We start from the raw sequence: 51,822 nt of genomic DNA, 5'->3' as shown, positions 1-51,822 counted from the left end.
TCATCCGCATAGCAGTGAAAGTTAACATTATGTTTTCGAATAACATCCCCAAGAGGTAAAATATATAGTGAAAACAATAGTGGTCCCAAAACGGAACCTTGAGGAACACCGAAATTTACAGTTGATTTGTCAGAGGACAAACCATTCACAGAGACAAACTGATATCTTTCCGACAGATAAGATCTAAACCAGGCCAGAACTTGTCCGTGTACACCAATTTGGGTTTCTAATCTCTCCAAAAGAATGTGGTGATCGATGGTATCAAAAGCAGCACTAAGGTCTAGGAGCACGAGGACAGATGGAGAGCCTCGGTCCGATGCCATTAAAATGTCATTTACCACCTTCACAAGTGCCGTCTCAGTGCTATGATGGGGTCTAAAACCAGACTGAAGCATTTCGTATACATTGTTTGTCTTCAGGAAGGCAGTAAGTTGCTGCGCAACAGCCTTTTCAAAAAATTTTGAGAGGAATGGAAGATTCTATATAGGCCGATAGTTTTTTAATATTTTCTGGGTCAAGGTTTGGCTTTTTCAAGAGAGGCTTTATTACTGCCACTTTTAGTGAGTTTGGTACACATCCGGTGGATAGAGAGCCGTTTATTATGTTCAACATAGGAGGGCCAAGCACAGGAAGCAGCTCTTTCAGTAGTTTAGTTGGAATAGGGTCCAGTATGCAGCTTGAAGATTTAGAGGCCATGATTATTTTCATCATTGTGTCAAGAGATATAGTACTAAAACACTTGAGCGTCTCTCTTGATCCTAGGTCCTGGGAGAGTTGTGCAGACTCAGGACAACTGAGCTTTGAAGGAATACGCAGATTTAAAGAGGAGTCGGTAATTTGCTTTCTAATAATCATAATATTTTCCTCAAAGAAGTTCATGAATTTATCACTGCTAAAGTGAAAGTCATCCTCTCTTGGGGAATGCTGCTTTTTAGTTAGCTTTGCGACAGTATCAAAAAGGAATTTCGGATTGTTCTGTATTTGACACAGATGCTAGCCTATTAGCCACCCTAATACAACAGCAATCAGTCGATATAATCCAGAACTATCATCAGAAATCACGCGATATGAATCAGACAGTGGGGCGCCGCCTGCCCCACTAGTTGGTCAGAAGGTTCAAGTCAACGTTTCATATCGTGGTGTAGATGTACTGTATTGACAATGATACAATAGCGCAAGGTCACATTTCAAGCATAGCCGACAACCAGACCTCCCTTGTTCGCAATATGAAGCAAAATTATAATTAATAAATAATAAGTAAACATTGAATTTGCAGCTCCTAAATTAATAAAAACATTTAAAGCATAGTTTTAAACATCACCTCTGAACATTGGTAGCCTGTGGGCGCGTTGCAGGTCAATACGGGTGCATTTATTGCTAGGCTGTGGTTGCGTTGCTATTCCGCTGGCACATGGCAGGTCAAATTCATTGCTTCTTAATTGATGGGTGTATTACAATGCTTGGATATTTAACATAACAGATTAGCATAATTTGGTTTAGACTATTTGATGATTTATTGGCCTCTACTTGTATTTACTTATTGCAAATCCCAAATCACTATTGCAGGGCTGACGAACTCTGTTCTGGAGATTTTCGCTCCAAACCCAGTAGTAATTAATGTGATTCAGCTTATCAACCAATTAGTTAGGTGAGCAAGATAAGGGTTTGAACAAAATCATACACTTCCATTCAAACCCAGAATCCTTTACTGGATTTCTCCAGACCGCCAACACTTGTATTATGCCTTAGTGATTTCTTAGCTGATTATGGCCCACTTCTCATATGAAGTCTGTGATATGTATACTGATCCTTATATAACACTAGATTAAGGTATGTCTTAAGAAGTGTCATTCTGTTCTTAGCACAAAGAAGATCATACATTTTTCCCGATCAAAGAGAGGTTTGAAAGCCTTATTTGACCAGGGAATGATCAGGAGAGGGTCGCCTCTGCTGGCTGAGGCAGCCATCAGAACTGGACTGTCGGAGAGTGTGGTGGAGGTGAGGGTCATTCATGTTCTGTTTGCAATCTATGAACAGAAGAAAGTGTTTTGGCTTTTTGTAATATCTCCCTGAGTTCTGAGAAACTCCCTGATGATTCACCTTTAATTTAAGACATGAATTGAAAACATCCTAACCTTCTGCTCCCTTGGGTGGTATGGTTCGGCAGAGTCAAGTCTCAAAGCATCCCATCACTCTACAAATCAAGAACCATCCATGAATCCAGACAATTGTACTAAGACACACCCACTATAGGACCAGTATCAACTGCTGCTGTCAGGTCAAAGGCTCAAAACCCCACTCTGTAGAACAGTGGAACAAACCATTTTTGATATACTCCGAGGACTGTTATTAGCATGTTTTAACCACTCTTATAAAAATAGAAGATTAGCATACATTCAACAATAAGGTCTGATTTCATTATTAATGAAACAAGATCCAAGTGGTAAATATAAAGATCCAGTCCATAAAAAATTTGAGCATTCTTACACTTCAAAATGCATAGCTCATAGACTTAAAAAGGTATTGTCGGATATTGTAAATCCTAATCAGACATGGATGATACATTGGAGATAATATAAGACAAGTACTGGAAACAATTGAACACTATGAAATATCTGGGAAACCAGGCCTGTTATTCATAGTTGACTTTGAAAAGCCATTTTATAAAGTATGACCGGACTGGAATATTTCAATTTTGGAGAATCTCTTATAAAATGGGTAAAGTTATGTATATTAACCATAGCTGTAAAATAGTCAATAATGCCTACTTCTCAGAAAGTTTTAAACTTGGAAGAGGAGTAAAACAGGGTTGTCCACTATCGGCATATGATATCTATTTATTATTTCCATCGAAATGTTAGCTGTGAAAATCAGATCCAACATTAATATCAACAGGTTAGAAATCCAGGGCTTAAAAACAAAGGTGTCATTGTATGCTTATAAATCCATAATTTGGATCCCCCCACAGTCTCTAGATAATTTTTGTAACCTCTCTGGATTACATTTAAACTCAGTTTTTCACAATTCCTGACATTTAATCCCAGTAAAAGTTCCCTGTCTTAGGTCAGTTAGGATCACCACTTTATTTTAAGAATGTGAAATGTCAGAATAATAGTAGAGAGAATTATGTATTTCAGCATTTCTTTCTTTCATCACATTCCCAGTTGGTCAGAAGTTTACATACACTCACTTAGTATTTGGTAGCATTGCTTTTACATTGTTTAACTTGGGTTAAATGTTTCGGGTAGCCTTCCACAGCAAGTTGGGTGAATTTTGGCCCATTCCTCCTGACAGAGCTGGTGTAACCGAGTCAGGTATGTAGGCCTCCTTGCTCACACACGCTTTTTCAGTTTTGACTACACATTTTCTATATGATTGAGGTCAGGGCTTTGTGAGGGCCACTCCAATACCTTGACTTTGTTGTCCTTAAGCCATTTTGCCACAACTTTGGAAGTGTGCTTGGGGTCATTGTCTATTTGGAAGACCCATTTGCGACCAAGATTTAACTTGATGTCTTGAGATGTTGCTTCAATATATCCACATAAATTTCCCCCTCATGATGTCATGTATTTTGTGAAGTGCACCAGTCCCTCCTGAAGCAAACCACCCCACAACATGATACTGCAACCCTCGTGCCTCACGGTTGGGATGGTGGTCTTCGGCTTGCAAGTCTCCCCCTTTTCCCTCCAAACATAAATATGGTCATTATGGCCAAAAAGTTATATTTTTGTTTCATCAGACCAGAGGACATTTCTCCAAAAAGTATGATATTTGTCCCCATGTAGTCTAGCTTTTTTATGGCGGTTTTTGAGCAGGGGCTTCTTCCTTGCTGAGCATCCTTTCAGTTTATGTTGATATAGAACTAATTTTACACTGGATATAGATACTTATGTACCTGTTTCCTCCAGCATCTTCACAAGGTCCTTTACTGTTGTTTTGGGATTGATTTGCACTTTCACACAAAAGTATGTTCATCTCTAGGAGACAAAACGCGTCTCCTTCCTGAGCGGTATGACGGCTGCGTGGTCCCATGGTGTTTATACTTGCGCACTACTGTTTGTACAGATGAACATGGTACATTCAGGCTTTTGGAAATTGCTCCCAAGAATGAACCAGACTTGTGGAGGTTAACAATTTTTTTTCTGAGGTCTTGGCTGATTTCTTTTGATTTTCCCATGATGTCAAGCAAAGAGGCACTGAGTTTGAAGGTAGGCCTTTAAATTCATCCACAGGTACACCTCCAATTGACTCCAGTGTTGTCAATTAGCCTATCAGAAGCTTCTAAAGCCATGACATCATTTTCTGGAATTTTCCAAGCTGTTTAAAGGCACAGTCAACATAGTGTATGTAAACTTCTGACCCACTGGAATTGTGATACAGTGAAATAATCTGTCTGTAAACAATTGTTGGAAAAATTACTTGTTTCATGCACAAAGTAGATGTCCTAACCTACTTGCCAAAACTATAGTTTGTTAACAAGAAATTTGTGGAGTGGTTGAAAAACTAGTTTTAATTTTTCCAACCTAAGTTTATGTAAACTTCTGACTTCGACTGTATATATATAAAAAATATATTTAAAAAAACCTTTGAATGAGTAGGTGTGTCCAAACTTTTGACTGGTACTATATATATATTGTACCAGTCAAAAGTATATATATAGTACCAGTCAAAAGTTTGGACACACCTACTCATTCAACAGTTTTTCTTTTTTTTTTACTATTTTCTATTAACTATTAAATAATAAACTGAGCAAAAAAAGAAACGTCTTTTCACTGTCAACTGTGTTTATTTTCAGCAAACTTAACATGTGTAAATATTTGTATGAACATAACAAGATTCCACAACTGAGACATAAACTGAACATGTTCCACAAACATGTGACTAACAGAAATGGAATAATGTCTCCCTGAACAAATTGGGAGTCAAAATCAAAAGTAACAGTCAGTATCTGGTGTGGCCACTAGCTGCATTAAGTACTGCAGTGCATCTCCTCCTCATGGACAGCACCAGATTTGCCAGTTCTTGCTGTGAGATGTTACCCCACTCTTCCACCAAGGCACCTGCAAGTTCCCAGACATTTCTGAAGGGAGTGGCCCTAGCCCTCACCCTCCGATCCCAGACATGCTCAATAGGATTGAGATCTGGGCTTTTCACTGGCCATGGCAGAACACTTACATTCCTGTATTGCAGGAAATCCTGCACAGAACGAGCAGTATGGTTAGTGGCATTGTCATGCTGGAGGGTCATGTCAGGATGGGCCTGCAGGAAGGGTACCACATGTGGGAGGAGGATGTCTTCCCTGTAAAGCACAGCGTTGAGATTGCCAACAAGCTCAGTCCGATGATGCTGTGACATACCGCCCCAGACCATGACAGACCTTCCACCTCCAAATCGATCCTGTTCCAGAGTACAGGCCTCGGTGTAACGCTCATACCTTTGACGATAAACGCAAATCTGACCATCACCCTTTGTCAGTGAAGAGCACTTTTTGCCAGTCCTGTCTGGTCCAGCGACGTTGGGTTTGTGCCCATAGGCGACGTTGTTGCCCGTAGTGTCTGGTAAGGACCTGCCTTACAACAGGCCTACAAGCCCTCAGTCCAGCCTCTCTCAGCCTATTGCAGATAGTCTGAGCACTGATGGAGGGATTGTGTGTTCCTGGTGTAACTCTGGAAGTTGTTGTTGGCATACTGTACCTGTCCCGCAGGTGTGATGTTCAGATGTACTGATCCTGTGCAGGTGTTGTTACACATGGTCTGCCTCTCTGCGAGGATGATCAGCTGTCGGTCCTGTCTCGCCAGTAGCGCTGTCTTAGGCGTCTCACAGTACAGACATTGCAATTTATTGCCCTGGCCACATCTGCAGTCCTCATGCCTCCTTGCAGCATGCCTAAGGCACGTTCACGCAGATGAGCAGGGACCCTGGACATCTTTTTTTTGTGGTGTTTTTCAGCGCCAGTAGAAAGGCCTCTTTAGTGTCCTAAGTTTTCATAACTGTGACCTTAATTGCCTACCATCTGTAAGCTGTTAGCGTCTTAACGACTGTTTCACAGGTGCATGTTCATTAATTGTTTATGGATCATTGAACAAGCATGGGAACAGTGTTTAAACCCTTTACAATTAAGATTTTTAGATTTGTACGAATTATTTTGAAAGACAGGGTCCTGAAAAAGGGACGTTTCTTTAGTAACCAAAAAAAGTCTTAAACAAATCAAAATATATTTATATTTGAGATTCTTCAAAGTAGCCACCGTTTGCCTTGATGACAGATTTGCACACTCTTGGCAAGTAAATGTTTTGTTGTTTGTAATTTAATTTTTTTTAACCTTTTATTTAACTAGGCAAGTCAGTTAAGAACAAATTCTTATTTACAATAACGGCCTACCAGAAGGCAAAAGATCAACTGCGGGGACGGGGCTGGGATAAAAGAATATATATATATTGCAGAAAACACATATCACAACAAGAGAAACACCACAACACTACAATAAAGAGAGACCTAAGACAACACATAACATGGCAGCAACACATGAAAACACAGCATGGTAGCAAAACAAAATGACAACGACATGGTAGCAACACAACATGGTAGCGGTACAAAACATCGCACAAACATTATTGGGAACAGACAACAGCATAAAGGGCAAGAAGGTAGAGACCATACATAACACAAATATAAAGGGTCACAATAGTAAATAATTACATTTTTTTACTTTTACTTGAAAAAAAGTAATGTATTTGGATTTGATAGTTGGAGTTAGATTTGAGATACAGATTTAAAATACAGAGAACTCTGCCCTGTCCACCTGCGGAAGGAAGGATTTTCGCCAACACTTTTCCTATACATTTTTTTAGGTGTTGTCTTTTTTTTAACATTTAATTTAATGTATTATTTATCTTGTCTAATTCTACATAATTTTTTGTTAGGTTATCTAGATGTAAGGTATGGGGGTCGACACAGCATTTCTTGTTCACAGCATTCCTTGTTTGTAATTTCCACTTTGAAATTTCAGACTTGATTTTCCCTTATGAAAAATGTATCAACCACCGACAAAAAAGTATATTTATTATAATCCACATAACAATTCACATGTCTTGTAACTGCAGGATTATTTTCCTGCTGTAGCAAATCCTACATCTGTACCTCTTATAATGCCTTTAAACACACTCATACAGTACAGTGCCTCTTTTATTGTTACATCTAGGCAAACCTGTAGCTTCACAGTCAAAGTTCAAGGGGTTCGACAAGGATAGGGTGCAAGGAGTACAAGCCTTATTCAACCAGAAGTATAGTATATCATTTTATTTGAAATAACTATTTAAAAAGGTATTGTATGTCCGTGATCCAGCAATTAAATAACAGTCCTGGTTTAAGCAAGCTTAAAACATGTAACCACTCAAATTCACAGTCAGAGTTCTAGGTACGGTAAGGGACAACATTTGATTCATAAAAACACATGTGGTAGTTGTGCCTTGTTGGTTTACATTGTTGATATTCAAGTTAGCAGATTTCTTGTTTTCTGGATCACTGGTAGAAGGTCGGAATAATTTGTACACTTTATCTTCCTTCACTAAAGTCTTCTTTCGATTTATGTTTAGATGACTCAGGTGGACAGGGCAGAGTTCCATATATGGCTTGGCTGCCAAGGTGATCATTGAAATAGAGGGCATGCCTGGTGGAATAGAGTTTAAAAAAAGCCGTCCCAATATGGTATGGACCAAGCATTTACCATTTTGGATGCCTGCCGTGGCATCAGGTTAACATTAAGTAAGACACAATGCTCTGTACAATGTATCAATGCAGAATTGTAAATGTCTTGGTCATTGAGATGAACAACATTGACATGTACAGTACAGGCAGTGGCTTGACCATTTCTTTAGACAATCAGGACATTCGCTTTAAACAGATACCCATTGTGGCCATTGCTCTCACCTAAGGTCAATGGTGGGCTTTGATTTTAGAATATCTGTTTGCATCTGGGAGTGGAGTGGAGCTGGGCCTGGAGCTGGAACAGGGCCAGTAGTTGGTGCTGGGCCTGGGCCTTTAACTGGAGGTTGGGCGGAGGCTGGAGCTGGAGGTTGGGCTGAGGTGTACCCAATCCATGTCTCAATTGTCTCAAGGCTTAAAAATCCTTATTTAACCTGTCTTCAATCCCCTCATCTACACAGATTGAAGTGGATTTAACAAGTGACATCAATAAGGGATCATAGCTTTCACCTGGATTCACCTGGTCAGTCTATGTCATGGAAAGAGCAGGTGTCCTTCTAAGGTAGGACCACAACCTCTCCATCTGTTCTCCGTCAGCAAGCCCACTACCAGTCACATACCTGACACCATCAGTGACCTGAAATGTAAAGTACAAACAGAAACCATAATGAGTATTACAATGCTTGATGATGATTACTGTTAGGCCAACTGTCTGCAAATACAAATATGTGGTGTTAAACAAGCATAAATGAAAAATAAATATTTTATTTATGACCTGACAGGGAACATCATGAGCATAGGCATGAAAGGCTGGCACTACAAATGTGGTGTCCACCATCAAATCGGAACAGTTTTTCTAAATGTAAAAAATGTATTTAGGGTAGGAACAGTTCGGTTGTGCATTTTTGTGTAAAACATTACTTATGATTTCAAAGCAGGTATGGAGCAATACGTTTCAAGCCATTCATGAAACTGTATCAAGCGATTCATTAATCATGGCTACATGGCTACGTGATTATTGTAGCTCAATGGGTGTAACTTCTGTTGACAATTTCGATACCTTTTGGAAACAAAACACGTTTTATTAGGAGGATGGGATCCACCCAAATCATTTGGGTTCCTGGATCCTTTCACAGCATTATAAGGCTGCGTTGAGACATTGACCCAAGCCCAGTTTAGCTAATCCCTACCATTATGACAGAGAGTTGTCATAATGCTTTAGCATTACATGGTAGACACAATGTAAGTAACCTAACTTGTCCCTCTAACTGCCCTGAATGCCTCTGCTGATCCTATAGCTATTGTATGCTATTGTATGTGCCTATGAACCAGATTTATACTGTTAGCACTGAGGCGGTCTGCCCTAGGAGGAGGTCCACTGTGTGCAGCTCACCCTGCACTAAAATAAATATGAGCATATCTACTTCTGCTAAGCTTCCCAGTAAAGCAATGTAAACAAGTAAGCATCTCAGAGGAAAAGGGCTCAAAATAGCCCATGTTAACATATGTAGCTTAAGAAACAAGGCTCGTGAAATTAATAATTTGCTAGTAAGAGATGACTATTCATAATATAAGAGGTAGAACAATATGTTTTGTAGTGATTCCTATGTTGTTGATGTAAAGAATATTTGTTGGACCGTTGTGTTTAAAGAGGAGCAAACAGACGCTGCACTTGACACATTTATGAAATTGCTTATTCCAGTTACTAATAAGTAACCCATTAAGAAAATAACTGTAAAAACTGTTATATCCCTATGGATTGATGTTAATGAGGAATTTAACAATTGTATGTTTGAGAGGGATGATGCAAAAGGAAATAACTCTGACAGCACAATCGATTGGCAAATGTATTGCAAATTGAGAAATCATGTGACTAAACTGAATAAAAAAGAAGAACCTACACTATGAAACAAAGATAAATGACAAAGAATTATAGTAAAAAGCTTTGGGAAAAAAGGCTCAGCTCCATCATTCATTGAATCAGATGGCTCATTCATCACAAAACCAACTGATATTGCCAACTACTTGAATGATTTTTTCATTGGCAAGATTAGCAAACTTAGGCATGACATGCCAGCAACAAACTCTGACACTACACATCCCAAAAAATAATAATAATAATTAAAAAATAATACACATCCAAGTAAGTATATCTGACCAAATTATGAAAGACAAGCATTGTATGTCATTTAGAATTCCGTAAAGTGAGTGTGGAAGAGGTGAAAAAATTATTGTTGTCTATCAACAATGACAAGCCACCGGGGTCTGGCAACTTGGATGGAAAATGATTGATACGATATTGCCAATCCTATTTGCCATATTTTCAATTTTAGCCTACTAGAACGTGTGTTCCCCCAGGCTTGGAGGGAAGCAAAAGTCATTACGCTACCTAAGAATAGTAAAGCCCCCTTTACTGTCTGAAATAGCTGAGAAATCAGCCTGTTACCAAACCTTAGTAAACTTTTGGGAAAAATTGTTTGACCAGATACAATGCTATTTTAAAGTAAACAAATTGACATCAAACATTCAGCATACTTATAGGGAAGGACATTCAACAAGCACAGCACTTACACAAATGACTGATGAGTGGCTGAGAGAAATTGATGATAAAACGATTGTGGGGGCTGTTTTTTGTTAGAAGTATGTCGATAATAAAGCACGGCAAGCACTTTTACCCCTTTTCTCCCCAATTTCATGGAATCCAGTCCTGTCTCATCGCTGCAACTCTCATACGGACTCTGGAGATGCAAAGGTAGAGAGCCGTGCATCTTCTGAAACACAACCCAGCCAAGCCACACTGCTTCTTGTACAAACAGAAACCATAATGAGTATTACAATGCTTGATGATGATTACTGTTAGGCCAACTGTCTGCAAATACAAATATGTGGTGTTAAACAAGCATAAATGAAAAATAAATATTTTATTTATGACCTGACAGGGAACATCATGAGCATAGGCATGAAAGGCTGGCACTACAAATGTGGTGTCCACCATCAAATCGGAACAGTTTTTCTAAATGTAAAAAATTTATTTAGGGTAGGAACAGTTCGGTTGTGCATTTTTGTGTAGAACATTACTTATGATTTCAAAGCAGGTATGGAGCAATACGTTTCAAGCCATTCATGAAACTGTATCAAGCGATTCATTAATCATGGCTACATGGCTACGTGATTATTGTAGCTCAATGGGTGTAACTTCTGTTGACAATTTCGATACCTTTTGGAAACAAAACACGTTTTATTAGGAGGATGGGATCCACCCAAATCATTTGGGTTCCTGGATCCTTTCACAGCATTATAAGGCTGCGTTGAGACATTGACCCAAGCCCAGTTTAGCTAATCCCTACCATTATGACAGAGAGTTGTCATAATGCTTTAGCATTACATGGTAGACACAATGTAAGTAACCTAACTTGTCCCTCTAACTGCCCTGAATGCCCTGAATGCCTCTGCTGATCCTATAGCTATTGTATGCTATTGTATGTGCCTATGAACCAGATTTATACTGTTAGCACTGAGGCGGTCTGCCCTAGGAGGAAGTCCACTGTGTGCAGCTCACCCTGCACTAAAATAAATATGAGCATATCTACTTCTGCTAAGCTTCCCAGTAAAGCAATGTAAACAAGTAAGCATCTCAGAGGAAAAGGGCTCAAAATAGCCCATGTTAACATATGTAGCTTAAGAAACAAGGCTCGTGAAATTAATAATTTGCTAGTAAGAGATGACTATTCATAATATAAGAGGTAGAACAATATGTTTTGTAGTGATTCCTATGTTGTTGATGTAAAGAATATTTGTTGGACCGTTGTGTTTAAAGAGGAGCAAACAGACGCTGCACTTGACACATTTATGAAATTGCTTATTCCAGTTACTAATAAGTAACCCATTAAGAAAATAACTGTAAAAACTGTTATATCCCTGTGGATTGATGTTAATGAGGAATTTAACAATTGTATGTTTGAGAGGGATGATGCAAAAGGAAATAACTCTGACAGCACAATCGATTGGCAAATGTATTGCAAATTGAGAAATCATGTGACTAAACTGAATAAAAAAGAAGAACCTACACTATGAAACAAAGATAAGTGACAAAGAATTATAGTAAAAAGCTTTGGGAAAAAAGGCTCAGCTCCATCATTCATTGAATCAGATGGCTCATTCATCACAAAACCAACTGATATTGCCAACTACTTGAATGATTTTTTCATTGGCAAGATTAGCAAACTTAGGCATGACATGCCAGCAACAAACTCTGACACTACACATCCCAAAAAATAATAATAATAATTAAAAAATAATACACATCCAAGTAAGTATATCTGACCAAATTATGAAAGACAAGCATTGTATGTCATTTAGAATTCCGTAAAGTGAGTGTGGAAGAGGTGAAAAAATTATTGTTGTCTATCAACAATGACAAGCCACCGGGGTCTGGCAACTTGGATGGAAAATGATTGATACGATATTGCCAATCCTATTTGCCATATTTTCAATTTTAGCCTACTAGAACGTGTGTTCCCCCAGGCTTGGAGGGAAGCAAAAGTCATTACGCTACCTAAGAATAGTAAAGCCCCCTTTACTGTCTGAAATAGCTGAGAAATCAGCCTGTTACCAAACCTTAGTAAACTTTTGGGAAAAATTGTTTGACCAGATACAATGCTATTTTAAAGTAAACAAATTGACATCAAACATTCAGCATACTTATAGGGAAGGACATTCAACAAGCACAGCACTTACACAAATGACTGATGAGTGGCTGAGAGAAATTGATGATAAAACGATTGTGGGGGCTGTTTTTTGTTAGAAGTATGTCGATAATAAAGCACGGCAAGCACTTTTACCCCTTTTCTCCCCAATTTCATGGAATCCAGTCCTGTCTCATCGCTGCAACTCTCATACGGACTCTGGAGATGCAAAGGTAGAGAGCCGTGCATCTTCTGAAACACAACCCAGCCAAGCCACACTGCTTCTTGATACAATGCCCGCTTAACCCGGAAGCCAGTTGCACCAATGTATCGGAGGTAGCACCGTACACCTGGTGACCGTGTCAGCATGCACTGCGCCTGGACCACCACAGGAGTCGTTAGAGCGTGATGGGACAAGAACATCCCTGCCGGCCAAACCATCCCCTAATCCGGACGACGCTGGGCCAATTGTGAGCCGCCCCATGGTTCTCCCGGTCTCGGCCGGCTGCGACAGAGCCTGGACTCAAATCAGGATCTCTAGTTGCACAGCTAGCACTGCGATGCAGTGCCTTAGACCACCGCGCCACTCGGGAGGCGGCTCTACCTTCTTAACAGAATTATGAACTAGGCAGGTCCTACAGGCCCTAGTTTTGTCACACCTGGACTACTGTTTAGTCGTGTGGTCAAGTGCCACATGCCAGAGTCTGTGGCAATTCAGGGTGACAGCTGCAAAACTGCAGCCAGACATTATGTGCTCTTCCTGACATGAGGACATTCCGTTTCTTAGATTGTATTCCTAAACATTACATCTGATGTTGGTGAGATTCATGTCTTTTAAGAATGTAGATTGATCAACATATTTTCATCATAACAACAGAGTGAAGAGTGAACAGGGTTATGGTAAACTAAATCAAATAAAATCAAAGTTGCCATTTGCACAGGAATACAGCGCAATATGTACAATACAATGAAATAAGTAGATTACTACAGTATATTAAGTACAGTACAGTCGGTGCCAGTCTTATGGCTTTGAGGGAGAAACTGTCTCTAAGCATGGTGCTGCTACACTTAATGCTCTGATACAGTTTGAAAGATGGTAAAGGAGCCAGAAGTCTTAGTTTCAAATTGTTATATAAGGCCTACCTCTAACGTCAACAACAGTCAAAAGAGGGTTGTACAGGATGTGACAGTCATGGTCATCTTGTCTCCGCCACTCCCATCGTATGCCCAACGGGACACATGGGATGAACTGCCCTGACTAAGACAGACAGACTACAGTAGCTGCAGATTTGAAGCTACACTATCAGGGGGATATTTCCTTGCACAAGTTGTCAGAAAACTCCAAATCAAACCAAATCACATTTACCTTACCGCTGCAGGGAACTGTAACTTTTATATAAACTGAACTGTATCTATACATGATCAACATTTTTGACTGGGAAGCCATTTTTTTAAGCCAGAATTTGACAGGTTTGTTGATATAACATAAAATACATTTCCGTCCATAACCTTAACTGTTGGACATCGTTAGGAGTGCTTTGTGTTCTCACAGCACAGGTGGCACAGAAATATTTATCTGAGCCACAATCCTTATAGCACCATAGATCAGCCTCCTCCAAAACTCTACACAAACTGCAGATGGCATTGGGTGGAGGACATTCCAGCTCCACTGCAGGCATGTGGAGTAGCTCCCTCAACCACTTCCAGGCCACAACATCCGCAGCCTTCCTTTTTTTTATGCTGGTGGAGGAGGTGCATCACTGTAGCTGGACACAAATTCTGCTGCAGAGGGAACCAGCTCTGTTCTCCCAGGACTCCCTAGAGAGTAGTGACAATTGTTACTGAGTATAATATCCTGGTTCAATTAAGTAGAACAGAACTGAACAGAGAAACTTTCTCACCGATTTAAGTTGATGGCAGGGGTGTACGCACTATCAAGCCTCTAGTCAGGTCTCTGTAAACCAGTGTGGCTCTTTTTCTTCTAATAGATGGCATCTGTAGAGAAAAACAAGACAATGACTAAGTTTGACATTCTAAATCAGGATACAATATTAATTACATTTAAATGATCTGATACAAAGGACATAATTATCTATCATAATGCATGACTAGTGGAGTTACTTTGCTTACACTCGTATTTCCTTATAGGGACTCTAAAGACAGTTATGGGTAGAAAGATGTGCTTAAAATGGAGATTAAGTAGTATTAATTGGCTCCAGAGACAGTTGATGACATCTTTGGGCTTCAACAAGCATGGGACAGGAATATGTTGTTTTCATGTCCATCTAATACTTGCCTAGTCCAGTAGGCCCAATCACATCTTGCTATGCCCATAGAGCCCCCAAAGTACCCCTTCATATATGAAATGAGTCTTTCTAAGTAACCACATTGGATATTGATTTCTGGTTGAATGAATGGTGTAAGCATTGGCTAGAGAGAGTTTAAATCCATGCAAGATAGTGTACTAGTGCACACTTTGGGAAGTATGGAGATTTAAGACACAAGCAACAGACGCAGCCCCAAAAATTTGACACAGCCTTGCACCAAAAACAGGAAATGACACTGTGCCATGGTTTCCGGGAAATTTAAACTGAAAAGATTGCGAATGCAAAAATTGCAAATCCTTTCAAATGTATTATAAATTCAGATCGAATTTTAGCAGGCTATCCCAGTGTAAAAACACTAAAAAAGAATGTAATTACGTACTGTTGATGAAGGGAAAGATCAGAAGATCTTGTCTTAGTTTTAGTTACAGCACAGTAAAAATGGGCATTTTACCGCCACCACCGTATACAGGGTGCAATAACAGCCGTGGTTGATACTTTTTGCCTACTCGGAAATTACGATATGAAATATTGATTTGAACCTTCTGACCAACTAGTCTAGTGGGTCAGGTGAAGCACCACTGTCAGATTCATATCGCGTGATGTCTGATGATAGTTCTTGATTATATCGACTGATATGGGGTGGTTATGGCTGACTTGCTAGATGGATTTTATTGGCGTTAGAGTCATTTGTTTTTGTTTAGAATATTGAGCCATTGAAACTGAAACAGTGCATCCCGAATGGGTGGAGGCAGCGAACAATGTACCAGGCCAGCTGTGATTTACAACATGATAGCAATATTTTTTGGACAACCAAAAAAATGTATCTGTGAATAATACTGGACAAAAATATAAATGCAACATGCAACCATTTCAAAGGTTTTACAGAGTTACAGTTCATAAGGAAATCAGTCAATTCATTAGGCCCTAATCTATGGATTTCCCATGCTGGGAATACAGATATGCATCTGTTGGTCACAGATACTTCAAGAAAAATGGACCACAGGATCTCATCACGGTATCTCTGTGCATTCAAATTGCCATCGATAAAATGGAATTGTGTTCGTGTCCATAGCTTATGCCTGCCCATACCATAACCCTACTGCCACCATGGGGCACACTGTTCACAACATTGACATCAGCAAACCACTCACCCACATGACTCCATGCACATGGTCTACAGTTGTGAGACCGGTTGGACGTACATGCAAATTTGAGAGAAATAAGCCTTTTGTGCATATGGAACATTTCTTGGATCTTTTATTTCAGCTCATGATGTAACGGTTTTCTTTAGGTGAAGGAGAGGCGGACCAAAACACAGCGTGGTGGTTATTCATGTTTTTTAATAAAGACACTAGACATGAATAAACTAACAAAAACAATAAACGTGGAAAACCAAAAACAGCCCTATCTGGTGCAAAACACAGAGACAGGAACAATCACCCACCAAACACTCAAAGAATATGGCTGCCTAAATATGGTTCCCAATCAGAGACAACGATAAACACCTGCCTCTGATTGAGAACCATTCTAGACAGCCATAGACTATGCTAGATACCCCTACTATAATACAAACCCAATACCTAACAAAAAACCCAAGACAAAACACACCACATACAAAACCCATGTCACACCCTGGCCTGACCAAATGAATAAAGAAAACGCAAAATACTAAGACCAGGGCGTGACACATGAAACATAGGACAAACACTTTACATGTCGTGTTTATATTTCTGTTCAGTGTAGTTAGTTAAATAGCTACCGGACTCTCTTCATTGACCCTTTCTGAACTTAGAGTGCAGTATAACTGCAGTATACTGCAAAAAACACGTCCAAAATAAAACTACAATTTACTGCAGTAATTTTGCATTGTAACTGCAGTTAGAGTGCAATATAACTGCAGTTGAACTGCAGTTATTTTGCAATTACTGTGTCCGAAATACCACAGTTGACTGCAGTTACAGCACCTTTACTGCAATTTCAAAACTGCATTCTTTTTTTGTAAGTGTTCATGCCCAGCGCAAACTTTCAGTTGCATGTCGAAACCTACACTACATTTGTCTGTCCAATGCATGTACATAACAGGCTGCTTTAGCCACTGGTGAAGTAATTTAATGTCAATTTCAGAGGTTTAAAAAGGAACAGAAAGGAACGATACAAACCGTTAGTTCACCTTGGTTCAAAATGGTTCAGAACTTTTTTGCTGGTCGGAACAGTGGAACGGAACGAAAAAAATAATGGTTCTGTTCAGAACTACACCATTTATTTTTGGTTACAACCCCTGATCCAATGATTGATTTATTAGATATCATTTTATTTCACCTTTATTTAACCAGGTAGGCTATTTGATAACAAGTTCTCATTTGCATTTGTTCTTAAGGAAATTATAGTCTACTTTCAGACATGTTTTCATAGTGTAATTTACTTACACTTTTCTACTGAGGTGAAACTAGGCAGGGGAGGGACCAGTTTGGATTGCTGACCGTCTCTCACTGGATCCTTGGCCTTTTCCAGGTTGGTGTGGTAATGGTAATAAAACACCACAGCTGTCAGTGCATGTCAGGGTACATCCCGAGGGGTACGTGCTGATATAAGGAGATTGTGACAGCCGGTTAAATGGCATCCCTTGAGAAAGCAAGAACAAGATGTATGTCAGGAGAAGTGCAGTATTATAATAAGGAGATGTGGGAAATGGCGGGAAAAAGAGAGGCAGAGGAGGTCTAAGAGAGAGAGTGAGGAAGACAGTGAGCTTGAGTCGGTTAAAAATGGTGGGGCAAAGGGAGAGAGTTTGTAAAAGAGGAATGGAAGAAAGTGTAAGCAGAACGAGCTGAAGACAGGAGGAGAAATGGAAGTGAATGAGGGCGAAGAATCAGAGGTTGAGGTGTGGTGAAGTTCTTGGTGCCCGAGGCTTGCACCGATGTACAGGAATGAAGCAGGAGTGAAGTTTGGGGAAAAACTGGACCCTTGTCTTTTGGCTGATCCATTTGTGGTTTCACAGTGGGTGAAAACAGAGTTGGGTACTGTGAAATTTGTGAGGGTAACCAGAAGTGGTCTTCTGATTAATTGTTTGTTTCTGCTGATCAGAGAGAGAAGGCGCTCGGCATTAAATGAATGGGGGCAAGAAATGTGAATTGTTTCACTCTCAAGAAAAGGGTGCCATTGAAATGAGTGATTTCTGGGGTAGCAGTAAATGTTGACCAACTAAAAGGGGAAGATTCCTTGTGTTTGTGATGCTTGGATTTTGGGCATTTATAGCAATGGTTGTCAACTGTACTGCAGGGATATTGCAGAAAATGTAGGTTGTCGTGACAGCTGCAGAGAGGTATTTGGGTGTGAGACTTGACATCAGAAGAGTGACAGGGTGTATTAAGTGGTGATTTCCCGTCCTTTCAGGTTTGTTGGCATGAGGTAGGCCTAAACAGATTTACATTTTATTTTTTGTGAGTGTAGTGTTAAATGATTTGTTTATTTTTTCAAGCAAAGTATAAGGGAGTTGTACTCAATCTATTAGGTGGCGTTAATGCAACATATTGGATGCCAACTGCCATTAAACTTCATCAAAGACAAATATGCATGTCGGGGCAGTTTGTTGCTCGATGCGGGGTTATGCAGTACTAGCTAGCTGTACAATCTCCGGGAATTGAACAGAAACAAGAGGACACCACCAAATCAAATCTGAGATGCCCAAAGAAGCATCCACTAATTACTACGCACTTCAATTGACCGCAGTGTTAACTTGGTAAGCAGAGAAATCCATTGTTATCAAGATTCGTTGCTAGCACTACCAGACTAACGTCACTGCCCACAGTAAATCCGTTTTTACTTTCGATCTACTAAGTCTGCTTGTCAATAAGCTCTCAGACGAAAGGTCCTAGGTCGATGAGTGATATACTGTATCTAGAATCAGATGAGGCTAGAGAGCAAGGTTTTTATTGATAGTCGAACTCTTACCTTATTGCCAAAAAGGAGGTAATATGCTGTATTCAGTTACATGTATGCAGTTACATCTAGCTACTAAGATATTAAACCACAATGTGAAGTCACTGGACCCCCCCCCCCTCCCTCATTCATGCTATATTAATTATATTTCTATTTCACCACTTTCCTAATTCTGCAGGCATATTTCTTGTGATTGATCTAAATTTCAATACCTTTCTATCAATATGAGCTACAGGTCTACAGACAATTGCGTAGTTTACTTAATCTCTTCTTCTATATCATGGCGGTCCGCAAACAATTGTTTAAGAGCATGCTGCCAACTACTGTGCTGGAATGTACGATCAATCATGATCTGCCCAATTCTGTACTACCATGAAAATAAAAAATTTAATAAATCCCTACTAACTTCTACCACACCTTCCCCCCTGCCCCCACTCCATAAAACATTATCTATATATTGCTGAAACACTCCACACTTAGGATTGTTCAGCATGTCAAAAACATCTGTTAGCCCCAATATCTCTTTTGCTATCTCCACAACCACAATCCACAATGTGCAATAATAGTGTTTAACATGATTTTTCAATGACTTCCTCATCTCTGTACCCCACACATACAAAAATCTGTAGAGTACCTCAGTCGAGCAGTGCATTTCAAACAGATACAGCCACAAAGACCAGGGACATTTTCCAATCCCTCTAAAAAAAAAAAGGCCACCTATTGGTAGATGGGTAAAAATGTAAAAGCAGATATTGAATATACCTTTGGGCATGGTGAAATAATGAATTACACTTTGGATGGTGTATACCCAGTCACTAAAAAGATACAGGCATCCTTCTTATCTCAGTTGCCGGAGAGAAAGGAAACCACTTAGGGATTTCACCATGAGGCCAATGGTGACTTTAAAACTGTTACAGGGTTTAATGGCTGTGATAGGAGAACCTGAGGATGGATAAACATTGTAGTTACTCTACAATACTAACCTAAATGACAGATTGAAAAGAAGGAAGCCTGTACAGAATAAAAAATATTCCAAAACATGCATCCTGTTTGCAACAAGGCACTGAAGTAATACCGCAAAAAAAACGGGGCAAAGCAATTCACTTTTACAAAGTGATAAGTTTGGGGCAAATCCAACACAACACATTACGACATTACATTATTAGTACCACTCTCTGTATTTTCAAGCATAGTGGTGACTGCATAATGTTATGGGTTGCTTGTAATCGTTAAGGAGAGTTCTTCAGATTAAAATAATTAACTGAATGGAGCTAAGCACAGGAAAATCCTAGAGGAAAACCTGGTTCAGGTATGAACAGAGTACCACATAAAACCTAGCATTCAAACAAGGTAATGGTTCCAATCGTTTTTCCACCATACATTTTTCCTATAGGGGATTTTAGAAACACTATAGTGTGTGCTATGTGCTATGTGCTATGTGTAGGCTTAACCTGGCGTGACATTTTGATAACTGTGTAAACCTCTCGAGGACAAGGTGACTCACCTGTATTTACCCCTCAAAATGAAACACTAATTAGCTGCTAATGTGGCTAATTTAATGTCATAAAGAACTACAAATACCATGATGATCTGAACGAGACTGCCGACTTGAGGAATTAATAAATTGGCAAGATTTCTTTAGATCTAAAATTCTGTGAACTGTCTTGTGCAAGTTTTAAATTGACACAATACCTGTTAGCAAAGGTGGCAGCTAGAGATGACCTGCAGGAGCTTGCAGTGATTAGTAGTCCCTCATGATGTCTTTTTAAGTGGGAGAACTTGCACAATTGGTGGCTGACTAAATACTTTTTTGCCCCACTGTAAGTGCTGTTATTGTGAAGTGGAAACGTCTAGAAGCAACAACAGCTCAACCACGAAGTGGTAGGCCACACAATCTCACAGAATGGGACCGCCGACTGCTGAAGCATGTAGCGCGTATCATCCATCCTTGGTTGCAACACTCACTACCGAAATCCAAACTGCCTCTGGAAGCAACGTCATTCCAATAAATGTTTTTCGGGAGCGTCAGCAAATGGGTTTCCATGGCCGAGCAGCCACACACAAGCCTAAGATCACCATGCGCAATGCTGGAGTGCTGTAAAGTTCACCGCCATTGGACTCTGGAGCAGTGGAAACGCATTCTCTGTAGTGATGAATAATGCTTCACCATCTGGTTGCCCGACAGACTAATCTGGGTTTGGAGGATGCCAGGAGGTCACTACTTGCCCCAATGCATAGTGCCAACTGTAAAGTTTGGTGGAGGAGGAATGGGGCTGTTTTTAATGGTTTGGGCTAGGCCCCTTAGTTCCAGTGAGAGGACATCTTAAAGCTACAGCATGCAATCACATTCTATACAATTCTGTGCTTCCAACTTGTGGCAAAAGTTTGGGGATGGCCCTTTCCTCTTTCAGCATGAAAATGCCCAGTGCACAAAGCGAGATTCATACAGATATGGTTTGTGGAGGCTGTTATAGCAGCAAAGAGAGGACCAACTCGATATTATGCTCATGAGTTTGGAATGAGAAGTTCGAAGAGCAGGTGTCCTCATACTTTTTCATGTAGTGTATTTTAAGTGTTTCTAAAATTCCCTATGGGAAAAATGAATGGTGGAAAAACGATTGGAACCATTTCCCTGTTTGACTGCTAGGTTTTATGACACTATGGCTCTATTGTCTTCCCTTAACCCTATGACCTACACTACTGTTTTTGAAATAAAATCACATTTTTTATCAATTAAAATAACACAAAATTGATCAGAAATAAATTACTATTGTAGCTGGAAACAGCAGATTTTTTTAATGGAATATCTACATAGGCGTACAGAGGCCGATTATCAGCAACCATCACTCCTGTGTTCCAATGGCCCGTTTTGTTAGCTAATCCAAGTTTGTCATTTTAAAAGGCTAATTGATCATTAGAAAACCCTTTTGCAAATATGTTAGCACAGCTGAAAACTGCCATGCTGATTAAAGAAGCAATAAAACTCATCAGTCTGTTCTTGTTCCATGCGAGAAATTGCCAAGAAACTGAAGATCTCGTATAACGCTGTGTACTACTTCACAGAACAGCGCAAACTGGCTCTAGCCAGAATAGAAAGCGGAGTGGGAGGCCCCAGTGCACAACTGAGCAAAATGGCAAGTACATTAGTGTGTCTAGTTTGAGAAACAGATGCCTCACAAGTCCTCAACTGGCAGCTTCATTAAATAGTACCCGCAAAACACCAGTCTCAATGTCAACAGTGAAGAGGCGACTCCGGGATGCTGGCCTTCTAGGCAGAGTTCCTCTATCCAGTGTCTGTTCTTTTGCCCATCTTAATCTTTTATTTTTATTGGCCAGTCTGAGATATGGCTTTTTCTTTGCAAGTCTGCCAATAATCAAATCAAATCAAATTGTATTTGTCACATACACATGGTTAGCAGATGTTAATGCGAGTGTAGCGAAATACTTGTGCTTGTAGTTCCAACAATGCAGTAATAATCCAACAAGTAATCTAACTAACAATTTAAAAAAAAAAACTGCTGTCTTATACACAGTGTAAGGGGATAAAGAATATGTACATAAAGATATATGAATGAGTGATGGTACAGAGCAGCATAGGCAAGATACAGTAGATGGTATCGAGTACAGTATATACATATGAGATGAGTATGTAAACAAAGTGGCATAGTTAAAGTGGCTAGTGATACATGTATTACATAAGGATGCAGTAGATGATATAGAGTACAGTATATACGTATACATATGAGATGAATAATGTAGGGTATGTAAACATTATATTAGGTAGCATTGTTTAAAGTGGCTAGTGATATATTTTACATCATTTCCCATCAATTCCCATTATTAAAGTGGCTGGAGTTGAGTCAGTGTGTTGGCAGCAGCCACTCAATGTTAGTGGTGGCTGTTTAACAGTCTGATGGCCTTGAGATAGAAGCTGTTTTTCAGTCTCTCGGTCCCAGCTTTGATGCACCTGTACTGACCTCGCCTTCTGGATGATAGTGGGGTGAACAGGCAGTGGCTCGGGTGGTTGTTGTCCTTGATGATCTTTATGGCCTTCCTGTAACATCGGGTGGTATTAGGTGTCCTGGAGGGCAGGTAGTTTGCCCCTGGTGATGCGTTGTGCAGACCTCACTACCCTCTGGAGAGCCTTACGGTTGTGGGCGGAGCAGTTGCCGTACCAGGCGGTGATACAGCCCGCCAGGATGCTCTCGATTGTGCATCTGTAGAAGTTTGTGAGTGCTTTTGGTGACAAGCCGAATTTCATCAGCCTCCTGAGGTTGAAGAGGCGCTGCTGCGCCTTCTTCACGATGCTGTCTGTGTGGGTGGACCAATTCAGTTTGTCTGTGATGTGTATGCCGAGGAACTTAAAACTTACTACCCCCTCCACTACTGTTCCATCGATGTGGATAGGGGGGTGTTCCCTCTGCTGTTTCCTGAAGTCCACAATCATCTTCTTAGTTTTGTTGACGTTGAGTGTGAGGTTATTTTCCTGACACCACACTCCGAGGGCCCTCACCTCCTCCCTGTAGGCCGTCTCGTCGTTGTTGGTAATCAAGCCTACCACTGTTGTGTCGTCCGCAAACTTGATGATTGAGTTGGAGGCGTGCGTGGCCACGCAGTCGTGGGTGAACAGGGAGTACAGGAGAGGGCTCAGAACGCACCCTTGTGGGGCCCCAGTGTTGAGGATCAGCGGGGTGGAGATGTTGTTGCCTACCCTCACCACCTGGGGGCGGCCCGTCCAGTACCCAGTTGCACAGGGCGGGGTCGAGACCCAGGGTCTCGAGCTTGATGACGAGCTTGGAGGGTACTATGGTGTTGAATGCCGAGCTGTAGTCGATGAACAGCATTCTCATTCCTCTTGTCCAGATGGGTTAGGGCAGTGTGCAGTGTGGTTGAGATTGCATCGTCTGTGGACCTATTTGGGCGGTAAGCAAATTGGAGTGGGTCTAGGGTGTCAGGTAGGGTGGAGGTGATATGGTCCTTGACTAGTCTCTCAAAGCACTTCATGATGACGGAAGTGAGTGCTACGGGGCGGTAGTCGTTTAGCTCAGTTACCTTAGCTTTCTTGGGAACAGGAACAATGGTGGCCCTCTTGAAGCATGTGGGAACAGCAGACTGGTATAGGGATTGATTGAATATGTCCGTGAACACACCGGCCAGCTGGTCTGCGCATGCTCTGAGGGCGCGGCTGGGGATGCCGTCTGGGCCTTGCGAGGGTTAACACGTTTAAATGTTTTACTCACCTCGGCTGCAGTGAAGGAGAGTCCGCATGTTTTCGTTGCAGGCTGTGTCAGTGGCACTGTATTGTCCTCAAAGCGGGCAAAAAAGTTATTTAGTCTGCCTGGGAGCAAGACATCCTGGTCCGTGACTGGGCTGGTTTTCTTCTTGTAGTCCGTGATTGACTGTAGACCCTGCCACATACCTCTTGTGTCTGAGCCATTGAATTTGAGATTCTACTTTGTCTCTATACTGACGCTTAGCTTGTTTGATAGCCTTGCGGAGGGAATAGCTGCACTGTTTGTATTCGGTCATGTTACCAGTCACCGTGCCCTGATTAAAAGCAGTGGTTCGCGCTTTCAGTTTCACGCAAATGCTGCCATCAATCCACGGTTTCTGGTTTGGGAATGTTTTAATCGTTGCTATGGGAACGACATCTTCAACGCACGTTCTAATGAACTCGCACACCGAATCAGCGTATTCGTCAATGTTGTTATCTGACGCAATACGAAACATATCCCAGTCCACGTGATGGAAGCAGTCTTTGAGTGTGGAATCAGCTTGGTCGGACCAGCGTAAGGCCAGCATCCCGGAGTCACCTCCTATCTGAACTAAAAACTCCATATTTTGGCATGTCTGTGCATCCTTGACCATCACGAATCAATATCCAAAAGCAGCATATGTTTTTTCCGCGAATCTGCAGATCATCTTCTTTCTTTTGTGGCACCAATGTGAGTGAGGATGTACGATAGGTGAAACGGTGTTGCAGTGGTCTAGTGCACGTGTCAAACTCATTCCACGGAGGGCCGAGTTTCTGCGGGTTTTTGCTCCACCCCTGTACTTGGTTGACTAATTAATGTTAGTAACTCCCCTCATCTGGTTGTCAAGGTCTTAATTGAAAGGAAAAAACAAAAACCTGCAGACGCTCGGCCCTCCTTTGCATGAGTTTGACACCACTGGTCTTGTGTGTGGTGCGGGAATTAATGACAAATGAACCTGGGAGCTTTGTCTTCACATTGCCCTAGAAAAGGAAACCGAAACTCAAACCAATTCTCAATATAGTCTCACTTCGGTTCGCTTCGGGGGCTCTTTGGAGGGGTCAGAGTTCCTTTGGAGTGTGCACACTGCACGAAAAATGAAGCGAACTGCAATGAGTTCACAAAAATTGCCTGAAAGGGACCAAGTGTGAAACCCTTAATAGTTTTTTAACCTTTCCTCTTCAAGGACAATCAAATTATTTATTTGCACCTCTACTCACATTGGTTGAGCGCCTTCCACTTCTTTCCAAATTTGAAAACGTTAACAATTAATTTAAGGTCACTTTTTTACCACTAACATTAAATCCCTTCCCCCCCAAATACTGGCTTGCCTCTGCATGAAGGGAACTGGGTGGCCTATCCTATCTGGTTAGAAATGTGGCATTACACACCAGATGGTCCTGTAAGTGGTGTATGGCCCAATCCCAAATCAATCCTTATGCACTTGTGGAGATCTAAGTGGATTTGACAGTTGTAAGCAATATGGCAATAGCTCCAATTTGCCCTCTCACAGGATTATGTGTAAGTTTCACCATACTGCTTATACCAATCTCCACGTGCAAGGGGTTGAGTGGCGCAGCGGTCTAAGGCACAGCATCTCAGTGCAAGAGGCGACACCACAGTCCCTGGTTCGAATCCAGGCTGAATCACATCCGGCCATGATTGGGAGTCCCATAGGGCGGTTTCTGTACCAAATACTTATGCCATGCAATAAAAGGCAAATTAATTACTTAAAAATCATACAATGTGATTTTCTGGATTTTTTTGTATCAGATCCCATCTCTCACAGTTGAAGTGTACTTATGATAAAAATTACAGACCTCCTACATGCTTTGTAAGTAGGAAACACTGCCGATTTGGCAGGTTATCAAATACTTGTTCTCCTCACTGTATATATGTATGCAAATGTGGGTATGTGTATGTATGCATACACTACCGTTCAAAAGTTTGGGGTCACTTAGACATGTCCTTGTTTTTGAAAGAAAAGCATATTTCTTTTGTCCATTAAAATAACAAAATTGATCATTAATAAAAATGTAGACATTGCTAATGTTGTAAATGACTATTGTAGCTGGAAACGGCTTTAAAAATTCTTATTTTTTAAATATCTACATAGGCGTACAGAGGCCCATTATCAGCAACCATCATTCCTCTGTTCCAATGGCACATTGTGTTAGCTAATCCAAGTTTATAATTTGAAAAGGCTAATTGATCATTTTTAACAATGCTTTTTTTCTGATAAAACTAGTTCAGTTTCATAATATTACCATATGTCCCAGCTGCCTGCTGTAGTTTAAGTAATCACAAAAAACAAGACTTATTTTAGGGCATTTTTCACCCTGCCAGTTCCTAAATAGTTCTATTGAGCACTGTGGCACCAACTTGCCTTCCGAACGTTCTATTCCCAGTTTATGTTTCTACATCACAATGCCTGTTTTGCTATTGTTGGCAATGGAGACCTGTCCACATTGTAGTTAATGTAAACAAAAAATTACTCATGGAACTCTGAGGTCGTCCCATTGTTTACTATAGGGAAATATAGGTATGTCTGTCTATTTCGCAATGTGTATATGTAGATTATTTTACATTGAATACCATTTTAATCATGAGAATATCCTCTTTATAATTATGTAAGGCTGGGCAGTGTATTCCGTTGTCATCAAATGCTAGACTCGAAATACCTTTTGCCCTTGGAAAGCTGCGCTTCCCCCATTGTTTTCCTATGGAGAGTCATGCTGATATATTTTTGTCAAATCTCACAATATGTATATTTACACAATGTGTATATTATATATCGATTTTTTTCAAGTCGGACACCATTTTAATCATGATAATCTAATTATGTAAGGCTGGGCAGTGTATTCCATTGTCAGCGATAGCTTGACCAGAAATAGTCAAAAGTTGCACTTTTTCCCCCCCTGCACACATGGCACCATCGAGGTGCGGATGTTTACCTACTACACTAGTTATTTTTCAGTTTCGTCCTAAGAACAGATTGTAGTGGTAAAATAAAAAGGGATACATTTTTTGGTGCCATTTAGGCTAAATTGAATTCTAAACGTAACCCCAGTCAAAACGGGCTCTGCGATGGGCCTGCGCTGGTGTTCCAGTTTAGCCAACGTTCTTTTGCCATTTTCAGCCTTGGGTGAATTTCGACTTGTTATATTGTCCAGCCTACCCCTGGTTCTGCCGCTTGCACTTTTAAGACAGTCCCCATAGCCGCAAGTGCATAGTATTCCCCCATTGAAAGCCACTTTTTGAAAACGGAGAAAATAAACATACCTTGCGCTCTACCATCGGAATTAAGATATCTCTAGGACCTTCAGTTGAAGATGTATTGACGAGCAAGCTCTGAATATCTAACCACTATCCAAACTGGAAACAAACCTACTGCGGTGAATCTCGGCTGACATTAGCTGGAAAACTACGCTAGGTTAGTGTAGCTGTTTGAAAATGATACCAACAAAGGTGAGATGGTGTCGGCAAGAGCAACTAGCTAGTAATTATTGTAATGAAACAGCAGGTCGTTACATTTATATTAAAAAGTAACGTGTTACTTAGTCAACATGTTATTTGTTTAAATTATTATTATCTAGCAGTTGCTCTTACCGACACCATGTCCCATCCTTAGCTAGTTAGCCATGTGAAAAAACAAAGACATTTTCATTTGCTAGGATTCAGGACGCCAACCTCGCTTGCAGTTTGAACCAACTAAAGTTAGCTTGTAGCTAGCTACGTGTCTCTGGATAAGCGCGTCAGCTAATTACTCAAATGTAATGTGAACGTTGGCTAGCAATGACCAGCCAAGATCGGTGAATCTAACAACACGTCAGTTTGTTAATGTCAGGGGCGCTATCTTGCTTGCTAGCTAAATATGTTTTCTTTTCAGCTGAGTAAGAAGGACCCAACCCCTCAGCTCATCCCAGCAAAACAAGCAGAGAGTAAAGACAGTGTTGGGTATCCAAAATTTTGACTAGTCACTCGGTCCAGTTTATTTGGCTTGACGACCCTGGATCAGAGCTGTGTTGAAACGCACCAGAACAATCGCTTCGACGAAAATAACGTTAACGCAAGGTATTGGGTTTTAGACAGCTAGCTTGTTGAAGCTTAGCAAGAAAAGTGCACGTTTCAGAAATGGCCACAGCCGGAACAGTTCATTCAGGTCCAGCGAGTTCCACTGGTAAGTACACATTCTCTCTATCTATACACCAAATAGCTAAAGTTACTCGTTTTGATGATCAGGTCTTTGAGACTCATCCTGTAGTATGTGGATTGCTCTTTAAATACAGCCATGTGTACTTGGCAAACTCCTTGTCCTAGTGTTGGCACTGTTCAGTAGGGCACAACATATTAGCTACTAACAGGACCATAACCATTTACCCCCCCATGCCATCCCATCCCACCCCACAGATGTGCACACTCAGTTCTGAAGGAGGCTATCCTCAGAGGTACCAGTGTGTCTGTGTGAACTGGTTGACATGAACTATTCCGGTTCTGTCAATTTAGGCCTGTGAATGTTTGCATGCCTTGTTGTCTTGGAAACTGATTCAGCTGATAGCTGTAACAATTGGTAACTGATGACATCCCATGTATGCATCTTACTCCTTGGGCAATGTCATTTTAATAATAATAATGTATTCCATTTCTATTGCGCTTTTCGTAACATCAAAGCACTTCAAAAGCAAGCAACAAACAAGCAATACATCATCGTTAGTAGCCTAGCTATGTATTAATATTTTGTATTCAGTCTGTGAATCACAGAATGTGATGTCTTGACACCTTGGAATGTATTCATGGCCAAATCACCTTTTGTATAAATTGGGTCTAAGGAGGTTTTTGTGTGTTTTTAGACTGGTTGCGATTGGCATGACCAGCAGCTCTACGATCTATTACACAGTGCTGTGTGTGCGGTAAACAACGGCACTCAACTTTTTTCTTGTTCTTTCTGTCCCTCAAAAAAAAAAATCTCAGTAGGCTCAACTGGGACTCAGAAGATAGCTTCTTTAGAGGTGAGAAGATGATGTACATTGGTTTTCATGCCAATAATTTATGCCTTCACCAAAAGGTTGTGTTATGTCCTTTGTCTCTTCCTGTGACTCACTACTTCTCCTCTCTTCCACTCACAGGTTCTAGGGTCCTCAGGCTCGTCTCAAACTATAAAGAAGACTATTGGCCACCGTGGGCTTGACCCCACTGGGGAGACCACCTACAAGAAGGTCAGAGTTCTTGGTCAACTCCCATTCACACATTGTAACAGACCTCATCTTTCCTACTTAAATGTTTTTCTTATGAATTAACATATTCAGTTAATTACATAACCCCCAATCATATGTTTAGTCTTGTGAAGATACATCTGCTGGTTTCAAAATGTCTCATCTATTTATGTTTCCCCATTTGCAGAGGTCATAGCAGTGTATTCACTAGGAACTAAATGTGACAAAATGGGGAGGGACTTACCTGAATTTGTCTAATAGGAACACTAGTTTTCATTATATATATGTGTGTGTGTATATGTATTTGCTACGGTGTGCACCCCAGGCATGCACTTCAAACTCAGAGCACTCTGCTGACTTTAACATGTGCATATGTTCAACCTGGGAAATACGTTCTCTTCCTTTCTATTCAATCTCAATCTCTGCTCTGCCCTCCTCCAGACTACCTCGTCTGCCCTGAAAGGTGCCATCCAGTTGGGCATCACACACACAGTGGGCAGCCTGAGCCAAAAACCTGAGAGAGATGTACTCATGCAGGACTTTGAAGTGGTGGAGAGCATCTTTTTTCCCAGGTGTGTGTGATTTATTGACAGGAAAGTATAGCGGGAGTATGTGTTTCTGTTCTGTTTTTATGTCAATATTTCAAGTTTGGAATTGTGACAAAGAAGTAGGTTAAATAATGTTCTTCCCAATTTTACCATGGCATTGTTAAATACTTGTTTCTGATTGGCTTGAAGGGCATTCTAGAGCTTGCATTATTTCCCTATAACGCATGGTATATTTGCACGGTAGAATTCAATGGCTATAGTTCATTCTTACATACCCTGTTTGAGCTACTTTTGAAAGCAAAAGTCAAATTGAAAACATTGGCATTGTTGAATTTTATTTTCATAATAGCAAGCTAGGATTCATGGTTTGGTTAGCTAAACTAGCAATTCTGTTTGTTTACCAAGGCAAATACTATAGCTATTTAGTAAACTTGCTAGCTACTTCAGTGGATGTTGAACACATTTCTAGCGGCAAATGTGTTAAATTATAGCCATGATATTCAAAGGGGTATTCAACTCGTGGCCCTATGCGCTTTCTGGAAAATAATGCAACTCCGTGGAAGGTTAGTTCCACTCTGTTAGCGGGTCGTGGAACATACCTCCCACTCTGTTCATTATTTTCCAAAGAATGCATAGCCTCTCGTTGATTATCCCTTAATGTTCTCCTCTGCTTTAATTTTGCATTCTTAACAAGTATAGAATTGTGTTTATGTAAGTTCATGTTCTTTGTCTGCAGTCACTTGATGTATTAATCACACTCCTCAATTTGTCTTTAGTGAGGGCAGTAACCTGACCCCAGCCCACCACTACAGTGACTTTAGGTTCAAGACCTACGCTCCCATCGCCTTCCGCTACTTCAGGGAGATGTTTGGTATCCGACCAGACGATTACCTGGTACTACACTCTCTCAACCCACCTTGAAAGGCAATACTGGAAGTGGAATGGTCTATTTACCTACCGTAAAAATGTCAGTTGAAAGCCCAGTCCCCTTTTTTAATAGCCGGGCAACAGCAGGTATTTCAAATAAACGCCTGGTAAATTAATTTAAGAGGATGGCATTCATTTTTTACATGGTTTAACGGTTGATTTGTTGCATTACATAATTCACTAGTGACTCCAAGAAATGATTGCAATCATCTGTTTTATTGCCAGTAAAAAACTGCTAGGCATTGGCTGCTAGCTAGCTAGCTAACAGCGGCTGCTAGCTAGCTAACAGCGGCTGCTAGCTAGCTAACAGCGGCTGCTAGCTAGCTAACAGCGGCTGCTAGCTAGCTAACAGCGGCTGCTAGCTAGCTAACAGCGGCTGCTAGCTAGCTAACAGCGGCTGCTAGCTAGCTAACAGCGGCTGCTAGCTAGCTAACAGCGGCTGCTAGCTAGCTAACAGCGGCTGCTAGCTTGCTGGCAAACACAAAAGTCAACAACTTCGGAGCACAGACCCCCAGAAATTGGCTGATCGCCCTCTAGTGGCAAAAGTAAGAACTGCAGAAAATGCACAGTCAACGAGGATAATCAGTATTATTTTTCTCAAAATAGAGGCATACTAAAGACGAGAATGTGACACTGTGTCTAGATGATAACACATTAGTGCAGGAAATGTATTCAAAATGCAGGATTTAACAATGAATTATTACGGAAATAGAAGCCTGTCTCTAAGTTCCAGTTGTGTCCAGTGATTTAATTAAATAGACTCCTGGCCTATTAATATAAGTTTGATGGTAACAAATAATGAGTACTGTTTTTGTTGCAGTACTCGCTGTGTAACGAGGAACTGATTGAGCTGTCCAACTCTGGAGCCAGCGGATCTCTGTTCTACGTCTCCAGCGATGACGAGTTCATCATTAAGACTGTGCAGCACAAAGAGGCTGAGTTCTTACAGAAACTATTGCCTGGCTACTTCATGGTAAGAGAGTGAGTGTGGGTACGCCTGTGCATGCTATAGTGTGTGTGTCTGTGTGATGATCCATTGTGTACCCTATGTTTTGTCCTTTTGAGTTACCAAGTTGACCTAGTAGTTGCTGCACAATTCAATCTTTGTCCTGAATGTTTCCTGATTTATTGCGTGTGTTGTATTCTATGCTATGAGTGGATTTGATTGACATAGTTGGATCCCAATCCTTTCCCCTCCACTCGCTCTCTAGAACCTGAACCAGAACAAGCGAACCTTGCTGCCAAAGTTCTACGGTCTCTACTGCATCCAGGCAGGGGGAAAGAACATCCGCATTGTTGTCATGAACAACCTGCTCCCGCGCGCCGTGCGCATGCACCTCAAGTACGACATGAAGGGCTCCACCTATAAGAGACGAGCCTCGGCCAAGGAGCGAGAAAGGGCTGTGCCCACGTTCAAGGATCTGGACTTCATCCAGGACCTTCCCGATGGTCTTCTGTTGGAACCAGACAATTACAACGCCCTCAGCAAGACCATCCAGAGAGACTGCCTGGTGAGAGGGAGGGAGAATGGGTCTGTAGAGGTGTTTGTGGGTGGTGGTGTGTATTTTAGGGCCGGGACAATACCAGTATTGTGATTAGAGGTCAACCGATTATGTTTTTCCAATACCGATTATTGGAGGACCCCAAAAAGCCGATACCGATTAATCAGCTGGTTTTATTTAAATTTTATTTCATATATATATATATATATATTTGTAATAATGACAATTACAACAATACTGAATGAACAATGAACACTTATTTTAACTTAATATAATACATGAATAAAATCTATTTTGTCTCAAATAAATAATGAAACATGCTCAATTTGGTTTAAATAATGCAAAAACACAGTGTTGGAGAAGAAAGTAAAAGTGCAATATGTGCCATGTAAAAAAGCTAACGGTTAAGTTCCTTGCTCCAGAACATGAGAACATATGAAAGCTGGTGGTTCAATATTCCCAGTTCTTCAATATTTGGGGTTAAGAAGTTTTAGGTTGTAGTTATTATAGGAATTATGACGCGTCGACTCTCTATACCATTTGTATTTCATATACCTTTAACTTTTGGATGTTCTAATAGTATTGCCAGCCTAATCTCAGGAGTTGATAGACTTGAAGTCATAAACAGTGTGTGAATCAAGCATTGCTAAGGGCTGCTGGTAAATACAGTAAAGTTTGAATGAATGTTTACGAGCCTGCTGCCGCCTACCACCGCTCAGTCAGACTGCTGTGTCAAATATCAAATCGTAGACTTAATTATAATAAACACAGAAATACGAGCCTTAGGGGCATTAATATGGGCAAATCCGGAAACTATGATTTCGAAACTAAAATGTTTATTCTTTCAGTGAAATACGGAACTGTTCCGTATTTTATTGAACGGGTGGCAACCCTAAGTCTAAATATTTGTTACATTGCACAACCTTCAATGTTATGTCATAATTAGCTCGCAACGAGCCAGGCGGCCCAAACTGCTGCATATACCCTGACTCTGCGTGCAATGAACGCAAGAGAAGTGAAACAATTTCGCTAGTTAATATTGCCTGCTAACATGAATTTCTTTTAACTAAATATTCAGGTTTAAAAAAAAATATAGTTCTATGTATTGATTTTAAAAAAGGCATTGATGTTTATGGTTAGGTACAATCGTGCAACGACTGTGCTTTTTTCGCGAATGGTCTTTTGTTAAATCATCCTTCGTTTGGCGCGGTAGGCTGTAATTCAATGATAAATTAATAGGCACCGCATTGATTATATGGGACAAGCTGTAATTGTAAGTTGTAATTGTCTGGTTCCAACAGGACAAGCTAGTTAACCTAGTAATATCATCAACCATGTGTAGTTAACTAGCGATTATGTGAAGATTGTTTTTTATAAGATAAGTTTAATGCTAGCTAGCAACTAGCTCCTTGCTGCACTCGCGTAACAGGTGGTCAGCCTGCCACGCAGTTTCCTCATGGAATACAATATATTCGGCGTCCAAAAATGCCGATTACCGATTTGTTATGAAAACAACTTGAAATCGGCCCTAATTAATCGGCCATGCCGATTAATCGAGCAACCTCTAATTCTGATACTTGTTAGTATCGTGGCAAGGAAACGAAACACAAAGTGTATTTAACCTCAAACTCTGACGCCGTCTCGTGGCATTTTATAAACAACGTTTAATATTGTATACTACGCTAAGTATATTTTGGTTTCAAAATGTAAGTCGATTTCCAAAAAGACAAGAACTGTAGCTTTCATGGGGGGTTAACAGGCAAAACAACTGTTTAACCACTCAGCGTTTAACGGGTTCACTTTTTTAGGAAAACGAATCCAATTGTATTGTCACATGCGCCAAATACAACAGTGCAGTTTTTTTAAGTAAAAAATATTTGGTATAAAATAAGCTGAAGAAACAAAAAAAAATGACACAAATCAATACGATGCTATATACAGGTGGAACCGGTACCGAGTCAATGTGTGGAGGTACAGGTTATAGTCGAAGTAATTGAGGTAATAATATGTACAGTACCAGTCAAACGTTTGGACACACCTACTCATTCAAGGGTTTTTTCTTTATTTTTACTATTTTCTACATTGTAGAATAATAGTGGAGACATCAAAACTATGAAATGACACAAATGGAGTCATATAGTAACCAAAAAGGTGTTAAACAAATCAAAAAAATAATATATATATATATCTAGTTAAATAATTCAAATATATAAGTCAGTTAAGAAAAATTCTTATTTCCAATGACGGCCAAACCCGGACGACGCTGGGCCAATTGTGCGCTGCCCTATGCGACTCCCAATCACGGTCGGATGTGATGCAGCCTCTTGCACTGAGATGCAGTGTCTTAGACCACTGCGCCACTTGGGAGACCACTGCGCCACTTGGGAGCTGACAAGGTCATCGTGTGAATCCCGGAACATATTCCAGTTTGTGCTAGCAATACAGTACTGTTGCATAGCATCTGCGTCATCTGACCACTTCTGTTTTGTGCGAATCACTAGTACCTCTTTCTTTAGTTTTTGCTTGTAAACAGGAATCAGGAGGATATAACTATGGTCAGATTTGTCAAATAGAGAGCGTGGGATAGCTTTGTAAGCGTCTCCGTGTGTGGTGTAAAGGTGGTCTAGAGTAAAAAATAAAAAGTTATCTAGTTGCACATCTCAGAGTAGGAGTGTAGTTCTAGAATGGAGTCCCCTTTGTCCATGTAATCTTATTCCTTTTAATCTAAAATGCTAACTTGATCCTAAATTGGTACTCAAAATTCTTCTGAGTACTGACTAGGGCTGTGGCGGTCATGACATTTTGTCAGACATTTACTGTCATGCAAATGCCTGCTTGTCTCATGGTAATTGACCATTAATGAACATAAACATGTTTACCATCTCCAGGGCTGCCGGTATACAAGCCTCTGATGCATGCCTTTGGAATATCTACATTTTAAAAAGTTGAATAAACCCATTTAATATATAACCATCACATTATTTATTTTAGGCAGGTCTAAAGAAACATGAGGAAAAAATGTTAAAATGTATTTCAGAAGAACCCAATATCAGTCATTTTACTGTATGTTATCAGACTATGTGCCATGCCATAGGCTGTAGGCTAGTTAAATTAGCAGACAAGATATGCTTAAGTCCTGTGGCATTATTTTATTGTAAGAATAATATAATTGAACGTAGCTGAATAAAATTATATTTTTCCCATTCCAGAGTGAGTGGCTATGTTGAGTGTAATGTATCATTTGAAACCGGTCCTATACACTAGATTTAGTTATTTGGCAAATGTAGTATACAATCCTTAGAATGTCTTAGAGATCAAAACAGATATGGGCTGCATGATGCGACTACAGGCTATTGACTATTTGAAAAGTCACAAAAGCTTGCACTCTGTTCCTTGCTGCAGGCTGCACACCCTGTTCTCTCAAATGATCATATTTTCACTAATCAGACTATTCTCAATTGAATCTTGTCTTTAACTAATATGAAAAATGTGTTTTGATTTAGAATGTCCCTTTATGAAATGGGTAAGAACAAGTGCAGGGGGAAAAATACATGTAATCTGTATGCACACGAATACCAAGTGGAGGCCACTCGGTTTTATAGCAGAGCAGCTGAGAAATAAGTATAATAGCAGCTTGGATCCTCCTCTTTTTAGTGGCAGCCATCAAAACTCTGCTTTCACACGGGATTGCATTGAGAAATGTCTGGCCTTATAAGAACACTTATTTCACTTTACGCATTAACCACTGTGCTTGAGGAGCACGCAGCCTTCCTTTGCGCAACAGGTGATATTCCGCCCAAACTGTATGCCACGGGCTTTCTAACCATGTTCTTGCAGCTATCCAATGCTTAATGGTGAAATCTGTTTGGGAACATCGATTGTGACATGTTTTCACAATGAAACATATTTCAACTGACAGCCTCTATCTCTGCGCGCTCGAGAAAGGAATGAAGGAGACGGAAACGTATGGTAGTGAGATATTCTGTAGCTAAAGGTATTGGGGTGGCAGCGTAGCCTAGTCGTTAGAGCGTTGGACTAGTAACCGAAAGGTTGCCAGATCAAATCCCCGAGCTGACAAGGTACAAATCTGTCGTTTTGCCCCTAAACAAGGCAGTTAGGAACCCACTGTTCCTAGGCCGTCATTGAAAATAATAATTTGTTCTTAACTGACTTACCTAGTTAAATAAAGGTAAAATAAAATTGTCAGGCTGATAGTTATGAAAATATAAAAGCCATATTATTCAAAATCAAATTCACTATAATTGTAAGCCGCCCTGCACAGCATTGCCATAGTTCCTATACGTTCTCTCTGACTCATGGACAGAAAGTTTGTAGCGTAGCATGAGGTAACCAGTCCATCCAGTATGCATAAATATTTGGCAGCGATTACAGCCTCAAGTCTTCTTGGTTATGACGCTACATGCTTGGCACACCTGTATTTGGGGAGTTTCTCCCATTTATTTTGTGCAGAACCGCTCAAGCTCTGTCAGGTTGGATGGAGAGCGTTGCTGCACAGCTATTCTCGCCATAGATGTTCGATAGGGTTGAAGTCCGGGCTCTGGCTGGGCCACTCAAGGACATTCAAGAGACTTGTCCTGAAGTCACTCCTTTGTCTGAGCTGTGTGCTTAGGGTCGTTGTCCTGTTGGAGGGTGAACGTTCGTCCCAGTCTGAGGTCCTGAGCGCTATGGGGCAGATTTTCATCAAGGATCATTCATTCATTTCTCTTTTCCGCTATCCTGACTAGTCTCCCTGTCCCGTCTCTGTAACACATACCCACCACCATGCGTCACAGTAGGGATGGTGCCTGGTTTCATCAAGAAACTTGGCATTCAGTCCAAATAGTTCAATCTTGGTTTCATCAGACCAGAGAATCTTGTTTCTCATGTTCTGAGAGTCCTTTAGGTGCCTTTTGGCAAACTCCAAGCGGGCTGTCATGTACCTTTTTACTGAGGAGTGGCTTCTGTCTGCCACGCTACCGTAACTGCCAGATTGGTGGTGTGCTGCAACGGTTGTCCTTCTGGAATGTTCTCCCATCTCCACAGATGAACTCTGGAGCTCTGTCACCTCACTGACCAAGGCCTTTCTCCACCGATTGCTCAATTTTACCGGGCGGCCAGCTCTAGGAAGAGTCTTGGTGGTTCCAAACTTCATCCATTTAAGAATAATGGAGGCCGCTGTGTTCTTGGGGACCTTCAATGCTGCAGACCTTTTTTGGTACCCTTCCCCAGATCTGTGCCTCGACACAATCCTGTCTCAGAGATCTACAGACAATTCCTTCAACCTCATGGCTTGGTTCTTGTTCTGACATGCACTGTCAACTGTGGGACCTTATATAGACAGGAGTGTGCCTTTCCAAATCTTGTCAATTGAATTTACCACAAGTGGACTCCAATCAAGTTGTAGAAAGATCAAGAATGATTAATGGAAACAGGAGCTCAATTTCGAGTCTCATAGCAAAGGGTCTGAATACTTGTGTAAATAAGGTACCTTTTAAAAAATGTGTAATACATTTGCAAAAATGTCAACTCGTTTTTGCATTGTCATTATGGGGTATAGTGTGTAGATTAAGGGGGGATAAGGCTGTAACGTAACAATGTGGAAAAAGGGAAGGGGTCTGATTTACTTTCCGAATGCACTGTATAAGCTCTAATATGGGTGTTCTACATGCAACGTCTTAAATGCTTTGAATTAATCATCACCTTAGAAAGCACTGTCCATTTCGTTGTTTGGCTCTGAAACAACACCCACAACCATGTTTTCCACTCAGTTTCAACCTGTTGTTGAGCTTCTTTCTTCAAATTGATCATGGTGAGGTAATGAATGAAATGTAGCCTAACAGTGAGTTTTAAAAGCATGATACTGTTTTGATGTGATTTTCATTTGCATTGATCTCAGTGGTTAGAGGAACAATCGAGCACTGAGTACCAGGCCATCAGCGGCCTGTTGGTAGTTAGTGAGTTGGGTACTACCAACTCATGTCCAGAGTGCATAAGAGGAGATTACCGTGACACGGAATTTGACTGCGGTCATGACTGCCAGTGTGGTGGTAATACGGTCACCGCAACAGCCCTAGTCCTGACTCCTTTATCCCATGTAGCTGCTACAGAGCTTTAAGATCATGGACTACAGCATGCTGGTGGGGATCCACAACCTGGAGCAGGCGGCCCGGGAGCGGGCTGGAGAGGAGGTGGCCGACCAGAGGCCCCCACCGTCTCAGGGCCAAAAGTCCCTCTACTGCACTGCCATAGAGGCCATCCAAGGAGAGGCGCACGGCAAGGGAGCAGTGGACACTGAGGACAAGTGAGTATTATGCATTCTCTTTTGTTTCAGGAGTGTAAACAAGGCCAGTGATTGGTTACCTTGTATGTCCGCTACAGATCTCAATTTGATCATTAGACAAATCTTCAAGTTTGGAGTGAGATCAACAACAATACTGATATATTACTCAATAATAGTCAATAGAATGATTTGAAATCAGTCATGATATACTGTATCTTATATATACTATGTACAGAAAATAAATAATATAGGGGTGGGGGGGGGGGATACATTTACACCTGAAACGACACTTCTCACAGACGTAACGTATCTGAAGTAATAGGATATGTATTTTAGGCTGATGATGATGATATGTTTGTTAGTTCATGTATTCTCTATGTCCTTGTAGCATGGGAGGTATTCCAGCACGCAATTCCAAGGGCAAGAGGATGCTGGTGTACATTGGTATAATCGACATTCTGCAGTCCTACAGGTAACGAACTACTGCTCTTATTGTACGTAGTGGTATATTAATAATTTTGTCTGCATTTGTGTCTGTCTGAAGTATGTGTGAGACTTTGAATACATTAGGCTGTCCCTCCAGGAATGTGCAATTCTGCAATCGCAAGAGTTTTTTCAAAATCCACAATTCTCTGCATTTTATGCGAGGACTTGCAATTTTGACCAATCACCGCACTATTACTGAATAAAACGGTCAACTTATATAACTGTCCGATCACCGCACCACAAAGAGGGCTCTCAGTTTTAACCAATAGCCACTCTTTTACATCATAAAATGGTTCAATCAAACAACACGTTAAATGTTTTCCCCCGTCAGCCCATTTGTGACAAATTGGACAAAATCATTGCAAATTGCCTAGCTGAATATCTGAATTGCCTCTGCAAAATGAATAATTTTGGCCCACAACTATCGCCAAAAAACGCTGCAGAGTCCTGGAGGAATTGATTAGGTTGATAGCACGGTTGGTCAATTCAATTTCAGTAAATTCAGCAAGTATACTGATTCCAGTTCTCTTCAATGTTTTTCAATTGGGAAGAATTGGAATTTGGTTTTACTTCCTGTATTGACTGGAATTAAATTGCAAGTGACTCCAACCCTGGTCTATAGTAAGCAACCCATGTCTTGTGTTTGGTCAGGTTTGTGAAGAAGATCGAGCACTCCTGGAAAGCTCTGGTCCATGATGGGGTAAGAGTTCAGACACACTATCCTCTGTGGTGACCTTTTTCATAAGCTATCTGGTATTTTAAAACCCTCTTTCTTCCAGGATACAGTGTCAGTGCACAGACCAGGTTTCTACGCTGACCGCTTTCAGAAATTCATGTGCAACACAGTCTTCAAGAAGATTCCATGTAAGCGCTTGAGTGTTACTCTACAAAACCTCTACACAATGGCTGCATCCTGATTCTCTACCCTTCTCTAGAAGTGTGCACTCCCCGTCATGTATTGATAAGGAATTAACTATTGTGTGGATTACGGTGGAAACTCCTTCCAGCCATGCTTGCACCAATACAATGCTTTTAAATGCGTAATGGGGCGTGAGCGAGTGCACACTTGTTGAGAAGGGTAGAGAATCGGAACTCAGCCAGAGTAGCAGTCCTCTCACCACTCCTTCCTCTCCATTTCCCCTCCAGTGAAGACATCCCCGTCAAAGAAGAACCGAGTGGGGACCCAGGGAGGCTTACGGAGGGCCAACACTGCAAGCTCCAGACCCTTTCCATTCCCCCAGCCCAGCAGTAGCAGCAGCCTAGGAGTCCCACACTCCCAAAGTACAGAGACTGAGGGAGTCAGCAGTGAGCAATGGGAGGAGGAAGGGAGGGAGGGTTTTGGAAGAACTTTAATGTGATTTTATAAATTTATTAAGGATATAGTTGTCATTGGAAGTTGCAGTTGAGAGCACGTATTAGTGGTTGACACCTTTTACAAAACAAATGATTAATGTGTTGTCCCTCCTCCCAGTGGTACAGTCAGGATGCCCTGACATACCACCAAATACCCCCACACATGATGTTGTCACCAGTAACTCTGTTGAAACAACCCTCTTCAATTCCTTGTTGGGAAGCTCGAAGCTCGCTACCACAGCTCTCTCCGTCAGGTTTGTTTGTGTCTTTCGCCAAGCTGTCTTGTTATACTGTTGTATTGAGTAATTTCCCATGGTCTCATCACTGCATCACATCTGTGTCATGTTTATATGGTTGAATCATGTGTTTATTAATCTGTCCTCTCACAGATCTGTGGGAGAGGAGGTCCATGAGGCAGCCAGTACAGAGGACACTAGCACCCCCAAAAGGTAAAGAAGGGAAATGCATTCCCAGACCTTTCCACTATAAGGTATATGCTCTACACACAAACAAATTATATCTCGTCCTCAGTTTTGAAGCAGTGACCTCAGTGTCGTCAGTTGATGAGTGCATCGGTGGATGTGACGTCATCTCACTCAGTGACATAGTTCCTCAGACAAGCAGCTGTTATGTAAGTATGCGATACGTTAACCTGTCAATACCTCAACCTATCAATGTCTAACAATGAAAATACTCAATACCTTAACCCTGGGGGGTCAAACTCATTCCATGGATGGCCTAGTGCAGTGGTCACCAACCTATTCTGAGACAAGATCACTTTCGCAGTCAAAAAGCAAGCTGAGATCTACTGCTTTTTTTTTACATTAACCTCACACAAACAGTTGATAAGAAAATAGATCAGTTGGTTTAGCACTTGTGAGGCACTGTGGAGCATGAATTGAAGTTAGCTTTTTTTTATTTTACTGGACTGATGGTACCTGCATCTGATGGTCAATGAGGTCAAATCACGACGTTTACTCTCACAATTCGTACCCTTTGACAGATTTGAACTTTAACACAATTTATTTGAATGTTATCAATCTCTATCAACTAATACTGAATGCATCTTTTTAACCTTAGATGTTTTAAGATCCTCACATACTATGAACTTACTAATACTTTTTAATGGATAACAGGCTATGAATATTTCCTTTAACCTGTCACACTTTCTCCACCATTCGAACAATCCTTCACTGCAGTCTTCCATCAAGTTCCCTTGCGGCCACATCCAGGGAGGTTTGCTACAGTGGCATGTGGCTTAAACTTCTTGATAACATTACTTACGGTGGAAACAGGAACATCAAGGTCACTATTCTGACCTCCTCAGATAATTATCTGGTTTCCTTTCTTTTGTCCATGCTCATTGTGGTCCACACAGTGACACAAAACAGAAGAATGAGTCCTTTTCTCTATTGGTTGAATATGTGATTTTTACTGCAGGCACCTTCAACTCACCATAGATTAGTTCAATTCCAAAGTAAATGAGAATCACCTGCTTGTAGAAGGTGCCAATAATATTGTTTGGGCCATTTTAGGATTTCTTTGTGGAATTGGCTAAGATTTAGTAAATTATTCAGATGTATTTATTTTTGTTCAACTACATACCAAAGACCTATGTGGATACCAAAATATGTTTTAATTTCAAAAGTTTTCTGGAAGAAATTGTGCATTATCTGAAAAAAGTGCAAAGGGTACCAATATTTTTGGCCACGACTGTGTATATCGTGGCCAAAAGTCTGCTGCCTCAGTTTGTATGATGGAAATTTGCATAGACTCCAGAATGTTATGAAGAGTGATCAGATGAATTGCAATTAATTTCAAAGTCCCTCTTTGCTATGCAAATGAACTGAATCCCAAAATAACATTTCCACTGCATTTCAGCCCTGCCACAAAAGGACCAGCTGACATGTCAGTGATTCTCTCGTTAACACAGGTGGAGATCACTCTGTCATGCTGATTGAGTTTGAATAACAGACTGGAAGCTTCAAAAGGAGGGTGGTGCTTGGAATCATTGTTCTTCCTCTGTCAGCCATGGTTACCTGCAAGGAGACATGTGCCGTCATCATTGCTTTGCACAAAAGGGCTTCACAGGCAAGGATATTGCTGCCAGTAAGATTGCACCTAAATCAACCATTTATCGGATCATCAAGCACTTCAAGGAGAGCGGTTCAATTGTTGTGAAGAAGGCTTCAGGGCCCCCAAGGAAGTCCAGCAAGCGCCAGGACCGTCCCTAAAGTTGATTCAGCTGCGGGATCGGGGCACCACTTGCTCAGGAATGGCAGCAGGCAGGTGTGAGTGCATCTGCACGCACAGTGAGGCGAAGACTTTGGAGGATGGCCTGGGGTCAAGAAGGGCAGCAAAGAAGCCACTTCTCTCCAGGAAAAACATCAGGGACAGACTGATATTCTGCAAAAGGTACAGGGATTAGAATGCTGAGGACTGGGGTAAAGTCATTTTCTCTGAATCCCCTTTCCGATTGTTTGGGGCATCCAGAAAAAAGCTTGTCCGGAGAAGACAAGGAGAGCGCTACCATCAGTCTTGTGTCATGCCAACAGTAAAGCATCCTGAGACCATTCATCCTGAGACGAGTTCATTAGAACGTGCGTTGAAGATGTCGTTCCCATAGCAACGATTAAAACATTCCCTAACCAGAAACCGTGGATTGATGGCAGCATTCGTGTGAAACTGAAAGCGCGAACCACTGCTTTTAATCAGGGCAAGGTGTCTGGTAACATGACCGAATACAAACAGTGCAGCTATTCCCTCCGCAAGGCTATCAAACAAGCTAAGCGCCAGTACAGAGACAAAGTAGAATCTCAATTCAACGGCTCAGACACAAGAGGCATGTGGCAGGGTCTACAGTCAATCACGGACTACAGGAAGAAATCCAGCCCAGTCACGGACCAGGATGTCTTGCTCCCAGGCAGACTAAATAACTTTTTTGCCCGCTTTGAGGACAATACAGTGCCACTGACACGGCCTGCAACGAAAACATGCGGTCTCTCCTTCACTGCAGCCGAGGTGAGTAAGACATTTAAACGTGTTAACCCTCGCAAGGCTGCAGGCCCAGACGGCATCCCCAGCCGCGCCCCCTCAGAGCATGCGCAGACCAGCTGGCCGGTGTGTTTACGGACATATTCAATCAATCCCTATACCAGTCTGCTGTTCCCACATGCTTCAAGAGGGCCACCATTGTTCCTGTTCCCAAGAAAGCTAAGGTAACTGAGCTAAACGACTACCGCCCCGTAGCACTCACTTCCGTCATCATGAAGTGCTTTGAGAGATTAGTCAAGGACCATATCACCTCCACCCTACCTGACACCCTAGACCCACTCCAATTTGCTTACCGCCCAAATAGGTCCACAGACGATGCAATCTCAACCACACTGCACACTGCCCTAACCCATCTGGACAAGAGGAATACCTATGTGAGAATGCTGTTCATCGACTACAGCTCGGCATTCAACACCATAGTACCCTCCATGCTCGTCATCAAGCTCGAGACCCTGGGTCTCGACCCCGCCCTGTGCAACTGGGTACTGGACTTCCTGACGGGCCGCCCCCAGGTGGTGAGGGTAGGCAACAACATCTCCTCCCCGCTGATCCTCAACACTGGGGCCCCACAAGGGTGCGTTCTGAGCCCTCTCCTGTACTCCCTGTTCACCCACTGCTGCGTGGCCACGCTCGCCTCCAACTCAATCAATAAGTTTGCGGATGACACAACAGTGGTAGGCTTGATTACCAACAATGACGAGACGGCCTACAGGGAGGAGGTGAGGGCCCTCGGAGTGTGGTGTCAGGAAAATAACCTCACACTCAACGTCAACAAAACTAAGGAGATGATTGTGGACTTCAGGAAACAGCAGAGGGAACACCCCCCTATCCACATCGATGGAACAGTAGTGGAGAGGGTAGCAAGTTTTAAGTTCCTCGGCATACACATCACAGACAAACTGAATTGGTCCACTCACACAGACAGCATCGTGAAGAAGGCGCATCAGCGCCTCTTCAACCTCAGAAGAAATTGCTTGTCACCAAAAGAACTCACAAACTTATACAGATGCACAATCGAGAGCATCCTGGCGGGCTGTATCACCGCCTGGTATGGCAACTGCACCGCCCTCAACTGTAAGGCTCTCCAGAGGGTAGTGAGGTCTGCACAATGCATCACCGGGGGCAAACTACCTGCCCTCCAGGACACCTACACCACCCGATGCTACAGGAAGGCCATAAAGATCATCAAGGACATCAACCACCTGAGCCACTGCCTGTTCACCCCGCTGTCATCCAGAAGGCGAGGTCAGTACAGGTGCATCAAAGCTGGGACCGAGAGACTGAAAAACAGCTTCTATCTCAAGGCCATCAGACTGTTAAACAGCCACCACTAACATTGAGTGGCTGCTGCCAACACACTGTCAATGACACTGACTCAACTCCAGCCACTTTAATAATGGGAATTGATGGGAAATGATGTAAATATATCACTAGCCACTTTAAACAATGCTACCTTATATAATGTTACTTACCCTACATTATTCATCTCATATGCATACGTATATACTGTACTCTATATCATCTACTGCATCCTTATGTAATACATGTATCACTAGCCACTTTAACTATGCCACTTTGTTTACATACTCATCTCATATGTTATACTGTACTCGATATCATCTACTGTATCTTGCCTATGCTGCTCTGTACCATCACTCATTCATATATCCTTATGTACATATTCTTTATCCCCTTACACTGTGTATAAGACAGTAGTTTTTTGGAATTGTTAGTTAGATTACTTGTTCGTTATTACTGCATTGTCGGAACTAGAAGCACAAGCATTTCGCTACACTCACATTAACATCTGCTAACCATGTGTATGTGACAAATAAAATTTGATTTGTGTGAGGTTGCTTCTCAGCCAAGGCTCACTCACAATTTTGCCTAAGAACACAGCCATGAATAAGGAATGTTACCAACACATCCTCTGAGAGCATACATCCATAATAATAATAATAATACATCCACCTGACAGGGGTACAAAAACGGATGTAAACCGCATGATCATTAAACAGGTGCACCTTGCGCTGGGGACAATAAAAGGGCACTAAAATGTGCAGTTTAGTCACACAACAGTGCCACAAATGTCGCAAGTTTTGAGGGAGTGTGCAATCCAGGCTGTATCACATCCCGCCATGATTGGGAGTCCCATAGGGTGGAGCACAATTGGCCCAGAATCGTCCGGGTTTGGCCGGAGTAGGCCGTCATTGTAAATAATAATTTGTTCTTAACGGACTTGCCTAGTTAAATAAAGGTTAAATAAAAAAATAAAAAATCTAACTGATTGGGCTGCAGACCCTGTGGCAGAACCAGACTCCCAGTGAGTTCAGTGGTTCCTCATGGCAGGCTAGAGCTAGCTATGGTTAAGTGGAGCAGGCATGGTGCTCTTGCAATGTACGGGGACATTGGCTGCGCTGATGGACTTTTTCCTCAATCGGTAGACGACGTGAGACAGAAAGTAACATTCTAGTACGGAACAGTTTTTCATATTCTAGTGTCGAAAAAGTACATACGTTTCGGTATACCTTGCAACACTAATGTACATGTGCTCAGGAGACAGCAAACTTACCTGGATCCAGGGCCAGCTCCACAGTTTGTTGTTCAAAAGGGCGACCAAAATGCATATTTACAAAACTAACTAAAACAAAACACTGTCAAGCCGAGAGGTGCTCGCTCTCAAGTTGGGATCCACATGATTTTGGCTGCTTTATCAAGGCTTGACAGTTCAAATTGAACCCAGTTGCTGTTGCCCCCCTGGGAATGAAGTGTGGTAGTGTATAATCATGCTCCTAAGACCTATCCTAATATTCCGTAACGCTCTCAATACCTCATAGGGCTGGACGATATATCAGATTAATTTAAATGTATGTTTTTGCGTAATAATCCAAATGCCTGTATTTTAGTTTTATGGGCGTTTATGTCCGCTTGTTCTCATGTCTGTCTTGTCATTCGCTCCTAATGATGAGATGCTCATGTCTCTGCCCTAACAATGGGAGTTGTTGTCCCAAAGGCGGGAAGGCAGGTGACAAGCTTAGGTCCAAAATAAGCCCATAAAAATGCATGGTGCTAATTTTGGACAGGTTTTGGTGAGTGAAACCGCTTGCTTTGCCTCTTCCACTGTTTACACTCAGACACCAAATTTGGAACAAAAATTGTGTTTTCATAGACTTGAAAGCCAGATGGGTGATTTTATTGCAAAAAAGCAGGTTAAACTAGTTTGATCAAATTATTAGTGGGGCTTATATGTAGCCTAATTTCACGCACCCTGAAGTCATTACATTATTGCTGACTGTTTGAAATTCAGTGAATTTTAACTTTTAATTGTACAACAAAGCTAAATTTAGAGAGAAAATTTAAAGATCCTAATAAGTTTGAAAAATTATGTTTAGGCCATATCGCCCACTCCTAGCCTCAACCTCTGAAATAACTCAACCTCTCAGTACCAAACAATGAAAATACTAATCATAGATGGCACACAGGTGTTGTCTTCTGAAGGTAAGTTCCATGATTGACTGGGAAAAGGCCAAACTGGAGTTCTTTTTTTGTTGTGGTTTGAAATTTATCTAATCAACCTCTTTCTTTCTTTTTTTGCAGTGAACAATTTACTGTGAAAGACTGAAATGGACTGTAATGTGAGGACAATTAGGTCAAAGCAAGTCAATGGATGGGATGAGTGTAAGATTAAAAACTTTTTGAAGGCCTTATGAAAGAGAAACAATGGAAGGATAATGCGACAGAGGTAAAGGAGGGAAACAGAGAAAAGAAAGACTAAGAGGACTACATTTGGAATGCTACACACTCCAGATGCTATTATGGGGACCATACATCCAAATTCCATTGATGGGATCCTTCTTGTTTGAACTTTCCAAACCCTGCACGGGATTAGGTAGTACTGTGTCACAGTGCATGGGTGCCTTTTCTATTAGACCACAGTTGGTGGTGTATTAGACCAGTACATCTAAGTTGTAGTTGTTGTGCATTGCATCTCCGAACGGGTGCCTCTGTCAGGACCTGCACATCTCTGAAACTAAGACTCCTAGTATTGTTATAGTCGAGGCAATGGTAGACATGCTACATTTAATAAGTTGCCTTATGTGAGAAGAGAAGAGGCTAAACAAGCCTTCACAACAGTGACCAAATGGCGTCAAGACTGTTTCTCCCTTTTGTGATTCATTCATCCTGCCTGTGAATTGGATTGCTGGAGATCTTCCATATTGAGCTTTCCCGTACTATACTATCATTACGTTATATTGGTATATATTATTTTATTCCAAACTGTGGCACTATGACAGAATGCCACTATTGGTGTTCAGAAGTACTGTTATAAAGATTTTTTAATTTAAAAAAAAAATCCCTGTGACATATTTAGATGTTTGGCCTTGCTCCACAAGCTCACTGTGTATGCTGGAATGGCTAGAATGTACAGTGTTTGTTAAACCCATTAAGAAAGTATTAAGAAAGTATTAAGAAAGTATTTTAGGGCATGAAGCCAGCAGGGCCTATAGTTTCTGGTGTGTAAAGATGGGTCTTAGCTAGCGCTTCGTGGCATGAGACAGTTGGGCCAGAGGGACTCAGTCTGGAAACAGTGTCCCCTTTTATAGAACATGAATTTACTATGGAAAAGCACATAATACAAGGATCAACAAATAGTTTCTCAACAGAATAATTTTTAGGGTATGAAAGAATACTTCTAATGATCCCCTATACATTTTTATAACTCATTCCACAACCAAAATCAATATAGAAGGATTTTACACCGTTATAATTCCTATGTATAATCCCTACCTTTTTCTATAACAGGAAGCAGCCACAGCACTTCTGTAGGTGATACTTGAGGGTTCAGGTGTGGAATGTTGTCCCCTTTTTATTTTTCCATTGATCCCCCAATGACGAAGGTGTTATTTTAAACAATATGACAGGTTCGGCCATAGAGGAACACTGAACACTAATATAAATGCGACATGCAAAGTGTTGGTCCCATGTTTCATGAGCTGAAATAAAAGATCCCTGAAATGTTCCATATGCACAAACCCTATTAGTCAGCATTTGTCCTTTGCCAAGATAATCCATCCACCTGACAGGTGTTGCATATCAACAAGATGATTAAACAGCATGATCATTACACAGGTGCACCTTGTGTTGGGGACAAAATACCACTCTAAAATGTGAAGTTTTGTCACAACACAATACCACAGATGTCTCAAGTTTTGAGGGAGCTTGCAATTGGCATGCTGAATGCAGGAATGTCCACCAGTGCTGTTGCCAGAGAATTGAATGTTAATTTCTCTACCATAAGCAGCCTTCATCGTTTTTGAGAATTTAGCAGTACATCCAACCGTCCTCACAACCACAGACCACGTGTATGGCGGGTGCCGTGTTGGTGAGCGGTTTGCTGATGTCAATGTTGTAAACAGAGTGCCCCATGGTGGATTATGGTATAGGTAGGCAAAAGCTACAAACAACGAACACTTGCATTTTATCGATGGCAATTTGAATGCACAGAGATACTGTGACGAGATCCTGAGGCCCATTGTTGTGCCATTCATCCGCTGCCATCACCTCATGTTTCAGCATGATAATGCGGAAAGCATTTGCATTTTTGCGCAGTCCAGGCAGTGCTGAGAGGGATAGAACAAATAGCAGGCCAAGCGATTTTTGCAATTCATTCCAGTCATTGGCAGCAGAGAACTGGATGGAAAGGTGGCCCAAAGTAGGTGTTGGCTTTGGGGATGACCAGTGAGATATACCTGCTGGAGCAAATGCTACGGGTGAGTGTTGTTATCGTGACCAGTGAGCTGGGATAAGGCGGAGCTTTACCTAGCATAGACTTATAGATAACCTGGAGGCAGTGGGTCTGGCGATGACTATGTAGCAAGGGCCAGCCGACTAGAGCATACAGGTCGCAGTGGTGGGTGGTATAAGGGGCTTTGTTGACAAAATGGATGGCACTGTGATAGACTGCATCCAATTTGTTGAGTAGAGTGTTGGAGGCTATTTTGTAAATGACATCGCCGAAGTTGAGGATCGGTAAGGATGGTCAGTTTTACGAGGGTCTGTTTGGCAGCATGAGTGAAGGAGGCTTTGTTGCGAAATAAGAAGCCGATTCTAGATTTAATTTTGGATTGGAGATGTTTAATATGAATCTGGAAGGAGAGTTTACAGTCTAGCCAGATACCTAGGTATTTGTAGTTGTCCACATATTCTAAGTCAGAACCGTCCAGAGTTCTGATGCTAGTCAGGCGGGCGGGTGCAGGCAGCGAACGGTTGAAGAGCACGCATTTGGTTTTACTAGCGTTTAATGGCAGTTGGAGGCCACAGAACGAGTGTTGTATGGCATTGAAGCTTGTTTGGAGGTTAGTTAAAAAAAGACCAGATGTATACTGAATGATGTCGTCTGCGTAGAGGTGGATCAGGGAATCACCCGCAGCAAGAGCGACATCGTTGATATATACAGAGAAAAGAGTTGGCCCGAGAATTGAACCCTGTGGTACCCCCGTAGAGACTGCCAGAGTTCCGGACAACAGGCCCTCCGATTTGACACTGAACTCTGTCTGAGAAGTCATTGGTGAATGAGGCGAGGGAGTCATTTGAGAAACCAAGGCTGTTGAGTCTGCCGATTGATACGGTGATTGACAGAGTCGAAAGCCTTGGCCAGGTCGATGAAGACGGCTGCACAATACTGTCTTTTATCAATGGCGGTTAGGATATCGTTTAGTACCTTGAGCGTGGCTGAGGTGCAGCCGTCACCAGCTCGAAAACCAGATTGCACAGCGGAGAAGGTATGGTGGGATTCGAAATGGTCGGTGATCTGTTTAATAACTTGGCTATCGAAGACTTTAGAAAGGCAGGGCAGGATGGATATAGGTCTATAACAGTTTGGGTCTAGAGCGTCACTCCCTTTGAAGAGGGGGATGACCGCGGCAGCTTTCCAATCTTTAGGGATCTCGGACGATACGAAAGAGGTTGAACAGACTGGTAATAGGGGTTGCTACAATGGTGGCAGATCATTTTAGAAAGCGAGGGTCCAGATTGTCTAGCCCAGCTGATTTGTACAGGTCCAGGTTTTGCATCTCTTTCAGAACATCTGCTATCTGGATTTGGGTGAAAGAGAAGCTGGGGAGGCCGGGGTAGGGGTATTCAGGAGGAAAGCATGGCCAGCCGTAGAGAAATGCTTGAAATTAGGGGGGGGGGGGGGGGGCAAAACAGTGAGACTTATTTCTGGAGAGATTCATTTTTTAAATTAGAAGGTCGAAGTGTTTGGGCATAGACCTGGAAAGTATGACAGAACTTTGCAGGCCATCTCTGGAGTAGATTGCAACTCCTCCCCCTTAGGCAGTTCTATCTTGATGGAAAATGTTGTAGTTGGGTATGGAAATCTCAGAATCTTCACTGTGGGTGAAGATTGGATAAGTTAAAATACTGTGAGAATTGTCGCTATTGTCATGAATAGAACAGATTGGCTATCTATCCAATATTGCAATTAGAGCTGTCTGCCTATGTATTTTAGAAAACAATAGATGGCGCTGGCCAGCATACAGGTCAGCTCCAACCACTACCTTTATAGCTATTTAGCATTTCCTCCATGAACAAAGCAATCAAACTACCAATTTAAAGAAACGTGTAGTGTTTTACACCCCCCCCCCCCCCCCCTTTCCTAATTTCCTTACATTTTGTGGCTGCACAACACTGGAACTGCTTTGTTTACAAACATTATGATTTGGTCTACAGAAATCCCCGAACACACTTGTAGGTGATGTTTTCAGGATGCTTTAAATCCGGTTTTAAGGTGGCATCCCGTCAAACTGCTCATGTGTAGGCCGTCAAATCAAAGACACTCCTTAAATATAAATAATTAAGACATTGGCTCGAATCTATGTTCTTCCTTCCAGAAAATGAACAACTAAGGAATAATGTTTCACTTCGGTTTGGTCTGTTTCGCAAGCGTTCATGGTAGTCTCACGATATTGCGCCTCTAGGTGTAAAAATTGTGTTATGATTGTGCGGCACTCTTTCTTTATCTTTAAAATGTGGTGCCATCAACCAATCACATTTCCTGTTAACCTCTTCTGTCAAATCAAATCAAATTTATTTATATAGCCCTTCGTACATCAGCTGATATCTCAAAGTGCTGTACAGAAACCCAGCCTAAAACCCCAAACAGCAAGCAATGCAGGTGTAGAAGCACGGTGGCTAGGAAAAACTCCCTAGAAAGGCCAAAACCTAGGAAGAAACCTAGAGAGGAACCAGGCTGTGTGGGGTGGCCAGTCCTCTTCTGGCTGTGCCGGGTGGAGATTATAACAGAACATGGCCAAGATGTTCAAATGTTCATAAATGGCCAGCATGGTCGAATAATAATAAGGCAGAACAGTTGAAACTGGAGCAGCAGCACGGCCAGGTGGACTGGGGACAGCAAGGAGTCATCATGTCAGGTAGTCCTGGGGCATGGTCCTAGGGCCTCAGGTCCTCCGAGAGAGAAGAAGAGAATTAGAGAACTCACACTTAGATTCACACAGGACACCGAATAGGACAGGAGAAGTACTCCAGATATAACA

At 41.5% G+C, this 51,822-nt stretch overlaps 1 protein-coding gene and 1 long non-coding RNA gene across 8 annotated transcripts; one reads left to right on the top strand and one right to left on the bottom strand.

Annotated features, from left to right (window-relative positions):
- Window positions 1-13,208: 13,208 nt before the first annotated feature.
- Window positions 13,209-27,300, bottom strand: LOC109907712 (uncharacterized). Its single transcript, XR_004203641.1, has 3 exons — window positions 27,187-27,300; window positions 14,291-14,384; window positions 13,209-14,207 (listed from the first exon to the last, which is right to left on the bottom strand). It is a non-coding gene; the product is annotated as an uncharacterized LOC109907712 (long non-coding RNA).
- On the top strand, window positions 18,265-48,300 carry LOC109907711 (phosphatidylinositol 4-phosphate 5-kinase type-1 alpha). 7 transcript variants are annotated; one of them, XM_031793859.1, is made up of 17 exons: window positions 18,265-18,452; window positions 27,794-28,084; window positions 28,876-28,913; window positions 29,031-29,120; window positions 29,559-29,689; window positions 30,442-30,559; window positions 31,413-31,565; window positions 31,804-32,103; window positions 38,193-38,395; window positions 38,763-38,846; window positions 39,512-39,560; window positions 39,640-39,724; window positions 40,007-40,165; window positions 40,332-40,467; window positions 40,603-40,662; window positions 40,745-40,844; window positions 42,147-42,194. In XM_031793859.1, exons 2-17 carry the CDS (start codon window positions 28,039-28,041, stop codon window positions 42,168-42,170), a joined length of 1,776 nt encoding a protein of 591 aa, XP_031649719.1. In that variant the 5' UTR covers window positions 18,265-18,452; window positions 27,794-28,038; the 3' UTR covers window positions 42,171-42,194. The 7 variants fall into 7 exon arrangements, with proteins under 7 accessions (XP_031649719.1, XP_031649721.1, XP_031649720.1 ...); XM_031793861.1 differs by lacking the exon at window positions 18,265-18,452 and adding an exon at window positions 26,143-27,337 and having other exon boundaries at window positions 28,879-28,913; XM_031793858.1 differs by lacking the exon at window positions 18,265-18,452 and adding an exon at window positions 26,432-27,299.
- The last annotated feature ends 3,522 nt before the right edge of the window (window positions 48,301-51,822 follow it).

The sequence above is a fragment of the Oncorhynchus kisutch genome, linkage group LG17 (genome assembly GCF_002021735.2).
Source record: "Oncorhynchus kisutch isolate 150728-3 linkage group LG17, Okis_V2, whole genome shotgun sequence".
Taxonomy (NCBI): domain Eukaryota; kingdom Metazoa; phylum Chordata; class Actinopteri; order Salmoniformes; family Salmonidae; genus Oncorhynchus; species Oncorhynchus kisutch.
The sequence above is the reverse complement of the archived record's forward strand: the minus strand, read 5'-3'. Positions and strand labels throughout refer to the sequence as shown.

Excerpts from the sequence above, each read along its gene's own strand:
- LOC109907711 (XM_031793859.1), top strand. The coding sequence starts at position 28,039 with ATGGCCACAGCCGGAACAGTTCATTCAGGTCCAGCGAGTTCCACTG. Across the intron at positions 30,560-31,412 it reads TCCGACCAGACGATTACCTG|TACTCGCTGTGTAACGAGGA; the intron begins GTACTACACTCT and ends TTTTTGTTGCAG. Across the intron at positions 40,663-40,744 it reads GACACTAGCACCCCCAAAAG|TTTTGAAGCAGTGACCTCAG; the intron begins GTAAAGAAGGGA and ends TCTCGTCCTCAG.